A 72,089-nucleotide genomic window follows, 5' to 3' on the forward strand; every position below is an offset into this window, starting at 1 on the left:
CAGTTCAATCGCTATAAAACTACCAGCTGCAGATTTCAGAAAGTCCCGCCAACATGAAGCTGCTCTCGGCGGCGACTGTGAGCGTTGAACTGCCGCCATCCACAATCAAAACCGGGCACCGACGTCTCCGAAATCGTTGAAGCAAGTTTTTAAGTAGGGCTTATCTTGATAAATTGACCACACATTTGATGTTTACACCACTACTTTGTCGCCTAAAATAATCGTAAAATCAAATGTTGTATCACAATAGAGTAATATTTACAAAAAACATTGCAATACCTCTGAAGGTTTTCTCTTCGGCTTATGTCGCTGGTTGGCATATTATGTATCGTGAATGGCTGTCCGAAGAACAAACGTTATGTCGGAGGAATCCTGGGTAATGGAGGATAGTGACAAGACGCCCGTTGAATAAATGTTGAAAAGCCTTGCCGAGGGATGCCATTTGAGTATTTATTCTATGGCCTTGAGCATGCATTTCACACTAGTCCGCCAGAGCATTTAGGGGTTTACATGTTCACTATTAAGATACAAAAATGAGCTTACTAGTGATCATGTAAGCTGAAAAAAAAGCCCACTCGTTCACTAGTAAGATATTTGAGCTTACTTGTTCACACGTAAGCTCAGAAATGCCCATCACATGTTAACTAGTAAGCTAAAAAATGAGCTTACTAGTGAACTAGAGGGCATTTGTATCTTACGTGTTAACTAGTAAGATACAAAAATTAGCTTACTAGTGAGCTAGTGCGCTCAAAAAATGCACACTAGTTTACCCGTAAGCTAAAAACTGCCCACTCGTTACTAGCATACTAGTTAACATCTAATGGCCATTTTTTAGTTTACATGTTAACTAGTAAGCGCTAAAATAAGGTTACTAGTGAACTAGTGCACATTTTTTTTAGCTCATGGGGATCAGTAGGAAAGAATGCAATGGTTTCCTATTGGCGGTCCATTTCAAATTAATATAATCTAACCAGTCACTGCTCATGATTTTGGTATACGGTAGTCTGAAATTAGTGACATATGATGACTGTATTTTATATTATGTAATATTTAATAGCTTAATATTTACTACACAGAAAGTATTGTACATGTTTTCTCTTTTATATAACTACATACCTATTTTTTTACACCAGCCTGCATATGGAGAGGGAGAGAGAGTAAGATTAATCATAAGTAGGATGTGTTTTTATACAATCACTCTTTTCATAACAGGTATGACGGGCCGGGCTCTTAAGGGTTAAAGCGTCAAGAGATCTCATCTAGATATTGACCAATCAAAGTACTTGTCCCGCCTGCTTCATTTGAATGCAGTTCACCAGTGAACATGTTGGTGTATGAGTGACTTTAGAGACAACAATGGTCACATATTTCATTTTACATGTTGTCTAGTAAGGGCCAAATGTCCACTAGTGACACTAGTTAAGCTTTTTCCTGGCCTTACTCGCTGACTTGTCAGATTCTCAAATGCTCACTAGCTCACTAGTAAGGCATAACATGTCCACTAGTCACACTGGTTGAGATCTTGCCAACCTTACTAGCTGACTAGTGAGGTTCAAAATGTGAACTAGTTTCCTAGTAAATGCAAAGATAGCCACTGGTTAGTCTAATTTTTACCCCACTCGTTAACTTGTGAAACACATGTTTTCATTCTAGTGAACTAGTTGAGTCCACAATGAGTCACTCGTTAATGAGTGACACTGATGTTTATTTAACTAGCTAACAAGTAGAAGGAATTTTGTCTCACTTGTCAGACACAGAAAAGAACCTGCGCAAGATTTGACTGAACATGTTTGAATTTTATCCTACATGTTGGCCTTTTATTTTTACTTGTTAAAGGTTATGCATCACGAGTGATGCATTGTGCACAACAAATATCTAACATGTGGGGATTTTTGGTATACTAGCTGATGTTTTTGCAAACTAGCTGGCATTTATATCATACTAGTTAACCAAAATTGCTTACTAGTGGATATGTGTGCACAACTTGTGAACTTGTAACGCGTTGTAACTGGGAAACAAATCAACTTCTCAAATTTGATGATTTCACAAGTTAACTTGTTGTGTGCACATGTCACCTAGTGCGCAATTTTGTCATCCACTTGTGAACTAGTTATGTGAAAATAATTGTCACTTGTTTGCTCGTGACTCACTTTGAACCCAAATACTTTACTAGTTAGAATACATGAGCTTTACAAGTTAACAAGAGAGGTCAAAATGAGCACAACTAGTGTAACTAGTGGATATCTCAGCATGTACTAGTTTACTAGTTAATATTTTGAGCCTCTTTAGTTAACTTGGAAGGCCAAAATAGATTGCAAGCCTTTAAGTAGTTTGGCTTCATGCATTCACTCGTCAACATGTAGCCCATGAGAGGCAGCTGCTAGTTAACTAGCTGCAGTTCCCCAGGACCACTTGTCAACTTGTATAAAACATGTGCAAATAAAGTGGGTGGGACAATGACAAAATCTGAATTCTGATTCGTGTATTTAACTGTAGAGCCAATAGTAATCCTGGATGCACACATCTGCCCCACCTTCTCATTAGTTTTTTGTGTAACTAGTTGACTAGTGAGCAGTTTGGCATCCACTAATTCTACTAGTAAACATTTTGGACCTCACTAGTTGAACTTTCCATCCATCCATCCATCCATCTTCTATACCGCTTCTCCTCACTAGGGTCGCGGGGGGTGCTGGAGCCTATCCCAGCTATCTTTGGGCAGTAGGCGGGGGACACCCTGAACTGGTTGCCAGCCAATTGCAGGGCACACAGACACGAACAACCATCCGCGCTCACACTCATACCTAGGGGCAATTTCGAGTGTTCAATCGGCCTGCCATGCATGTTTTTGGAATGTGGGAGGAAACCGGAGTACCCAGAGGAAACCCACGCAAGCACGGGGAGAACACGCAAACTCCACACAGGATGGCCGGAGCCGGGATCGAACCCACGCCCGATGATGTCTCTCACTGTGAGGCCATCGTGCTAACCAGTCGGCCTCCGTGCCGCCAACTAGTTGAACTAGTTCAGTCAAAATTTCTCACTAGTGTAACTAGTGGAAATTTGGGGCATCACTAGTTGACAAGTAACATTTTTGAAAGTTACTAGAGAAATATTAAGGCTTAAAGGGCTTTCACAAGTCTACTAGGAAGTATTTTAGCCATTACAAGTTAACTATTGGGTATTTTCGCTCTCACTAGTTAACTAGTGTAGGAAATCATATGTCACTAGTTAACATGTTGGAATAATCCACGTTTTACTATTTAACATGTTGCTGAAAATGAGTCACTTGTCAGAGTTTCTGTGCAACTACTACAACAACAAAGGGCATCACTAGTGTGGCTGAATGTATAACTAGTGCTGGAAAAGACCGCACTAGTGAAATACGCAAATGTCTGATATCAAGGATATGGAATTAATGCTCATATGCGCGGATCAGGTGAAGTACGCACATGTGCACAAAACTGTGCAGGGCCATCGAGGTTCATTGACTCTCACCCGACTGCGCCAGTACAAAGTTCATAAATAAATAAGACCAATACGTACTTGAACTTAATAATTTGTGTTTTATGCACTAAAATTTATCAACAGCCATTGTCAGGTACAATTCATTCCATCAGGAATTGCTTGAACAATATATAAAAACCATCCTGGGTGGATGCATTAAATGTATTTTAAATGTTTGGATGAGGTAAAACGATGCACACGTGCACAAAACAGTGCAGGGCCACCCGAGGTTCATTGACCGAGGCAGTAAAAATTTCATAAATAAGAACAACACGTACTTGATTTTTCAAAAAAAAAAAACATTGTGTTTTATCCACTAAAATTGATCAACCGCCATTGATGTTTTCGCCGCAGTGTGCACATTTTTTAGTGTCAGGCAGAATTCCTTCCGGAAGGAATTGCTTGAACAAGATATAAATACCAGAAAATGTAAAATGTTCAATAATCAGTTCAAATTTTATACAGGGAAAAACATGGAGTTTACCCCCACTATTGGTTATTCGTTGGCATTTATTTTCTGCACTGATTTCATTTGGCATAAACAAATGTTCAGCAAACCGAAAAGTAAAAGGCAACATTTAAAAATAAAACGGAAATAACCTTGAACGATTTCCCCAAACAACTTAATGTTGTGATGCATATTTTTTTCACGACAGAAAGTCGTTCTTTACAAAGCAAATGAGAGTAAGACGTGTACAAACCTGCTTTGAGTGGCACAACACGAGGCTGGTTGCAAACTTCGCCCAGCAGTGGAAGATGTTGCTCGTTCTCTTCTTTTATTCCACAAAGTTCCTCTTTGTACTTGGGTGTCGTTCTTGCACACATTTTCAAACGTCAATCTCAACAAATCCGCACTTGATCTCTGCTTAGCGATAACTCGTGTGCTTCTTTTTGTTCGACGAGACGAATGAAAGATGGCGTCGTTTTTTTCCTTCGAGAAAACCGCAGTCCGTTCGGCACGAAAGCGGAAGAACAGGACACACCTCGCTGTGATATGATTGGCTGCTGGCTTTGTGGAGCACTGTCACCAACTCACCGACAGATGTCACCATTTGCGATGCAAATTATTGTTATCTTCTTCTAAACATTGGAAAAACGTACGATTTGAACTGTATGCATATGAACAAACATTTTAGTTCCCAAATATTAATTTGACAGCTGTCTTGAATTTAACGTTTGTTGCCGGTTTTGTTAAAACATGCCACCATGTCGTCGGTTGGACAGTATTCCAAATGTATTTCCCTATGATTAACAGTTGACATGATAAATTGATACTTTATGTCAACATGTTTGCACCTTTGCCTTCTGACAGGTTTTTTTTTGCCAGCGACGTGGTTGCGAATTTTAAATTAAAATACGTCACTGTTTTATTATCTAAATGTTAGTGTTAAAAAATTATTTCAGTGTTTATAACTTAACCAACTTAAATATTTCATTATTCGTTTCAGTTTTCATTAAACTACGGTGATTATTTATTTCTAGATTCATTGAACTGTTTTAGTAATAATTTAGTATTCAATGTTTAATCATTACTGTCGTTACTTTTTAAATATTCGTGTCACTTTTTTGTTCAATCTTAATGTTCTGGAAAATGATTTTGCAAGTAAGGTTTTTGTTATTTATTGTGGCCACCTGCTTTTGAAGAAAGTGACTTTCACATCTCGTACTCGAGGATTCTTTGTGAAGCCAAAACAACACGACCTTGACTGATGAGTAGGCTCAACGCAGAAAAAGGATCTTTTTGTTTTAAGATTACAAAGTTCCTGTCAAATAAATCATCTTCCTGTGTGCATCAGTATCTTCCCATGCACTTCTCCCATTGAGATCACTCTGCAGACTGACCCAAAAGACAATTTATTTTCCAGACTATCTCATTGATCTTCCCTCACTGCTGAAAATTCCACAACAATCTGGGGTCAGACGTGGGATAGCTGAAGATCCGCTGGTGAAATTCAGGGACGCTGGCGGGTGGCCACCCGGGTCCAATTCAGACAGCAGCAGCAACGAACTGTGTGATGCGGATCATCTCCTCCGTGGTGACAAATAAACGCTGACTCCACTCGCCATCAAGTTGCCAACTCCTGACATTCCAAAACCTTTGAGATAGGGCTGGGCGATTAACCGAAAATTTACCGTTACCGAAATTTATTAGAATGACCGACATCATTTTGCCCATGTCGGTAAATTCGGTGTCTAAAAAAAAAAATGAAAAAGGAAAGTCTTTTCTGTCTGCGGCAATGTTCATGCCTCTTTAAGTCTGCTCCAGCGCATGTAGTCACGTGACTCAGGCGCTGTAGAAGAATGTAAACACAAGACGCGTTCGTAGCTGGCGATTCAAATTCAGAAGCGGCTGACACGGCTGCAGACGAAGTAACGTTAGTTGAAATTGGTCTTGTCGCGCTTGTCCCAAAAAGAAATTCGACATCTGTCGTTTGGAAATGTTTTGGGTTCCATAAAGACGATGTTTGCGCAAAAGAACATGAACTACAAAGTGCGTCGTAAGCACCTGAAACAGCGCGTCCAACCTTTTCTTTTTCACCACCCACAACGCAACCATGCTGTTGACTTGGAGCTTGTGCTAAAAGTTCAAAGTGAGAAGCAAGGTTGGACAAGTGACAACAGCCCACTAACGGAGGCGAAACCATACGAGAGAACGTCTCAGTGGTGGACGGGATAGCCTAGCACATAGCTAAAGATAGAGCTCCTGAAGTTACAGTGGAGCGCACAGGATTTAAACGCCTCAGGAACGTAGCCGACAAGAGGTACGAAAATATTTGCCGCAAACAGCACTTCCCGATATGGACAACATCGGGACGGGAGCGGAGACATGTCGAGCATTTTGCATCCACATCCGACTTGTGGTCGAGTCGCAACATGCATCCCTGTTTGAGCCTGAAATGTGCAGTACATAGACGACAAGTGGCGACTGCGCACCGGAGTACTCGAGACGGCACATTTTACTGATGAAGCACACGCGTTTGTTTGGCACTGGCATTCCATTGATTTTTTTTTTTTCATTTTATTTAGCATTTTGTTTACAGGCGACTAGTGCCTTTGCACATGGCATTATTTATATTGTTTACAAGATACCTTTACACAAATCTAAGCATTTGCAAATGGCATTACACCATCTCGGCACAATCTATTTGCAGGAAAAGATTTTGTGAGAGGTACCCTTTTTTTCCTGTTCTTTGTGACATTGTTCAAGTCATGCAAAGCAAGCTATTTTGAATGTTTATTCAAATGATTTTTGTACTTCTATTTTTCATTGAAAGTAATGTGTACCAGTTGGTCAATAAAAAAAAGCAGTTAATATGCATTTTCTGCATTTATTTTGATTTTGGTCCTCAGGGGGAATTTATCGTGCATTTATCGTTATCGAGGTAAAATTGCCCAATTTATCGCGATATTGATTTTAGGTCATATCGCCCAGCCCTACTTTGAGAGAAACGGAGACCACTTGCGTTTTTCTGTCTTGTTCTTTTTATAGTTCAACTTTTAGTTCAGTTTTTCAACTTTTCACACAGCATAATGAAGGCCAGTTGAGCAAGTGGAACAAGTCATTTTATTGATGATTGTGGAAGGCAACGATTTCATAAGCACCGTTTCTTCTCACACTTTTTCCATTAGGTACGATTTAAAAGACAACTGAAAAGCATAACGTTAACAAATGTTCTCGGCAAAGGCAATTAATTTTATTTACATCTTGATGTAAAATCACCAAAAAAATAATCATCACTCAGACATATAGGTTATTCTGGCACTGATCACATTGGCTTAATGTCAATAAAAAAGTTTGCAAAATTAAATTTATCATATTTTATTCAAAATCACATTTACATCTTACCACAAAGAGTCGGGTTCCATCAGGTTTTTTTTGTCCTTTTTTTTAAGCTTCAAGGATCGCTGCTATTCTCGTAGGGCTGGACGATAAACCGAAAATTTACTGTTCCTGAAATTTAATACAATCATTTTGCCCATGTCGGAAAATTCAGTGTTTAAAAAAAAAAAAGAAAAGTCTTTTTAGTCACGTGACTCCACCCAGCTGAACTAGAAAGAAAACTGACGACCCGGTCGGTCGTTGCTGGCGATTCAAATCCAGAAGCGGCTGACACGCGAAGTAACGTTAGTTGAAGTTGTTCCTGTCGCGCTTGTCCCGAAAAGAAATTGGACATCTGTCGTTTGGAAATGTTTTGGGTTCCACAAAGACGATGTTTGAGCAAAAGAACACGAACTACCAAGTACATCGTAAGCATCCGAAACAGCGCGTCCAACCTTTTCTTTTTCACCACCCACAACACAACCATGCTGTTGACTTGGAGCTTACGCTAAAAGTTCAAAGTGAGAAGCAAGGTTGGACAAGTGACAACAGCCCATAACGGAGGCGACACCATACGAGAGAACGTCTCAGTGGTGGACGCGATGGCCGAGCACATAGCTCGAAAGCTAAAGCTGCTCTAGTTACAGTGGAGCGCACAGGATTTAAACGCCTCATGAAAGTTGTCGACAAGAGGTACGAAAATATTTGTCGCAAACCGCACTTCCCAATATGGACAACATCGGGACAGGAGCGCAGACATGACAAGCATTTTGCATCCTCATCCGACTTGTGGTCGAGACGCGACATGGACCCCTGTTTGAGCCCGACTGTGCATGACATTGACGACAAGTGGCAACTGCGCACCAGAGTACTCGAGACGGCGCATTTTCCTGATGAAGTACACTTTTTTTATTTGGCATTGGCATTCCATTGACATTTTTTTTTTCATTTTATTTAGCATTTTGTTGACAGGCGACTAGCGCCTTTGCACATGGCATTACAGCATCTTGGCACAATCTATTTGCAGAAAAAGATTTTGTGAGAGGTACCCTTTTTCACCTGTTCTTTGTGACATTGTTCAAATCATGCAAAGCAAGCTATTTGGAATGTTTATACACATGATTTTTGTACTTTTATTTTCCATTGAAAGTAATGTGTACCACTTGGTCAATAAAGAAAACAGTTATTATGTATTTCCTGCATTTATTTTGATTTTGGTCCACGGGCGGAAATTTGTCGTGATTCATCGTTATTGAGGTAAAATTGATCATTTTATTGCAATATTGATTTTAGGTCATATTGCCCAGCCCTATATTCTCGCCATCACAATCGTGTCTCTCAGCCTGCTGTTTAGTGGTGAATTTTTTAGCACAAACGCTGCAACTGAATGGCTTATCTCCACTGTGTGTTCTTGTGTGACTTCGTAAATGTGACTTTTCAGAGAAGCATTTTCCACATACTGAGCAGGAAAAAGGTTTTTCTCCACTGTGTGTTCTTGTGTGTCTTGTGAACGTTGACTTTTCAGAGAAGCATTTTCCACAAACTGAGCAGGAAAAAGGTTTTTCTCCACTGTGAGTTCTTGTGTGTCTTGTTAAACTTGCCTTTTGAGAGAAACTTTTTCCGCAAACTGAGCAGGAAAAAGGACTTTCACCACTGTGTGTTCTTGTGTGTTCTGTTAAATGTGACTTATGGGGGAAGATTTTACCATAAAATGAGCAAGAAAGAGGTTCTTCAGTGTGTGTTCTTGCATGCTCTGTTAATCGGAACTTTAGAGAAAAGCTTTTGCCACAAACTGAGCAGGAAAAAGGCTTTTCTCCAGTGTGTGTTCTTGTGTGGATTGTAAACGTTGACTTATGCAGGAAGCTTTTGCCACAAACCGAGCAAGAAAATGGTTTTCCTCCACTGTGTATTCTTTTGTGTGCTATGAACCTTGCCTTTTGAGAGAAGCATTTTCCACAAACTGAGCAGGAAAAAGGTTTTTCTCCAGTGTGTGTTCTTGCGTGGATTGTTAAATGCGACTTACGCAGGAAGCTTTTGCCACAAACAGAGCAAGTAAAAGGTTTTTCACCAGTGTGTGTTCTTGCGTGGATTGTTAAATGCGACTTACGCAGGAAGCTTTTGCCACAAACCGAGCAAGTAAAAGGTTTTTCACCACTGTGTGTTCTTCTGTGGCTTGTGAAATTAGACTTGTCAGAGAAACCTTTTCCGCAAACTGAGCAGGAAAAATGTTATTCTCCACTGTGCGTTCTTGTGTGCCTTGTTAAATGTGACTTTACAGAGAAGCTTTTGCCACAAACCGAGCAGGAAAAAGGTTTTTCTCCACTGTGCATTCTTGTGTGGATTGTGAAATCAAACTTTCGAGAGAAGCATTTTCCACAAACTGAGCAGGAAAAAGGTTTTTCTCCACTGTGAATTCTTGTGTGGATTGTTAAATCAAACTTTCGAGAGAAGCATTTCCCACAAACTGAGCAAGAAAAAGGTTTTTCTCCACTGTGCGTTCTTGTGTGCCTAACTAAATGAGACTTCCGAGAGAAGCTTTTGCCACAAACCGAGCAGGAAAAAGGTTTTTCACCACAGTGTGTTTTTCTGTGCCCTTTTAAAGACAGCTTTGAAGTTAATGAGTCAGTGTGACATGCCCTTTCACCTTTAGCTTGCCCATTATCATCATCATCGTCGTCATGAGCGTCTGATAATGTGTCCTCATGATGTGCTCGTGATGGCCCCCAGTGGTCTTCATCAACTTCTTTTGTCACGTGACGACTTGAACTGCTGCTTGTAGGCTCCGCCCCTCTGTTGTCCTCACTCTCATCCTCGTTTTCATCTTCAGTCTTTATAGGGACAACGTTCACTGGTGACTTGTTGATCTCCTCCTCCTCCTTTTTGATGTGAGTCAAGTCTGGCTCCTCTTTCACAGAACAGAGATCATTTTGTCTGACGTCTGCAGGACACAAAAAGACAAACACACATTTGGTTTTGACAAGTCAAAGCTCATGCGGCGACTTTGTCTTATATTATTTCTACCGTGATACCTTGACTTGTGCCTGCCACACACGGAGCAATGCGTGCGACCCCAACTTTGACCGGACCATGGGGACATTTCACAAAATTACGTCCTACGATGTAAGCCTCCCGTTAGCCGCACAACAGTGATAAACGGGCATTTAAAAAGGAAGCACGTTGCGGCTGATGCCGGATTTCATTCCGGACATAGTCACAGACGTTTCTGGAAGCGAGCTGAAGTTAGCACACACAGGCTATCGTGTGCGTCTGATGGAACACCTGTTGTGGGACCCTAACATATTGATGCAGACCACTGGGGGCCATCGCAACATAATGTCATTGATAAAATAGGAATCCTTCAAGTGAAATATGTTTACAATAATTTCATTTTGCATTTAGAGATAGTCTCATCGTGGGTACTTTTTGCTTATATTATAATCTGGATCCCGAAAAGAATTAAAGGGGCCCTGGAATCAGAGTGGCTATTTATTGCATGATTTACGTTTGTTTGTTTTTTTAAATGATGCTTAACAGCCATAAGGTGTCAGTAATGAGTAACAAAGTAACACAAGACCTCCCACTAATACATCATAATTGTCATTTGGATAAATTACCAGGAACTACGAGTTGTGGGGGAGATGCAAACCACCTGAGCCACAGGAACTTTATTACCAGGAACTAAATGTTCCTGGACTTGTTGGTAGAAAAGGGGGTTGTGAGTTTCAGCCTTTTTGAGACCATAGTAAGACAAAGATGCAGCTGCATTCCTTGCAGCATGCGCTTGTTCACTGATGAGAACCGTGCAACCCTGGATGGATGCATTCAATGTATTTTAAATGATTGGATGGGGTGAAACTACGCACATATGCACAAAACAGTGCAGAGCCACCGGAGGTTCATTGACTCTCACCCGACGAAGCCAGTACAAAGTTAATAAATACATAAATAAGACCAATACGTACTTGATTTTTTTTTTAAAAAACTTAATATTTTGTGTTTTATCCACTAAAATTGATCAACCGCCATTGATGTTATCGCCGCAGTGTGCACATTTTTTAGAGTCGGGCAGAATTCCTTCCGTAAGGAATTGCTTGAACAAGATATAAAAACCAGAAAATGTAAAATGTTAAATGAGTTCAAATTTTATACTGGGAAAAATATGGAGTTCACCCCCCAATATTACTTATTCTTTGGCATTTATTTTCTGCACTGATTTCATTTGGCAAAAACAAATGTTCAGCAAACCGACAAGCAATATTTAAAAATAAAACGTTAATAACCTTGAACGATTTCCCCAAACAACTTAATGTTGTGATGCATATTTCTAACGATAGAAAGTCGTTCTTTACAAAGCAAATGAGAGTAAGATGTGTACAAACCTGCTTTGTGTAGCACAACACGAGGCTGGGTGCAAACTTCGCCCAGCAGTTGAAGATGTTGCTCGTTCTCTTCTTTTATTCCACAAAGTTCCTCTTTGTACTGGGGTGTAGATTTTTCACACATTTTCAAATGATAATTCCAAAAAATCCGCACTTGACCTCTGCTTGGCGATGAGTCATGTGCCTCTTTTCGTTAGCGGCTAGCTAGCTAACAAGCTAAGCTAACTACGCCGAAAAGGATCAACGAGCGAAGATGAGGTTATTGGGACACAAAGACTTAATGAATTATGTCGTAGTCCTTTAGAATATCAACGGACATCCTGTGAGAAAATTACAGTCAGTTCCACACTAAACCAGAAGAATTTAGCGGTGGACTGTTTTTGTTCCGGTGTGGACGGATCGGTGGATGTGGTCGGTGTCTTGCGGAAGCTGCGCGCTTGCTAATGACGTCATGCTTTAAGCGCGTATTTTTCAAATATATTTCTTTGCTTCTGTGTTTGTTTTTACACCTGGCTGTTCTATTTTAATATATATATTTTTTTAAATAATATTTTATTTCGGTTGATTAAAAAAATTAACAAAATAACTAAATTCACGCCACATTGGTGAGTCATCTCTCGCGTCACTTCCGCCTATGCCCCGAGAAGCCGCTGCTGCTCCTGCAGTGGGACGTTTACGATTCTCTGACCGATGCTGCGGTTCACTCGGGCTGCAAGATTGTATGAATATAATGTCTGCATATACTAGCAGTGCCTCTCAATTATTTCACGCCGGCCCCTACCAAGAAGAAAAAGATTCGCTCCCCCCCACCACCATTTTTTTTTCTGTCTTTGTCTCGTGATGTTAGATTGTCAATAAAATATCCCTTAACTAAGCTAAATTGATAAGAAATATAATTTTGAGAATTATTATTGTGAGGATCTCGAAACTCAGTACTCTGTTGTGCAAATATTGATGAGATGATAAATATTTACTCATACGTTTTTTGTAAAATCTTTATTCACAAAAGCAAACCAAACACATTTATGAATACCAAAATCCATGCGATGCATCTAATTTGAAATACTTAGCACCTGCCATGTCACTCAGGACTTCTTCATGCTTGGGAATCTGATAATGTTCTCTTATATGAAACAAATCAGTGCCTACCTTCTGCCAGGGAGTTGTGGGAAGGTCAGCTACCAGTATTGGCTCTTTGACTTGTTTGTGTTGATGTTTTTGGCAAACTTGGCATTTTTAAATCATTTCTTCTATGTCTTTGTTAATGCCCGGCCAGTAGATGGCTTCTCGTGCTCTTCTCTTACATTTCTCCACTCCCAGGTGTCCTTCGTGAAGACGCTGAAGCATGTCCTTGGGCATAGCTTGTGGAACTACAATCCCGTCCGTCCTCAGCAGGAGGCCGTCCGCCATGCACAACTCCGCTCTCATCGGGTAAAACTGAGGGCAGTTCCCTTTTGACCATCCATTGTTCATACATTGTGACACTTTGTTCAAGACTGACAGCATAGCGTCAGTAGCAGGAAGCGCGTCTGTGACCATGTTAATGTGAGCCTCAGCCTCCTCCGCCGTAACGCAGTCCTTGATGTCACTGTTAGGGTGCGACGCTCGGGATAACGCATCAGCAAGCACTATGTATTTTTCAGGCGTGTATATTAGCTCAAAATCATAGCGCTGCAATATCATCATCATGCGTTGAATTCTGGGCATCATGTCATTGAGATTTTTCTTCCTAGTTTTAATCAGTGGCTTATGATCAGTCTCTGCTATGAACGTGGGCAGTCCATAAACATACGTGTGAAATTTGCCAAATCCAAACACTAGACCCAGTGACTCCTTTTCGATCTGAGCATAGCGTTTTTCAGTCTCTGACATTGACCTGGATGCATAGGCTACAGGTTGACATGTGTTTCTCGCCTTTTGCAGCAGTACGGCACATCGCCCATCGACGCTTCAGTGGAAATTTTGGTTGGTTTTGACGGATCAAAGTAGGCAAGGACTGGCTCAGCTGTCACAGTTCTCTTTAGATCTTGCCATTCTTCGTCATGTTTTGTTGTCCACTCAAAGACTACGTTGTGATGCAGCAGCAAACTTAGGGACTTTGACATGAAGAGAGGTTTGGAATGAACTTGCCCAGGAAATTTATCATCCCCATTGCTCGCAGAAGTCACTTTTTTTTCGGTTGGAGCTGGCATGTCCAGTATTGCTTGCACTTTGGCCCTGTCAGGCACCACTCCATCTGCCGTGAGCTTGTCTCCCAAGAATGTCAATTCTGTAACTCCAAACAGACATTTCAGAAATCAGACATCCCTTTATTGACATTGTACTCAAGTGTGCAACGAGATTAGACATTTCTCTCGTTTCAGTTTAAGTCCATTCATTTTAACTCTTTGTAGCAGTTTCTCAAGTCTCTCATTGTGTTCTTGTTCCGTGTTTCCCCAAACAACCAAATCATCAATATACACACGGGTTCCTTCCAGACCTTTTATGATTGACTCCATAGCTCTGTGAAAGATCTCAGGCGCAGATTTTATGCCAAATGGCAGTCTCAGAAAACAGAAACGCCCAAATGGTGTGTTGAAGGTGGTGTACCTGCTGCTTTCGGTGTCCAGCTTCAGCTGCCAAAATCCATGCGATGCATCTAATTTGAAGTCCTTAGCACCTGCCATGTCACTCAGGATTTCTTCACGCTTGGGAATCTGATAATGTTCTCTTATCATGTTTTCATTCAGATCTTTGGGGTCGAGGCAAACACGTAACTCTGGGAAGTTCCTCTTTTTAACACACGTGATGGAATTTACCCAGTCGGTGGGTTCTTCCACTTTCTCTATGACTCCGATCGGTGTCATTCTGCTCAGTTCCTTTTTTAATCTCTCTTTGAGAGGGGCTGGAACTCTTCTCGGGGCATGTACTACAGGTTTAGCATCTTCCTTGAGCTGTATTTTGTAAGTGTAAGGTAGCGTCCCTTGTCCTTTGAAGACAGAAAAGTACTTGTTCCCTATACTCTTACTACCTTCACTCTTCAACACTTTGTTGTTCTTATTGACATCCTTGCTGTTGATTTGGTAAATTCTTTTCACCAATCCAAGATCTTCAGATGTCTTGTCTCCAAGGATTGACTCCAGTCCACTTGGCACAATTGTGAACGTTAATTTGTGTTGTCTTCCCTTTGCTGTCACTTTTAGCCTACAACATCCCTTTGTTTTTATTGGCTGATTGTTGTCGGTTTTCAATTTCACGGCCTTGTTAGACGGTTGCGACAGCCAATCAGATCACGAGTTGGTTACAGTGAGCCTTTTCGCTGGCCTTATGCTGAGGGTGAGGAACGCGTTTTGTGATTGGATACTCACTCGTGAGGGGGCAGCGCGATGCCGAATCGACACACCCAAAAGTCGTAATTGGCGGCCGTTCGAAAATCTAAAATATATTCTTGCTTTTTTTGAACCACAATGGCCGAAGGAGGGAAAAGTGTGATTTTTATTGCAGATCCACTTGCAAGGACATTTTCAAGTCGGACCTTTCAAGAGAAGCTATATCGTCCAACACTCACTCAGTGGTGCGTAAGTGTGTTTCTGGATATTATTTGTCCAGCCGTGGTGTCATAAATGATGGTATTTTGATGCGGATTCATTCAAGTCGAACAAAGTAGGAATTCCCTGAAGGCTCAGGTGTGAAATGCACTGAAGTAACTTAAAAAGTAAAAGTAAAAAAATTACGATTGTTTAAGAATGTGCAAGAAAGAACTCAATCTGATCGAAATGTTGTGCTTTGACAAATGTTGATAAATGATATTTTACAGGAGGTATTTATTTCTTTGTTGTTTATTCATTCAATTCTATACTTATTTCAATATTTGAGTATTGTTTTTCTTTCAATATGTCGTATATTTTGTCTTTGAAGTGTGGGTCCTAGCTGCCTTCCGGAGAGGCAGCCGAGCAAGGCTGGATTGGTGATGGAAAAGAACAAAAGAAAGAAGAAAGATTTTATTCTCGTCACATGCTGATGTCAAAAGAAGTCTCCCCAAAAACGTGCAAGCCCCCTCTCAGACATTCCCTTCTTATAGGGAATGCCCAAATAGGACATGAATTTCTAATTTTCCCTTGTTGCATATGCATTCCCATCCTGCTAGTCTTCGGGATTTCCCTCCAAAAGTCCCCCAGAGGGAGAGCAGATGCGTCTCCCCGTTGGTACGACCAGTCTACTCGTGACCACCTTAAATTACTGTCACACCCTGGAAGGTCACTGACCTGGCGAGAGAATTGCCCCCACCATAAACAATGCTCAGGCCTATTTTCTCTCAGGGCAGTATCTGGTTACATCGGAACTTCAGAACCAAGACTGGTCACTTCTTTGAACTTCCCATATCTATATAAGGCCATTTAAAAATACATGACTTTTTTAAAATTTATTTAAATGTATATTTAAGCTTGCTTATATAATACTACAATATTTATTCAATTATTTTAATGTTAAATTATATCAATATCAATTTAAACCTTATTTCACTCTTGAATATTTCTGAACATATTTGTTCATTTGAATATGTATGCAATTTAAATTATTCCATCCATCCAGCCATTTTCTGCCGCTCGTCCGGGGTCGGGTTATTGAATTAATTTAATACCTAAGTATTTTTTACATTATAGTTTTTCTGAAGTGAGATTCTGCTTAGCAACAAACCCCAAACGCTTGATAGAGCTCAACCTAGAAAGTGTATTTAGCCAGTCAGAAATTTATTCAGAAAGTGAAATATTAAATGTATGTGAGGGGATATTTGAAGAGTTTGAGTTTTGTTCAATGGACCATTCATATACGAGCCAGCCAAACACAGCGAGAAAACCAGCGCTGACTCCAGTCGCCATCAAGTTGCCAAGTCCTGACATTCCAAAACCTTTGAGAGAAACTGAGACTATTTGCGTTTCTCTTTCTGGTTCTTTTTATAGTTCAACTTCGAGTTCTGTTTTTCACCTTTTCACAGCGTAATGAAGGCGAGTTGAGCAAGTGGAACAAGTCATTTTATTGATGATTGTGGAAGGCACCGATTTCATAAGCACTGTTTCTTCTCACACCTTTTCCATTAAATGCGATTAAAAAGACATCTGAAAAGCATAATGTTAAAAAATGTTGTACCAGGCAAAAGCAATAAATTTTATTTACATGTTTGAAGTAAACACACAAAAAAATCATCACCACTCAGACAGTGGTTCTTCTGGCACTGATCTCAATAAAAGAGCTTTGCAAAATTAAATTTCATCATATTTTATTGAAAATCACAATTACATTTTACGGAAGAGGATTAGGGCCATGAATGAGAAAAAAAAAAGATTGGAAGGATTCTAACTTTAATCTCAGAATTCTGACTTTATTCTCAGAATTCTGACTTTAATCTCAGAATTCTGACTTTAAAGTGAGAATTCTGACTTTAATCTCAGAATTCTGACTTTATTCTCAGAATTCTGACTTTAATCTCAGAATTCTGACTTTATTCTCAGAATTCTGACTTTAATCTCAGAATTCTGACTTTATTCTCAGAATTCTGACTTTAATCTCAGAATTCTGACTTTAAAGTGAGAATTCTGACTTTAATCTCAGAATTCTGACTTTATTCTCAGAATTCTGACTTTAATCTCAGAATTCTGACTTTAAAGTGAGAATTCTGACTTTAATCTCAGAATTCTGACTTTAAAGTGAGAATTCTGACTTTAATCTCAGAATTCTGACTTTATTCTCAGAATTCTGACTTTAATCTCAGAATTCTGACTTTATTCTCAGAATTCTGACTTTAATCTCAGAATTCTGACTTTATTCTCAGAATTCTGACTTTAATCTCAGAATTCTGACTTTATTCTCATAATTCTGACTTTAATCTCAGAATTCTGACTTTATTCTCAGAATTCTGACTTTAATCTCAGAATTCTGACTTTAAAGTGAGAATTCTGACTTTAATCTCAGAATTCTGACTTTATTCTCAGAATTCTGACTTTAATCTCAGAATTCTGACTTTAAAGTGAGAATTCTGACTTTAATCTCAGAATTCTGACTTTAAAGTGAGAATTCTGACTTTAATCTCAGAATTCTGACTTTATTCTCAGAATTCTGACTTTAATCTCAGAATTCTGACTTTAAAGTGAGAATTCTGACTTTAATCTCAGAATTCTGACTTTATTCTCAGAATTGATTAATCTCAGAATTCTGACTTTATTCTCAGAATTGATTAAAGTCAGAATTCTCACTTTAAAGTCAGAATTCTGAGATTAAAGTCAGAATTCTCACTTTAAAGTCAGAATTCTGAGATTAAAGTAAGAATTCTGAGAATAAAGTCAGAATTCTGAGATTAAAGTCAGAATCCTTCCAATCTTTTTTTTTTCTCATTCATGGCCCTAATCCTCTTCCGTACGAGTGAACCACAGCATTGTTGCAAATTCGGTAGGAGAAACGTAAACGTCCCAGAGCTGTTGCAGCAGCGGCTTCTCGAGGCATCGGCGGAAGTGACGTGGGGGCTGACTCGCCAATGTGGCGTTAATTTAGTTATTTTGTGATTTTTTTTATCAACCGATTTAAAACATTATATAAAATATATATTAAAATAGAACAGCCAGGGGTAAAAACAAACACAGAGGCAAAGAAAGATATTTGAAAAATACGCGCTTAAAGCATGACGTCATTAGCAAGCGCGCAGCTTTCGCAGGACCTCGACCACATCCACCGACTCGTCCACACCGGAACAAAAACGCCCACCGCTAAATTCTTCTGATTTAGTGTGGAACTGACTGTAATTTTATCAAAGGATGTCCAGTGCTACTCTCAAGGACTACGACATAATTCATTAAGTCTTTGTGTCCCGATAACCTCATCTTCGCGCGTTGATGCTTTTCGGCGTAGTTTGCTTAGCTTGTTAGCTAGCTAGCCGCTAACAAAAAGAGGCACATAACTCATCGCCAAGCAGAGATCAAGTGCGGATTTTTTGTAGTTATCATTTGAAAATGAGTGAAAGAACGACACCCAAGTACAAAGATGAACTTTCTGGAATAAAAGAAGAGAACGAGCAACATCTTCAACTGCTGGACGAAGTTTGCAACCAGCCTCGTGTTGTGCCACACAAAGCAGGTTTGTACACGTCTTACTCTCATTTGCTTTGTCAAGAACGACTTTCTATTGTTAAAAATATGCATCACAACATTAAGTTGTTTGGGGAAATGCGTTCAAGGTTATTGCCGTTTTATTTTTAAATATTGCCTTTTACTTGTCGGTTTTCTAAACATTTGTTTATGCCAAATAAAATCAGTGCAGAAAATAAATGCCAAAGAATAACCAATAGTGGGGGGTGAACTCCATGTTTTCCCAGTATAAAATTTGAACTGATTATTTTACATTTTCAAATTTCTGGTTTTTATATCTTGTTCAAGCAATTCCTTCCGGAAGGAATTCTGCCTGACTCTACAAAATGTGCACACTGCGGCGAAAACATCAATGGCGGTTGATCAATTTTAGTGGATAAAATATTATTATTTTTTTTAAATCAAGTACGTATTAGTCTTATTTATTAACTTTGTACTGGCTTCGTCGGGTGAGAGTCAATGAACCTCGGGTGGCCCTGCACTGTTTTGTGCACGTGTGCGTAGTTTCACCCCATCAAAACATTTAAAATACATTGAATGCATCCATCCAGGGTTGCACGGATCTCATCAGTGAACAAGCGCATGCTGCAAGGAATGCATCTGCATCTTTGGCTTACGATGGGCTTAAAAAGGGAGAACGTCAAAATCCCCTTTTCTTCCAACAAGTCCAGGAAAATTTTGTTCCTGGTAATAAAGTTCCTGTGGCCCAGGTGGTTTGCATCTCCCCCACAACTCGTAGTTCCTGGTAATTTATCCAAATGACAATGATGACTTAACAGTGGGAGGTCTTTTGTTACTTTGTTACTCATTACTGACACCCTTTGGCTGTTAAGCATCATTGCAGTTACAAAATAATTCAGGGAACTCTTATAATATTATGGCGTATCTTAGTCTAATTTTAATACATATTGGATAACTTTAAAATATACATTCATTATTCAAATATGTCAACATGAAAGTCAGAGCGAAAGTATTGTTGCTTAATTTATGTGTAGGGATTTTGATTCTTCACACGTAATTTTGTTTTAAAATTTATTTAGAAACAAAAATTTTATAAAAAAAAAAAAGGGGGAATGTTGGAACGTACTAGCAGGCGAAATGTCAGTTTGGGAAAAAAAAACAAACAAAACACAAACATAAATCATGCAATAAATAGCGACTATGATGCCAGGGCCTAGGGCTGGGCGATAAACCGAAAATTTACCGTTACCGGAATTTATTACTATGACCGAAATCATTTTGCCCATGTCGGTAAATTCAGTGTTTAAAAAAAAAAAGAAAAGCCTTTTCTGTCTGCGGCAATGTTCATGCCCCTTTAAAACCGCTACAGCGCCTCTAGTCACGTGACTCCACCCGCCTGATCGAGAAAGAAAACAGACGTCGCTGTCGAAGCTGGCGAATCACATCCAGAAGCTTTTTCACCACCCACAACACAACCATGCTGTGCTGAAAGTTCAAAGTGAGAAGCAAGGTTCGACAAGTGACAACAGCCCATTAACGGAGGCGACACCATACGAGAGAACGTCTCAGAGGTGGACGCGATAGCCTAGCACATAGCTAAAGATAAAGCTCCTCTAGTTACAGAGGAGCGCACAGGATTTAAACGCTTCATGAAAGCCGTATTTCCCGATATGGACAACATCGGGCCGGAAGCTTAGACATGTCAAGCATTTTGCATCCTCATCTGACTTGTGGTCGGGTCGCAACATGGATCCCTGATTGAGCCTAACTGTGCATTACATAGATGACAAGTGGCGACTGCGCACCAGAGTACTCGAGACGGCACATTTTCCCCGATGATGCACACTTGTTTATTTGTCTTGCATTGACATTTTCTTTCATTTTATTTACCATTTTTTTGTTTGGCATTATTTGCACCATGACAGCATCTTGGCGCAAGCTAATTGCAGAAAAATATTTTGCAAGAGGTACCCTTTTTCTTTGTGACATTGTTCAAGTCATGCAAAGCAAGCTATTTCGAATGTTTATACAAAGGATTTTTGGACATTTATTTTTCATTGAAAGTAATGTGTACCAGTTGGTCAATAAAAAAAACAGTCAGTACGCATTTCCTGCATTTATTTTGATTTTAGTCCACGGGGAATTTATCGTTATCGAGGTAAAATTGCTCAATTAATCGCGATATTGATTTTAGGTCATATCGTCCAGCCCTACCAGGGCCCCTTTAATTCTTTTAGGTATACAGATTATAATGGAAGCAAAAAGTACCGACGATGAAACTATCTCTAAATGCAAAATGAAAAACTTGTAAACATATTTCACTTGAAGGATTCCTATTCTATCAATGACATTATGTTGCGATGGCCCCCAGTGGTCTGCATCAATATGTTGGGGTCCCACAACAGGTGTTCCATCAGACGCACACAATAGCCTGTGTGTGCTTACTTCAGCTCGCTTCCAGAAACGTCTGTGACTATGTCAGGAATGAAATCGGGCATCAGCCAACACGTGCTTCCTTTTTAAATGCTCGTTTATCACAGTTGTGCTGCGATAGGGAGGTTTACATCGTAGGACGTAACTTTGTGAAATGCCCCCATGGTCCGGTCCAAATCGGGGTCGCACGCATTGCTCCGTGTGCGGCAGGCACAAGTCAAGGTAGCACGGTAGAAACAATATAAGACAAAGTCGACGCACGACGTTTGACTTGACCAAACCAAATTTGTCTTTTTGTGTCATGCAGACGTCTGTGAAAACGATCTCCGTTCTGTGAAAGAGGAGCCAGACTTGACTCACATCAAAAAGGAGGAGGAGGAGGAGGAGATCAACAAGTCATCAGTGAACGTTCTCCCGATAAAGACTGAAGATGAAAACAAGGATGAGAGTGAGGACAAGAGAGGGGCGGAGCCTCCAAGCAGCAGTTCAAGTCATCACGTGAAAACAAAAGGTGATGAAGACCACTGGGGGCCATCACAAGCACACAGTGAGGACACATTATCAGACGCTCATGACAATGATGATGATAATGGGCAAGAAAACCCTTTTTCTTGCTCAGTTTGTGGTAAAAGCTTGTCTCAAAATTCAAGTTTTACAATCCACACAAGAATGCACATTGGAATGCATCTGCATCTTTGGCTTACTATGGGCTTAAAAAGGGAGACCGTCACAACCCCCTTTTCTACAAACAAGTCCAGGAACATTTAGTTCCTGGTAATAAAGTTCCTGTGGCCCAGGTGGTTTGCATCTCCCCGCAACTCAAAGTTCTTGATAATTTATGCAAATGACAATGATGATGTATCAGTGGGAGGTCTTGTGTTACTTTGTTACTCATTACTGACACCCTATGGCTGTTAAGCATCATTGCAGTTCCAAAATAATTCAGTGAACTCGAAAAAAATATTTTGGTGCATCTTAGTTGAATTAGAATACATATTCCAGAAACGTCTGTGACTATGTCAGGAATGAAATCGGGCATCAGCCGCAGCGTGCTTCCTTTTTAAATGCTCGTTTATCACTGTTGTGCTGCTAAAAGGAGGTTTACATCGTAGGACGTAATTTTGTGAAATGCCCCCATGGTCGAGTCCAAGTTGAGGTCGCACGCATTGCTCCGTATGCGGCAGGCACAAGTCAAGATAGCACGGTAGAAAATAAGACAAAGTCGCCGCCTGAGGTTTGACTTGACCAAACCAAATTTGTCTTTCTCCAGACGTCAGTGAAAACGGTCTCCGTTCTGTGAAAGAGGAGCCAGACTTGACTCACATCAAAAAGGAGGAGGAGGGGGAGCAGATCAACAAGTCACCAGTGAACGTTCTCCCTATAAAGACTGACGATGAAAACAAGGATGAGAGTGAGGACAAGAGAGGGGCGGAGCCTACAAGCAGCAGATCAAGTCATCACGTGACAACAGAAGGTGATGAAGACCACTGGGGGCCATCACAAGCACATAATGAGGACACATTATCAGACGCTCATGAGCATGATGATACTAATGATGATGATGATGATGATGGGCAAGCCAAAGGTGAAAGGGCATGTCACACTGACTCATTCACTTCAAAGCTGTCTTTAAAAGGGCACAGAAAAACACACAGTGGTGAAAAACCTTTTTCCTGCTCAGTTTGTGGCAAAAGCTTCTCTCGAAAGTTTTATTTAACAATCCACACAAGAACGCACAGTGGAGAAAAACCTTTTTCTTGCTCAGTTTGTGGCAAAAGCTTCTCTTTTAAGTCAAATTTAACAAGTCACACAAGAATACATAGTGGCGAAAAACCCTTTTTCCTGCTCAGTTTGTGGAAAATGCTTCTCTCAAAAGGCAAATTTAATAGAGCACGCAAGAACACACACTGGAGAAAAACCTTTTACTTGCTCAGTTTGTGGTAAAAGCTTCTCTCAAAATTCAAGTTTAAAAATCCACACAAGAAAGCACAGTGGAGAAAAACCTTTTTCCTGCTCAGTTTGTGGTAGACGCTTCTCTGAAAAGTCAAATTTAACTTGTCACACAAGAACACACACTGGAGAAAACCCTTTTTCTTGCTCAGTTTGTGGTAAAAGCTTCTCTCAAAATTCAAGTTTAACAATCCACACAAGAATGCACAGTGGAGAAAAACCTTTTTCCTGCTCAGTTTGTGGAAGACGCTTCTCTGTAAAGTCAAATTTAACTTGTCACACAAGAACACACACTGGAGAAAAACCTTTTTCTTGCTCGGTTTGTGGCAAGAGTTTCTCACAAAATTCCCATTTAACAATCCACACAACAACACACACTGGAGAAAACCCTTTTTCCTGCTCAGTTTGTGGCAAAAGCTTCTCTGGAAAGTCTAATTTAAGAAAACACACAGCAACACATAGTGGAGAAAAACCTTTTTCTTGCTCAGTTTGTGGCAAAAGCTTCTCTTTTAAGTGAAATTTAACAAGTCACACAAGAATACATAGTGGAGAAAAACCTTTTTCTTGCTCAGTTTGTGGAAAATGCTTCTCTCAAAAGGCAAATTTAACAGAACACGCAAGAACACACACTGGAGAAAAACCTTTTACTTGCTCAGTTTGTGGTAAAAGCTTCTCTCAAAATTCAAGTTTAACAATCCACACAAGAACGCACAGTGGAGAAAAACCTTTTTCCTGCTCAGTTTGTGGTAGACGCTTCTCTGAAAAGTCAAATTTAACTTGTCACACAAGAACACACACTGGAGAAAACCCTTTTTCTTGCTCAGTTTGTGGTCAAAGCTTCTCTAAAAATTCAAGTTTAAGAAGACACACAAGAACGCACAGTGGAGAAAAACCTTTTACCTGCTCAGTTTGTGGACGCTTCTCTGTAAAGTCAAATTTAACTTGTCACACAAGAACACACACTGGAGAAAAACCTTTTTCTTGCTCAGTTTGTGGCAAGAGTTTCTCCCAAAATTATCATTTAACAATCCACACAACAACACACACTGGAGAAAACCCTTTTTCCTGCTCAGTTTGTGGCAAAAGCTTCTCTGGAAAGTCTAATTTAAGAAAACACACAGCAACACATAGTGAAGAAAAACCTTTTTCTTGCTCAGTTTGTGGCAAAATCTTCTCTTTTAAGTCAACTTTAACAAGTCACACAAGAATACATAGTGGAGAAAACCCTTTTTCTTGCTCAGTTTGTGGAAAATGCTTCTCTCAAAAGTCAAATTTAACAGAACACGCAAGAACACACACTGGAGAAAAACCTTTTACTTGCTCAGTTTGTGGTAAAATCTTCTCTCAAAATTCAAGTTTAACAATCCACACAAGAACGCACAGTGGAGAAAAACCTTTTTCCTGCTCAGTTTGTGGTAGACGCTTCTCTGAAAAGTCAAATTTAACTTGTCACACAAGAACACACAGTGGAGAAAACCCTTTTTCTTGCTCAGTTTGTGGTAAAAGCTTCTCTAAAAATTCAAGTTTAACAATCCACACAAGAACGCACAGTGGAGAAAAACCTTTTTCCTGCTCAGTTTGTGGAAGACGCTTCTCTGTAAAGTCAAATTTAACTTGTCACACAAGAACACACACTGGAGAAAAACCTTTTTCTTGCTCAGTTTGTGGCAAAGGCTTCTCTGTAAGGTCAAGTTTACGATGCCACACAAGAACACACAATGGAGACAAGCCATTCAGTGGCAGCGTTTGTTCTAAAAAATTTGACACGAAACCGGAAGCTGAGAGACACGATTGTGCTGGCGAGAATTGATGCGATCCGTGAAGCTTAAAAAAAGACAAAAAAAACTGAAGGAACTGACTCTTTGTGGTAAGATGTAAATTTTGATTTTGAATAAAATATGAAAAATTTAATTTTTCAAAGCTCTTTTATTGACTTAAAGCCAATGTGATCAGTGCCAGAAGAACCATTGTGTCTGAGTGATGATGATCGTTTTTTTTGTTTTCATATCAAACATTATAAATGAAATTAATTTCCTTTGCCTAGAACAACATTTGTTAACATTATGCTTTTCAGTTGTCTTTTTAATCGTACTTAATGGAAAAGGTGTGAGAAGAAACTGTGCTTATGAAATCATTGCCTTCCACAATCATCAATAAAATCACGTGTTCCACTTGCTCAACTGGCCTTCATTACGTTGTGTGAAAAGGTGAAAAACAGATCTCGAAGTTGGAACTAAAAAAAGAACCAGAAAGAGAAACGCAAATAGTCTCAGTTTCTCTTCAAGGTTTTGGTATGTCAGGAGTTGGCAATCTGATGGCAACTGAAGTCAGCGCTGGTTTTCTCGTTGTGTTTGGCTGGCTCGTATATGTATGGTCCATTGAACAAAACTCAAACTCTTCAAATATCCCCTCACATAAATTTAATATTTCTCTTTCTGAATAAATATCTGACTTGCTAAAACCTCTTTCTAGGTTGAGCTCTATCAAGTGTTTGGGGTGAATTGCTAAGCAGAATCTCACTTCGGAAAAAATATAATTTTGTAAAATATACCAAATATTTTTGTTCATGCTCTATTATATTTTTTATACTTTGGATTGCTTATATAATGAAATCGGGAAATATTAAAATGTAAAATTGGCAACGGCATACAGACTTAATGCAATTAATAAATATAGAAACATTTTATAAATATTGAACTAATTGAGAAGAGTCCTTGAAATAAATATTGAATTATAAAAAATACTTACATATTAAATTAATTCAATAACCCGACCCTGGATGAGCGGCAGAAAATGGCTGGATGGATGGAATAATTTAAATTGCATACATATTCAAATGAACAAATATGTTAAGAAATATTCAAGTGTGAAATAAAAAGGTTAAAATTAATATTGATATAATTTCACATTAAAATAATTGAAAAAATATTGTAGTATTACATAAGCAAGCTTAAATATACATTGAAATGAATTAAAAAAAAAGTTGTGTATTTTTAAATGGCCTAATATAGATATGGGAAGTAATTCTCTTTATGAAACTATGAAGGGACTGGAGCTCACAGAAGTGACCAGTCTTGGTTCTGAAGTTCCGATGTAACCAGATACTGCCCTGAGAGAAAATAGGCCTGAGCATTGTTTATGGTGGGGGCAATTCTCTCGCCAGGTCAGTGACCTTCCAGGGTATGGAAGTAATTTAAGGTGGTCACGAGTAGACTGGTCGTATCAACGGGGAGACGCATCTGCTCTCCCTCTGGGGGACTTTTGGAGGGAAATCCCGAAGACTAGCGTGATGGGAATGCATATGCAACAAGGGAAAATTAGATATTCATGTCCTATTTGGGCATTCCCTATAAGAAGGGAATGTCTGAGAGGGGGCTCGCACGTTTTTGGGGAGACTTCTTTTGACATCAGCATGTGACGAGAATAAAATCTTTCTTCTTTCTTTTGTTCTTTTCCATCACCAATCCAGCCTTGCTCGGTCGGCTGCCTCTCCTGAAGGCAGCAAGGACCCACACTTCAAAGACAAAATATACTACATATTGAAAGAAAAATAATACTCAAATATTGAAATAAGTATAGAATTGAAAGAATAAACAACAAAGAAATAAATACCTCCTGGAAAATATCATTATTTTCAACATTTGTCAAAGCACAAAATTTCGATCAGATTGAGTTCTTTCTTGCACATTCTTAAACAATCATAATTTTTTTACTTTTACTTTTTAAGTTACTTCAGTGCATTTCACACCTGAGCCTTCAGGGAATTCCTACTTCGTCCTACTTGAATGAATCCACATCAAAATATCATCATTTATGACACCACGGCTGGACAAATAATATCCAGAAACACACTTACGCACCATTGAGTGAGTGTTGGACGATATAGCTTCTCTTGAAAGGTCCGACTTGAAAATGTCCTTGCAAGTGGATCTGAAATTAAATCCACGCTTTTCCCTCCTTCGGCCATTGTGGTTTAAAAAAAGAAAGAATATAGTGTATTAGTCACGGTCAATTGTAAGCATGGACAACTCACTCTTTGCCCAGCAGGATGTGCTAACATGCACTCGCAACAGCCCGTTGATGACAAGAGCTGATGGTCGTGAGTGATACTTTGTCCATTTAATGAGCGTATCGCCTGACAAGGCGCTTTGTTTGTTTCGGAAAAAAATTGCGACTTTAAAGTGCGCCTTATGACTGCGAAAATACGGTCATTTTAGTTGTCCAACTTGTAAAATGGAAAAGAAAATTATGCACATAAAGCATGAACGTGTTGAGCAGAAGGAAGAAAAAAAGTGTCAGGTTTCGCCGTTCGGCGAAGAGGTGGGTGGACCCAAAGAGCGAGGAAGCAGGAGAAGGGTAAACTAAGGGAGTTTATTAAATAAATCTAACGAGGACAAACAACGGGGCGTGGACAAACAAACGTGGCAGGATGAAAAATAACAAGGACGCAACCAAAACGTGACTAACAGAAAAGGAAGACGAGGAACATAAGCCGGGGGCAAAACGCTGAGGGGCGTGACGGGAACGAGGACGTGAACAAGAGCATGAACTTGACAGGAACAACCGTGGTCGTGGAAGTCCGGAAAGTGCGGCAGGAATTGCATAGGGCAGGCGTAGCAGGGGCAATGTTCCGACACTGAGTTGTTGGGATGAGGTGTTTATATAGTCCAGTCATTAGGAGTGCGGATGGGCATCAGGTGTGTGAGCTGACGGGGAACAGGTGCGTGGTTGGTGAGGGCGAGGTGCTGAGGGGAAACGCCCCTACTCAGCAGATCAAAACAAAAACAAAGTGCACATGGCAGGGAGGTGACAAAAACAATAACAAAAGCGCATGCAGACGAAAACAATGACAAAACCCCGGTCATGCCCGACGCGGATCATGACAAGAGGTAATTTACCCGTTCTCGCTTGCAAGTGCCACTCGTCCAGTTCTCTCTGTGGGTGGGGTGTGCTCTTGCTGCGGGGTCACTGGGTGATGAGCTGTCCAAGCCGAGCCACTTTCTGGAATGTGCCATCCTCTGGTCCTGTGCCATTCCTGTCGCCCAGAGCTCAACCAGCGCAGGGGGCGCCACCGTTACCCACTCCCAACGCACTCTTGACACCAACCCGCTGGTACCCCATTCCATGACAGGGGGCCGCGGCGCATATGTGGTGCTCTCCTCCATTCCACTGGCTGAACTGAAACATCTGAGGGCAGCTCTGAAACCTGGTTCTCCATCCTCCCGCGGTGGGTATGCCCTGTTCCTGATCCAACCTCCACCCATTCACCAATTGACCCAGTACCTTGTACACTGTACATATGATCGCACACATGATTTGGTTTCTCAAAATGCATTCATCCAAATTTAGTCAGGAGTTCATCTTGCATTAGGATTATATATGTGTTATGTCTACCGGCGTTGCCTCGCATGCGTGCCTTGTCCCTGAGCAGCAGAAATGGTATGAATTGTTTACTTTCGCTGAGCCACAAATCACATTGACTATTGATGCGCGTCTTCATACTAAAGATCTAGGCCCCATGGTAAAGCGGTGTGTCGAGGCGGTTGGCTGGGTTCAGACGTCTATTACGAATGTTGAATACTCTGCGTCACTAACAGGGTATCATACTTCAGCACCCACTACAAATTCTTCGGTTTTGGGAACGTGACTAAATTTCAAAATTTCACGAAGCGGGTCACTCGGGAGAGGTAGTTCTGTGTGCGTCTCTGCCGGAGGGGTTGTGGACACGGGGCCCGACTGATTTTGGGCTCTGCTCCACAGCTCCCTCAATTGTTTTATTGTCTCTACACCCTCGCCCAGTTGACAGAATCAGAGTTGGCACAGCCTGGAGGTGGAGGGAGGCATTCGGGAGACAATAGGAGGTGAAGACTGCAGCGGTCTTGGAGCTGTCTACATCTTGGAGAGCACCTATTCTTCCCGTAAAAAATGGTTTAATTTGGTATCTGCGTAATTCTAGGTTTGGGATTTTTATTTATCATAAATGGTTACTATTTCATTTGGTTTGCTTTAAAGATTTGCCAAAAAACTGTAAAAATTGGAGCGTTAGCTCAGGGCTTAATTTATAATCTCGAGACAGTTAGATATTTGAACTCAGTGAACTAAATTTTCTTTAATTCATGTCGGGGGGCTCGCCTTACAGCGAGGAGGAGGTGGACCCAAAAGGCGAGGAGGCCAAGAGGTGGGTAACGTGAAGGGAATTTATTAAATGAAACAAACAACGTGGCAGGGTGCTAGGTATCAAGGGCAACCAAAACGTGACTAACAGAAAAGGAGGACGAGGAACAGAAGCCGGGGCAAAACGCTGAGGGACGTAACGGGAACGGGAACGAGGACGTGAACAAGAGCATGAGCTTGACAGGAACAAACGTGGTCGTGGAAGTCCGGAAAGTGTGGCAATGACCCGACGCTCAGTAGTTGGTCTGGGAAGCTTAAATAGTCCGAGTAATCAGGGGAGCAGATGGGAATCAGGTGCGTGATGGTTGACAGGGAACAGGTGCGTGGCTGGTGAGGATGAGACGGCTGAGAGGGAAACGCCCCTACACAGCTGACAAAACAATAACAGAAAAGCACATGGCACGAAGGAGGGAAGAAAATAACAACAAACACACTGACATGCCCGACACGGGTCATGACAGTACCCCCCCCTCAAGGGACGGATTCCAGACGTCCCAAATAAAGCCAAAAGAAAAAAAACAACAACCCAAAGAACAAAGTCCAAAAACGAGGGTGGGCGGAAGGGGTCGGGAGGTGGGACCACCACCCGTGTTCGGGACCGGTCTGGCGGGTGTCCGGGAGGCCAGACCAGCAAGTCCTTTCGCGGCCCTTCAGGAGGGCGTGCGGGCGGCCAGACCAGCACGTCCCATTGTGGCCATTCAGGCGGACGTCCGGGGCGACCCGAACGCCAAAAGGAGTCCGCCGACGGGGCTGAGACGAGAGGCGGCGGCGCAACGCTGGGTGCAGCAGAGGACGGGGCTTGGGCCGGCGTTGAGGTGGGCGCAACCGAGGCAGTAACTTGGAGCGACGGTAGGACGTTGGACACCGCCGCCGAGACGGAGACGAGACACGGTGGATCGCCGGACGCCGCCGGAGCAGGGACGAGACGCGGCGGTGGGTCGTTGACCGCCGTCGAGGCAGGCACTTGGGGCGGCGGCTGGTTGTCGAACCCCGCCGAGACAGGAACGTGGAGCGGCGGCTGGTTGTCGAACCCCGCCGAGACAGGAACGTGGAGCGGCGGCTGGTCGTTGAGCACCGCCGAGACAGGAACGTGGAGCGGCGGCTGGTCGTCGGACGCCGCCGAGACGGGGACGAGACGCGGTGGATCGCCGGACGCCGCCGGAGCAGGGACGAGACGCGGCGGTAGGTCGTCGAGCGCCGTCGAGGCAGGTACTTGGAGCGGCGGCTGGTCGTCGAACCCCGCCCAGACAGGAACGTGGAGCGGCGGCTGGTCGTCGAACCCCGCCGAGACGGGAACGTGGAGCGGCGGCTGGTCGTCGAGCCCCGCCGAGACAGGAACGTGGAGCGGCGACTGGTCGTCGAGCCCCGCCGAGACAGGAACGTGGAGCGGCGACTGGTCGTCGAGCCCCGCCGAGACAGGAACGTGGAGCGGCGGTTGGTCGTCGTCCACCGCCGAGGCAGGAACCGGGAGCAGTGGCGGATCATCGGACGTCGCCGAGACAGAGGCGGGAGGCGGCGACGGTTCATCAGACGTCGCCGAGGCAGAGACGAAGGGCGGCGGCGCGTCGTCGACGACCGCCGAGACAGAGGCGGGAAACGACGGCGGTCCTTTGGACGCCGTCGCGAACGTGACTTGGGACGGCAGGGAATTGTTAACCGCCGTCGAGGCAGGAACTTGCGACGGGTGCAGGACGAGCGCCGTCGGATCAAAGACCTGAGGCGGCTGCGGGACGTGCTCTGCCAGAACAAGGACTTGGGACGGGCGCAGGACGTGCTCCGCCGGGACATGAGCTTGAGGCGGACGCAGGACGTGCTACGCCGGGACGTGAACTTGGGACGGATGCAGGTAGTGCTACGCCGGGACGTGAACTTGGGACGGATGCAGGGAGTGCTCCGCCTGAACGTGGACTTGACCTTGAGACGGACGCAGGACGTGCTCCGCCGGGACGTGAACTTGGGATGGATGCAGGGAGTGCTCCGCCTGAACGTGGACTTGACCTTGAGACGGACGCAGGACGTGCTCCGCCGGGACGTGAACTTGGGACGGATGCAGGGAGTGCTCCGCCTGAACGTGGACTTGACCTTGAGACGGACGCAGGACGTGCTCCGCCGGGACGTGAACTTGGGACGGATGCAGGGTGTGCTCCGCCTGAACGTGGACTTGACCTTGAGACGGACGCAGGACGTGCTCCGCCGGGACGTGAACTTGGGACGGATGCAGGGAGTGCTCCGCCTGAACGTGGACTTGACCTTGAGACGGACGCAGGACGTGCTCCGCCGGGACATGAGCTTGAGGCGGACGCAGGACGTGCTCCGCCGGGACGTGAACTTGGGACGGACGGAGGGAGTGCTCCGCCTGAACATGGACTTGAGGCGGGCGCAGGACGTGCTCCGCCGGGACATGAGCTTGAGGCGGACGCAGGACGTGCTCCGCCGGGACGTGAACTTGGAACGGACGCACAGCGTGCTCCGCTGGATCGGGAACTGGGAGCGGATGCAAGACGTGCTCCGCCGGAACGTGGACCTGGGGCGCTGGCAAGGCGCCGGAACGGGGCTCAGCAGCTGGCGAGGAGCCGGGACGGGACTCAGCAGCTGGCGAGGAGCCGGGACGGGACTCAGCAGCTGGCGAGGAGCCGGGACGGGACTCAGCAGCTGGCGAGGAGCCGGGACGGGACTCAGCAGCTGGCGAGGAGCCGGGACGGGACTCAGCAGCTGGCGAGGAGCCGGGACGGGGCTCAGCAGCAGGCGAGGAGCCGGGACGGGGCTCAGCAGCTGGCGAGGAGCCGGGACGGGGCTTAGCAGCTGGCGAGGAGCCGGGACGGGGCTTCGCAGCTAGGGAGGTGCCGGGACGGGGCTCAGCAGCTGACGGTGAGCCGGAGTGGGACTCTGGAGGTTGCAGCTGGTGAGGGACCGGCACTGGAAGCTGCAGCCGACGAGGGAGCGGCGTGGGTTGCTGCAGCTGACGTGGAAGCGGCGTGGGTTGCTGCAGCTGACGTGGAAGCGGCGTGGATTGCTGCAGCTGACGTGGAAGCGGCGTGGATTGCTGCAGCTGACGTGGAGGCACCGTGGGTTGCTGCAGCTGACGTGGAGGCGGCATGGTCTGCGCAGCTGGCGTGGAGGCGGCATGGGTTGCTGCAGCTGGCGTGGAGGCGACGTGGGTTGCTGCAGCTGGCGTGGAGGCGGCGTGGGTTGCTGCAGCTGACGTGGAGGCGACGTGGGTTGCTGCAGCTGACGTGGAGGCGACATGGGTTGCTGCAGCTGACGTGGAGGCGACATGGGTTGCTGCAGCTGACGTGGAGGCGACATGGGTTGCTGCAGCTGACGTGGAGGCGACATGGGTTTCTGCAGCTGACGTGGAGGCGACATGGGTTGCTGCAGCTGACGTGGAGGCGACTGCGGGCCGGGCGCAGCATTCGGACCGGGCGCAGCCGAGACGGGGGACCTGATCCCCATCAGCCTTCTTCATGTCGACCAGCTGGGCTTGAAGTGAGGAGACCTGCTTCTCCGCGTTCCTCTTGCCCTCTTCTGCCTCAGCCAGCATCTTCCGCAGAGCGTTCCGCTCGTCCTCCTGCTGCCGCAAGCGAGTGGAGAGGCTCAGCTTTTGGCGAGTCTCCTCTTGGAGCATCTCCTGTGCATCCTGCAGCTGCGACTCCACTGAAGACAGGTCTTGGCTGACTTTGATGTTTCTGCCCTCGGCTTCAGTCAGCAGACTGTTGACATTGTCCAGCTCCGACTGCATCTTGGCCAACTTGTCAGCCATCTCCCGCCTCTGCTGTTCGCTCTCTCCAAACTTGACCTGCAGCTCTTGCTGTGCTGCAGTTGAGTCTAAAGTGTCCTCCAACTCAGTCTTGAGAGCTTCCAGCTCCTCTCCAAGGTCTCTGCGCGCCTCATCTGCCTTGTTGCGCGCCTGTCTCTCCGATTCCAGATCCTCCTGCAGCTCCGAGATCTGAGCTTCCAGTTCCTGGTTCCTCTTCTGGGCGAGGTTCTCCTCCTCCCTCTTTGCCAGTACAGCCAGCATCTCCTCCTCCTTCTGGGCCAAGTGAGCTTCCATTTTAGCAAAGTGGGCCTGAAGTTCAGAAATCTGGTCACTGATTGAGTCCGGGTTGCGCTGGGCGTCTGAAAGATGGTAGATATACTCGAGATCGTCCTTTTGATCCGAGTCGATGATCAGATGGGGTGGAATGACGGGTAAACCGTCGATGACGTAATCTGGAGACGAGGGGAGTGTAGCAGACGTGGCGCTGAGCTGATCGGCAGGTTGAGGGAGGTTGTCCGTGTGGCGGTGTCCATGACGCCGCCGCGAGCCCCTCGCTGGGTCCTTCTTTCTGGGTCGGGTCATTCTGTCGGGGGCTCGCCTTACGGCGAGGAGGAGGTGGACCCAAAAGGCAAGGAGGCCGAGAGGTGGGTAACGTGAAGGGAATTTATAAAATGAAACAAACAAGGACAAACAACGTGGCAGGGTGCTAGGTATCAAGGGCAACCAAAACGTGACTAACAGAAAAGGAGGACGAGGAACAGAAGCCGGGGCAAAACGCTGAGGGACGTAACGGGAACGAGGACGTGAACAAGAGCATGAGCTTGACAGGAACAAACGTGGTCGTGGAAGTCCGGAAAGTGTGGCAATGACCCGACGCTGAGTAGTTGGTCTGGGAAGCTTAAATAGTCCGAGTAATCAGGGGAGCAGATGGGAATCAGGTGCGTGATGGTTGACAGGGAACAGGTGCGTGGCTGGTGAGGACGAGATGGCTGAGAGGGAAACGCCCCTACACAGCTGACAAAACAATAACAGAAAAGCACATGGCACGAAGGAGGGAAGAAAATAACAACACACTGACATGCCCGACACGGGTCATGACAATTCAGGAATAATTTGCCCATCTTGCAAAGCCAAATTCTAACATTGTGCCATATTAGCTGGATATCATTCGGACATTAATGCGAACCAACACTTCTGGATTGTGGTGATTATCGGCACAACGAAATGTATACGTTGTAAAATTGTTTCTGGGGGCAATGCCTGTGAGGATGCCACTGTCTAGATTATATACAAAGAAAGCTTTTACAACAGTCTGGGAATTGAAATAGATATAGATATAAAATTTGGTGGGTCTACGTTAATTACAATATCTTATTCAAGTGCCTGATACAAGCTTCACAAACAAGTTTAAAAAGGTGATTGAGTGCAATTAATGGTTACCAGACGAACAAGTGTGACTGCACATAGACGAGAATGCAAGTCAGTAAATAAAGACACACAAGCTTGCAGCATTACGTTACCTGCGTGACTTCTTAAGATAGAAGACAGAACATTACATGGTACCAGGTCGCGGGTCAAGAAAAGGACTGACGCGAGATGGACTCCGTAAGGCCACCAGAAGCGCTAAAAATGATGGGAAATCTGGACGCGAGTTGGCGGGCTTTCAAGCAACAATTCCTGCTCTACCTTGCCGACGTGGGAGTCGGAAACAGAGCGGACGAAAGAAAAATAGCCCTTTTGCGAACCAATGCCGGAGGCCATCGAGGTATTCAATGAACCCGAAGATAAAGACAAGTTTGAAAAGGTCCTGTGGATTTAATTAATAATAATAATAATAATAATATTCCCTTTATTAGTCCCACAATGGGGAAATTCGAGATTCGAACCCAGGCCTCCTGGGGAGACTGGGTCCTGAACGCGGCGCCTTGTAGATACACTTGCAAAGACATTTTCAAGTCGGACCTTTCAAGAGAAGCTATATCGTCCAACACTCACTCAGTGGTGCGTAAGTGTGTTTCTGGATATTATTTGTCCAGCCGTGGTGTCATAAATGATGGTATTTTGATGTGGATTCATTCAAGTAGGACTTCACTGAAGGCACCTTAAATTACTTCCATACCCTGGAAGGTCACTGACCTGGCGAGAGAATTGCCCCCACCATAAACAATGCTCAGGCCTATTTTCTCTCAGGGCAGTATCTGGTTACATCGGAACTTCAGAACCAAGACTGGTCACTTCTGTGAGCTCCAGTCCCTTCATAGTTTCATAAAGAGAATTACATCCCATATCTAAATTAGGCCATTTAAAAATACACAACTTTTTTTTTTATTTATTTCAATGTATATTTAAGCTTGCTTATGTAATAATACAATATTTATTCAATTGTTTTAGTATGTAAAATTATCAACAATTTGAACCTTTTTATTTCACACTTGAATATTTCTGAACATATTTGTTCTTTTGAAAATGTGTGCAATTTAAATTATTCCATCCATCCAGCCATTTTCTGCCGCTCATCCAGGGTCGGGTTATTGAATTATTTTTTTAGTATTTTTTATAATTCAATATTTATTTCAAGATCAGGACTCTTCTCAATTAGTTCATTATTTATAAAATGTTTCTATATTTGTTAATTTAATTAAGTCTGTAGGTGGTTTCCAATTTTACATTTTAAGATTTTCCTATTTCACTATATAAATAATCCAATGTATAAAAAATATAATACAGCATGAAAAAAAATATTTGGTATATTTGACAAAATGATAGTTTTTTCCAAAGTGAGATTCTGCTTAGCAACAAACCCCAAACACTTGATAGAGCTCAACCCATTAAGTGTATTTTGCAGAAATTTATTCAGAAAGCATAATATTAAATGTGAGGGGATATTTGAAGAGTTTGAGTTATGTTCAATGGACCATACATATACGAGCCAGCCTAACACAGCGAGAAAACCAGCGCTGACTCCAGTCGCCATCAAGTTGCCAACTCCTGACATACCAAAACCTTTGAGAGAAACTGAGACTATTTGCGTTTCTCTTTCTGGTTCTTTTTAGAGTTCAACTTCTAGTTCAGTTTTTCACCTTTTCACAGTGTAATGAAGGCCAGTTGAGCAAGTGGAACAAGTGATTTTATTGATGACTGTGGAAGGCACCGATTTCATAAGCACCGTTTCTTCTCACACCTTTTCCATTAAGTACGATTAAAAAGACAACTGAAAAGCATAACGTTAACAAATGTTGTTCTAGGCAAAGGCAATTAATTTCATTTATAATGTTTGATATGAAAACAAAAAAAAACGATCATCATCACTCAGACACAATGGTTCTTCTGGCACTGATCACATTGGCATTAAGTCAATAAAAGAGCTTTGAAAAATTCAATTTTTCATATTTTATTCAAAATCAAAATTTACATCTTACCACAAAGAGTCAGTTCCTTCAGTTTTTTTTGTCTTTTTTTAAGCTTCAAGGATCGCAGCAATTCTCGCCAGCACAATCGTGTCTCTCAGCTTCCGGTTTCGTGGCAAATTTTTTAGAACAAACGCTGCAACTGAATGGCTTGTCTCCATTGTGTGTTCTTGTGTGGCTTCGTAAACTTGACCTCACAGAGAAGCCTTTGCCACAAACTGAGCAGGAAAAAGGGTTTTCTCCAGTGTGTGTTGTTGTGTGGATTGTTAAATGAGAATTTTGGGAGAAACTCTTGCCACAAACTGAGCAAGAAAAAGGTTTTTCTCCAGTGTGTGTTCTTGTGTGACAAGTTAAATTTGACTTTACAGAGAAGCGTCTTCCACAAACTGAGCAGGAAAAAGGTTTTTCTCCACTGTGCGTTCTTGTGTGGATTGTTAAACTTGAATTTTTAGAGAAGCTTTTACCACAAACTGAGCAAGAAAAAGGGTTTTCTCCAGTGTGTGTTCTTGTGTGACAAGTTAAATTTGACTTTTCAGAGAAGCGTCTACCACAAACTGAGCAGGAAAAAGGTTTTTCTCCACTGTGCGTTCTTGTGTGGATTGTTAAACTTGAATTTTGAGAGAAGCTTTTACCACAAACTGAGCAAGTAAAAGGTTTTTCTCCAGTGTGTGTTCTTGCGTGTTCTGTTAAATTTGCCTTTTGAGAGAAGCATTTTCCACAAACTGAGCAAGAAAAAGGGTTTTCTCCACTATGTATTCTTGTGTGACTTGTTAAATTTGACTTAAAAGAGAAGCTTTTGCCACAAACTGAGCAAGAAAAAGGTTTTTCTCCACTATGTGTTGCTGTGTGTTTTCTTAAATTAGACTTTCAAGAGAAGCTTTTGCCACAAACTGAGCAGGAAAAAGGGTTTTCTCCAGTGTGTGTTGTTGTGTGGATTGTTAAATGAGAATTTTGGGAGAAACTCTTGCCACAAACTGAGCAAGAAAAAGGTTTTTCTCCAGTGTGTGTTCTTGTGTGACAAGTTAAATTTGACTTTACAGAGAAGCGTCTTCCACAAACTGAGCAGGAAAAAGGTTTTTCTCCACTGTGCGTTCTTGTGTGGATTGTTAAACTTGAATTTTTAGAGAAGCTTTTACCACAAACTGAGCAAGAAAAAGGGTTTTCTCCAGTGTGTGTTCTTGTGTGACAAGTTAAATTTGACTTTTCAGAGAAGCGTCTACCACAAACTGAGCAGGAAAAAGTTTTTTCTCCACTGTGCGTTCTTGTGTGGATTGTTAAACTTGAATTTTGAGAGAAGCTTTTACCACAAACTGAGCAAGTAAAAGGTTTTTCTCCAGTGTGTGTTCTTGCGTGTTCTGTTAAATTTGCCTTTTGAGAGAAGCATTTTCCACAAACTGAGCAAGAAAAAGGGTTTTCTCCACTATGTATTCTTGTGTGACTTGTTAAATTTGACTTAAAAGAGAAGCTTTTGCCACAAACTGAGCAAGAAAAAGGTTTTTCTCCACTATGTGTTGCTGTGTGTTTTCTTAAATTAGACTTTCCAGAGAAGCTTTTGCCACAAACTGAGCAGGAAAAAGGGTTTTCTCCAGTGTGTGTTGTTGTGTGGATTGTTAAATGAGAATTTTGGGAGAAACTCTTGCCACAAACCGAGCAAGAAAAAGGTTTTTCTCCAGTGTGTGTTCTTGTGTGACAAGTTAAATTTGACTTTACAGAGAAGCGTCTTCCACAAACTGAGCAGGAAAATGGTTTTTCTCCACTGTGCATTCTTGTGTGGATTGTTAAACTTGAATTTTGAGAGAAACTTTTACCACAAACTGAGCAAGAAAAAGAGTTTTCTCCAGTGTGTGTTCTTGTGTGACAAGTTAAATTTGACTTTTCAGAGAAGCGTCTACCACAAACTGAGCAGGAAAAAGGTTTTTCTCCACTGTGCGTTCTTGTGTGGATTGTTAAACTTGAATTTTGAGAGAAGCTTTTACCACAAACTGAGCAAGTAAAAGGTTTTTCTCCAGTGTGTGTTCTTGCGTGCTCTGTTAAATTTGCCTTTTGAGAGAAGCATTTTCCACAAACTGAGCAAGAAAAAGGTTTTTCACCACTGTGTGTTTTTCTGTGCCCTTTTAAAGACAGCTTTGAAGTGAATGAGTCAGTGTGACATGCCCTTTCACCTTTGGCTTGCCCATCATCATCATCATCATTAGTATCATCATCGTCATGAGCGTCTGATAATGTGTCCTCATTATGTGCTTGTGATGGCCCCCAGTGGTCTTCATCACCTTCTGTTGTCACGTGATGACTTGAGCTGCTGCTTGTAGGCTCCGGCCCTCTGTTGTCCTCACTCTCATTCTTGTTTTCATCTTCAGTCTTTATAGGGAGAACGTTCACTGGTGACTTGTTGATCTCCTCCTCCTCCTCCTCCTCCTTTTTGATGTGAGTCAAGTCTGGCTCCTCTTTCACAGAACGGAGACCGTTTTCACTGACGTCTGGAGAAAGACAAATTTGGTTTGGTCAAGTCAAACCTCAGGCGGCGACTTTGTCTTATTTTCTACCGTGCTATCTTGACTTGTGCCTGCCGCATACGGAGCAATGCGTGCGACCTCAACTTGGACCCGACCATGGGGGCATTTCACAAAATTACGTCCTACAATGTAAACCTCCCTTTAGCAGCACAACAGTGATAAACGAGCATTTAAAAAGGAAGCACGTTGCGGCTGATGCCCGATTTCATTCCTGACATAGTCACAGACGTTTCTGGAATATGTATTCTAATTCAACTAATATACACCAAAATATTTTTTTAGAGTTCACTGAATTATTTTGGAACTGCAATGATGCTTAACAGCCATAGGGTGTCAGTAATGAGTAACAAAGTAACACAAAAATTATTGTCTTTTGCATACATTATCAGGAACTATGAGTTGCAGTCGAGATGCAAACCACCTGGGCCACAGGAACTTTATTACCAGGAACTAAATGTTCCTGGACTTGTTGGTAGAAAAGGGGGTTGTGGCGTACTCCCTTTTTAAGCCCATTGTAAGCCAAAGATGCAGATGCATTCCAATGTGCATTCTTGTGTGGATTGTTAAACTTGAATTTTGAGAGAAGCTTTTACCACAAACTGAGCAAGAAAAGGGGTTTTCTTGCCCATTATCATCATCATTGTCATGAGCGTCTGATAATGTGTCCTCACTGTGTGCTTGTGATGGCCCCCAGTGGTCTTCATCACCTTCTGTTGTCACGTGATGACTTGAGCTGCTGCTTGTAGGCTGCGCCCCTCTGTTGTCCTCACTCACATCCTTGTTTTCAACTTCAGTCTTAAAAGGGACAATGTTCACTGGTGACTTGTTGATCTCCTCCTCCTCCTCCTCCTCCTTTTTGATGTGACTCAAGTCTGGCTCCTCTTTCACAAAACGGAGATCGTTTTCACTGACCTCTGTCGGGCACAATAAGACACACACATTTAATTTGGTCAAGTCAAAGGTCAGGCGGCGACTTTGTCTTATATTGTTTCTACCGTGCTACCTTGACTTGTGCCTGCCGCACACGGATTAATGCGTGCGACCCCGATTTGGACCGGACCATGGGTGCATTTCACAAAATTACATTCTACGATGTAAACCTCCCTTTCCTAGCAGCACAACAGTGATAAACGAGCATTTAAAAAGGAAGCATGTTGCGGCTGATGCCCGATTTAATTCCTGAATTAGTCACAGACGTTTCTGGAAGCGAGCTGAAGTAAGCACACACAGGCTATTGTGTGGGTGTGATGGAACACCTGTTGTGGGACCCCAACATATTGATGCAGACCACTGGGGGCCATCGCAACATAATGTCATTGATAGAATAGGAATCCTTCAAGTGAAATATGTTTACAAGTATTTCATTTTGCATTTAGAGATAGTTTCATCGTGGGTACTTTTTGCTTCCATTCTAATCTGTATGCCTAAAAGAATTAAAGGGGCCCTGGTAGGGCTGGGCGATGTGACCTCAAAACCATATCGCGATTAATTGAGCAATTTTACCTCGATAACGATAAATGCACGATAAATTCCCCGTGGACTAAAATCTAAATAAATGCAGGAAATGCGTACTGACTGTTTTTTTTATTGACCAACTGGTACACATTACTTTCAATGAAAAATAAATGTCCAAAAATCCTTTGTATAAACATTCGAAATAGCTTGCTTTGCATGACTTGAACAATGTCACAAAGAAAAAGGGTACCTCTTGCAAAATCTTTTTCTGCAAATAGATTGCGCCAAGATTCTTTCATGTTGTAAATAATGGCAAATAAAAAAATGCTAAAGAAAATGTCAATGCAAGACAAATAAACAAGTGTGCATGTGCCCTCTCGAGTACTCTGGTGCGCGGTCGCCACTTGTCGTCTATGTAATGCACAGTTAGGCTCAATCAGGGATCCATGTTGCGACCCGACCACAAGTCGGATGTAGATGCAAAATGCTTGACATGTCTAAGCTTCCGGCCCAATGTTGTCCATATCGGGAAATATGGCTTCCATGGAGCGTTTAAATCCTGTGCGCGCCACTGTAACTAGAGGAGCTTTATCTTAAGCTATATGCTAGGCTATCGCGTCCACTTCTGAGACGTTCTCTCGTATGGTGTCGCCTCCGTTATGGGCTGTTGTCACTTGTCGAACCTTGCTTCTCACTTTGAACTTTCAGCACAGCATGGTTGTGTTGTGGGTGGTGAAAAAGCTTCTGGATGTGATTCGCCAGCTTCGACAGCGACGTCTGTTTTCTTTCTCGATCAGGCGGGTGGAGTCACGTGACTAGAGGCGCTGTAGCGGTTTTAAAGGGGCATGAACATTGCCGCAGACAGAAAAGGCTTTTCTTTTTTTTTTTAAACACTGAATTTACCGACATGGGCAAAATGATTTCGGTCATAGTAATAAATTCCGGTAACGGTAAATTTTCGGTTTATCGCCCAGCCCTAGGCCCTGGCATCATAGTCGCTATTTATTGCATGATTTATGTTTGTGTTTTGTTTGTTTTTTTTTCCCAAACTGACATTTCGCCTGCTAGTACGTTCCAACATTCCCCTTTTTTTTTTTATAAAATTTTTGTTTCTAAATAAATTTTAAAACAAAATTACGTGTGAAGAATCAAAATCCCTACACATAAATTAAGCAACAATACTTTCGCTCTGACTTTCATGTTGACATATTTGAATAATGAATGTATATTTTAAAGTTATCCAATATGTATTAAAATTAGACTAAGATACGCCATAATATTATAAGAGTTCCCTGAATTATTTTGTAACTGCAATGATGCTTAACAGCCAAAGGGTGTCAGTAATGAGTAACAAAGTAACACAAGACATCCCACTGATACATCATCATTGTCATTTGGATAAATTACCAGGAACTACGAGTTGTGGGGGAGATGCAAACCACCTGGGCCACAGGAACTTTATTACCAGGAACTAAATGTTCCTGGACTTGTTGGTAGAAAAGGGGGTTGTGACATTCTCCCTTTTTCAGCCCATAGTAAGCCAAAGATGCAGATGCATTCCTTGCAGCATGCGCTTGATCACTGATGAGATCCGTGCAACCCTGGATGGATGCATTCAATGTATTTTAAATGTTTTGATGGGGTGAAACTACGCACACGTGCACAAAACAGTGCAGGGCCACCCGAGGTTCATTGACTCTCATACGACCAAGCCAGTACAAAGTTCATAAATAAAAAAAGACCGATACGTACTTGACTTTAAAAAAAAACAAAAAACGTAATATTTTGTGTTGTATCCACTAAAATTGATCAACCGCCATTGATGTTTTCGCCGCAGTGTGCACATTTTGTAGAGTCAGGCAGAATTCCTTCCGGAAGGAATTGCTTGAACAAGATATAAAAACCAGAAATTTGAAAATGTAAAATAATCAGTTCAAATTTTATACTGGGAAAACATGGAGTTCACCCCCCACTATTGGTTATTCTTTGGCATTTATTTTCTGCACTGATTTTATTTGGCATAAACAAATGTTTAGAAAACCGACAAGTAAAAGGCAATATTTAAAAATAAAACGGCAATAACCTTGAACGCATTTCCCCAAACAACTTAATGTTGTGATGCATGCAATGTCGTTCTTTACAACGCAAATGAGAGTAAGACGTGTACAAACCTGCTTTGAGTGGCACAACACGAGGCTGGTTGCAAACTTCGTCCAGCAGTTGAAGATGTTGCTCGTTCTCTTCTTTTATTCCAGAAAGTTCATCTTTGTACTTGGGTGTCGTTCTTTCACTCATTTTCAAATGATAACTACAAAAAATCCGCACTTGATCTCTGCTTGGCGATGAGTCATGTGCCTCTTTTTGTTAGCGGCTAGCTAGCTAACAAGCTAAGCAAACTACGCCGAAAAGCATCAACGCGCGAAGATGAGGTTATCGGGACACAAAGACTTAATGAATTATGTCGTAGTCCTTTAGAGTAGCACTGGACATCCTTTGATAAAATTACAGTCAGTTCCACACTAAATCAGAAGAATTTAGCGGTGGTTGTTTTTATTTCGGTGTGGACGGGTCGGTGGATGTGGTCGAGGCCCTTCGGAAGCTGCGCGCTTTCTGATGACGTCATGGTTTAAGCGCGTATTTTTCAAATATATTTCTTTGCCTCTGTGTTTGTTTTTACCCCTGGCTGTTCTATTTTAATATATATTTTATATAATGTTTTAAATCGGTTGATAAAAAAATTAACAAAATAACTAAATTAACGCCACATTGGCGAGTCAGCTCCTACGTCACTTCCGCCTATGCCCCGAGAAGCCGCTGCTGGAACAGCACTGGGACGTTTACGTTTCTCCTACCGAACTTGCAACAATGCTGTGGTTCTCTCGGGCTGCAAGATTGTATGAATATAATGTCTGCATTTACTAGCAGTGCTTCTCAATTATTTCACGCCCGCCCCTACCAAGAAGAAAAAGATTTGCTCCCCCCCACCACCAATTTGTTTCTGTCTTTGTGTAGTGATGTTAGATTGTCAATAAAATATCCCTTAACTTACCTAAATTGAAAATAAATATATTTTGAGAACTATTATTGTGAGGATCTCGAAACTCAGTACTCTGTTGTGCAAATATTGATGAGATGCTAAATATATACTCATACGGTTTTTGTAAAAAACGTTATTAACATCAGCAAACCAAACACAGTTATTAATGCCAAAATCCATGCGATGCATCTCATTTGCTAAAGTACTTAGCACCTGCCATGTCACTCAGGATTTCTTCACGCTTGGAAATCTGATAATGTTCTCTTATCATGTTTTCATTCAGATCTTTGGGGTCGAGGCAAACACGTAACTCTGGGAAGTTCCTCTTTTTAACACACGTGATGGAATTTACCCAGTCGCAGGGTTCTTCCACTTTCTCTGACTCCGATCCGTGTCATTCTGCTCAGTTCCTTTTTTAATCTCTCTTTGAGAGGGTCTGGAACTCTTCTCGGGGCATGTACTACAGGTTTAGCATCTTCCTTGAGCTGTATTTTGTAAGTGTAAGGTAGCGTCCCTTGTCCTTTGAAGACAGAAAAGTATTTGTTCACTATACTCTTACTACCTTCACTCTGCAACACTTTGTTGTTCTTATTGACATCCTTGCTGTTGATTTGGTAAATTATTTTTACCAATCCAAGATCTTCAGATGTCCTGTCTCCAAGGATTGACTCCAGTCCACTTGGCACAATTTTGAACGTTAACTTGTGTTGCCTTCCCTTTGCTGTCACTTTTAGCCTATTGGCTGATTGTTGTAAGTTTTCAATTTCACTGCCTTTTCTGTGACTTTCCGGTTTCTCTTCAAGTGATTTCAAGTCTTTTTCATTAATTATGTTTGCTTTTGCTCCTGTGTCAATTTTAAAAGCAAATAGTGTGCCATTGACAAGCAGTGGTGCAATCCATTTATCTTCTTTTACTGCATTAACAGCATCCTCTGGGTCTCCTATAGTTTGTTGTTGCACATCGCTTTTGTCATATGACACGATTTTGATGAAAAAAGTGTCACTTAGGTAAGGAACATGCTCCAGAAAGACGTTTCAACATTACCCTATGTTATTCCACACTGGAATATGTTTGTTAATGATATACCGTGGAAAAAAGTCTGGCTCCAATCAAGCAAATATCTAATCACAAACAAAATTAAAGAAATATATTTTAAATTGATACATAAATTCTACCCATCCAAAATGTATATAAACAAACTATTTAAGATCGGTATTAACACGGACTGTAGCTTTTGTAACAAATGCCCTGAATCTGTTATTCACTTATTTTGGTATTGCCCTTATGTTCATTTGTTATGGCAGAAATTATGTGATTTTATACATAATAATATTGAAAGTGATATAAGAATTGCTTGGAAAAATGTATTGTTTGGTTTCTTTGAAGATAACATGGACGAAAGAGATGTATATTATTTGATAAATCTTTTGATTATAATGGTAAAATACCATATTCACTCCTGTAAATTTCGTGGAAAGAAACCATGCTTTATTGTTTTTTACAACGATTTTCAACAGTACATCCATTCCATCAAATATTCTTTTAAACAAAAGGCTCATAAAACAATAGAGATCTGCAAAAACTTGAAGGTGTTTATATAGTCCTATTTTTTCTGCCCCAAGCAAGTTGTTCCCTAATATCTTTATTTATTCTTTATTTATTTTATTTGTTTCTATTTCTCCGTTAATCTATCTGTATTTTTACTTTATAGTTATATTATTCTTTTCCACTATATTCATGATCGTTTTCTTGTTCAATTGTTCGATTTACTATAATGACTTTTACATTTGTCTAATTGTTGTATTTTCTACAGTTTGCAATAAAGAAAAAAATAAAAATAAAAAAAAATAACGAATGCAGGGAGAGAGCCAAGATGGCTGCGACGTAAGAGAACGTATGTTGTTCAGATAGTCAAGGGGTTTTGTGATTAACACCAAGTTATGTAAGTACAAGTTGATTTTTTTAAGCTTTCACGCATCCAACCTTGTATTTTGAAGTGAGACACGTTTTCTTTGGATGGGAAAGGGAGTTAAAGGGAAGAAAAGGAAGAAAAGCAATAACTTGTCGACAGCGGAGTCCTCAGTCATGCCCAGCGACGACACAACTGTCGCGGTAATAATGGAAGAAGTTGATGGAAATATGGAACTTTCAAGCTTTAAAATGCCCCAGAACGGTACTCCAAAGAAACCGGCACCGAAAAGAGCAAAGCAAAGCGAAGATGAAGGTGGTATACTAGCGGCAATTAAAGCTCTATCTGCTAAACACGATGAGACCTTTCAGAAAATTTCAACCATTGAGAAAACAACGGTGGCCACTTCACAAGAGGTTGCAAAACTAACTGCGACAGTCCAAAAAGAAAAAGGAGTACAAATGGAGAAGGAAATTAAGAAACTCCAGGCTGAAAATAAACTCCTGAAAGCAAGTATTGCAGAGAGCCATCGCTGGTCATTGAAGATTCACGGAATAAAGGAAGAAGACAACGAGAATATCAGGTCCAAAGTTATCACCATCCTGGAGGGAACTGCACCATCCACCCGAGGTTGCTTGAAGGAGGGGATTGACATCGTTCACCGCATTGGACAGAGACGTCCAGACGGCTCGACTCGCTCAACAATAGTCCTGTTTGCTTTGCGACGACACCGGGATGCTGTTTGGAAGGAGGCGAGAGGTTCCAAGTTTCTTCTTGACAACAAGCTGAGGATCACCGAAGCTTTGTCCCCAGAGGATAAAGCTGCAAGAGAAAAGCTTTGGCCTTTGGTTCAGAAAGCAAGAGAAAGAAGGGAAAAAGCTGTTTTCCGTGGTCCTTTCGTCTTCATAAATGGGAAGAAGATGGACTTTCCACAGGTAACTTAAAATAAATTGGTCTTTTTGACTAAAGTGGGCTAAATCGGAACAAAACTGTAGAATGTTTGAGACTGTGCAGACTTTCATGGGACCCCTTTTGGAGACAATTATTATTTAATGTGATTTTAAATAATTTGTTATTTTAATTATTTGGTTGTTTAATAGTTTATTTATAATTTATTTAATTTCTACACTAGTATATTTCGAATACAAGGTTGTTTTGAATTTTTTAGAAAAGATTCGTTTTGATTACAAAAGGTTCCTTATATTTATGTGTGTGTGTGTTTGTTTGTTTTTTATTTTATTATTTTATTTATTTTTTTATATATCTTCTGTCTTATTTATTTATATATATTAATATACACATTTTATTTAATTATTATTCATTTATTTATTTATTATTTATTTATTTTCTTTTTTATATATTTATTTATTATTACTAAACTCTTCTTTTTTCTTTTTTTTCTTCAAACCATTCCTATACTTTGTTGCACTAATCACTCGTCCTACAACTGTCTGACATCTTCAATCACTAAATAGTCTACACATACTTTACATCCTTTATTCTTCAAATTTGTTTAACTCACGATTGTGCCGTGAGAGCAAAATGTTCTTTTACTAAATGCTTAGATAATTTAAATGGTTGTTAATCGGCACCTCTTCAGATCTTTATTTTCTTAAAGCGCATTTCTTGTCTGGTATTTCAAAATTTCAAGTGTTCTACTCCTTTTTCATGGATCATTTGTTTAAGTCTCTTAATGTTGTGTCCTTAAATGTTAAAGGTCTGAGGGATATTACTAAGCGTAAGGCAATTTTTTTGTTTTGTAAAAAATCAGAAGCTGACTTAATTTTGCTTCAGGAAACACATTCTGGCGAGTCAGACGTTAATTTTTGGAAAACACAATGGGGGAATCTATCTTATTTTAGCCACGGCACTAATCATTATGCAGGGGTCTTGATTTTCTTGCATAAATTCAAGGGAGAGGTTCTTGAGACAATATCTGCTAGTGATGGTAGATGGATTCTGTTGATGGTTAAACAAGACAACGCTAAATTCATCATTTGCAACATATACGGATTTAACTCTCACAGTCTTAATAAAATATTATTTGAATTAATAAATTTAAAATTAAAGGACCTCAACAAAAAATACCAAGGAGCTGTCACCATTATTTGTGGAGATTTTAACGAGTGCCCAGACGACACAAAGGATCGATATCCTCCTAGATTATCCCAGAGATCAACAAATAACCTTCTGTCATTACTTTGCTCTAATCTCTCCCTGACTGATGCTTGGCGATTTTTTTAACCCCAATGTGGTGGAATTCACTTGGTGTAATAGAAATGCAACACTGAAATCTAGAATAGATTTATTTTTAATATCATCATCTATTCTTCAATTTGTAAAAGAAGTTCATCATCAATATGCCCCATTAACAGATCACATGCAAATAATTTTCAAATTGGGTAAAACCCAAGAAAACTGTTAGGTTGAAGATATATTTTATCCCATATTTTACTCTATTAGTATTGCAAAAGAATTGTTCCACAGCGTGACCTATGTTTGACCATATGGATGAGAAGACTTCACAGAGAAGCGGATGCCTGAGGACTGGATCAACGTCTGCAACATCAAAAGAGGTGTGCCGAGACACACCTCTGAAACAAAAGGACTGAGACTTTAGTACCAGAGCACTAAAAGGCATATCTGCCTTTTCAATCAGTGGATGACTGCCATTGATGTCTGTCTTTCCTCTTGTGTCTGAGATGTTTACATATTCCTGCTGGTGCTCCCCCCTTCACCCCTTCGTGCAAATACGTTGTATTGTTAGGGACTTCCCTAATAAAATAGAGGGCTCGGCGGAGTGTGCTCCAGAACGAAGTTGGAGATGTAACTGAGCACACCTCCGTTCGTTCTCCTCGCGAGTAAAAGATCAACTCTTGTCTTCCTTCCATTCATTTAGCCTTTGTTCAGTGAATGCTTAGGTGATTGAACCTGACAGTAATTATTAAATGCATCTGAGGGGATATTTGAAGAGTTTGAGTTTTGTTCAATGGACCATACATATACGAGCCAGCCAAACACAGCGAGAAAACCAGCGCTGACTCCAGTCGCCATCAGATTGCCAAGTCCTGACATTCCAGAACCTTTGAGAGAAACTGAGACTGCTTGCGTTTCTCTTTCTTGTTCTTTTTCGAGTTCAACTTCTAGATCTGTTTTTCACCTTTTCACACAGCGTAATGAAGGCCAGTTGAGCAAGTGGAACAAGTAATTTTATTGAGAGTGGAAGGCACCGATTTCATAAGCACCGTTTCTTCTCACACCTTTTCCATTAAGTACGATTAAAAAGACGACTGAAAAGCATAACGTTAACAAATGTTGCTCTAGGCAAATGCAATTAATTTCATTTACATGTTTGATGTTAACACAAAAAAAAAACATCACTCAGACACAATGGTTCTTCTGGCACTGATCACATTGGCTTAATGTCAATAAAAAAGCTTTGCAAAATTCAATACATCATATTTTATTCAAAATCACATTTACATCTTACCACAAAGAGTCAGTTCCTTCAGTTTTTTTTGTCTTTTTTTTTAAGCTTGAACGATCGCTGCAATTCTCACCAGCACAATTGTCTCTCAGCACTATGTTTAGTGGAGAATGTTTTAGCACAAACGCTGCAACTGAATGGCTTGTCTCCACTGTGCGTTCTTGTGTGGCTTTTTAAATTTCCCTTTTGAGAGAAGCATTTTCCACAAGCAGAGCAGGAAAAGGGTTTTTCTCCATTGTGCTTTCTTGTGTGGTTTGTTAAATGCGGCTTTTGAGAGAAACTCTTGCCACAAACTAAGCAGGAAAAACGTTTTTCACCACTGTGTGTTTTTCTATGTTTTGTTAAAGCAGAGTTGTCAGAGAAGCATTTTCCACAAACTGAGCAGGAAAAAGGTTTTTCTCCAGTGTGTGTTCTTGTGTGGATTCCTAAATATGACTTTTCAGAGAAGCTTTTACCGCAAACCGAGCAGGAAAAAGGTTTTTCTCCACCGTGTGTACTTGTGTGCCTTTTTAAATTTGACTTTTCAACGAAACTCATGGCACAAACTGAGCAGGAAAAAGGTTTTTCTCCAGTGTGTGTTCTTGTGTGGATTCCTAAATATGACTTTTCATAGAAGCTTTTACCGCAAACCGAGCAGGAAAAAGGTTTTTCTCCACCGTGTGTACTTGTGTGGATTCGTAAATGCGACTTTTGAGAGAAACTCTTACCACAAACTAAGCAGGAAAAACATTTTTCACCACTGTGTGTTTTTCTATGTTTTGTTAAAGCCGAGTTGTCAGAGAAGCATTTTCCACAAACGGAGCATGAAAAAGGTTTTTCTCCAGTGTGCGTTCTTGTGTGATTTATTAAATCAGACTTTCGAGAGAAACATTTACCGCAAACCAAGCAGGAAAAAGGTTTTTCTCCACTGTGTGTCCTTGTGTGCCTTGTTAATCGTGACTTTAGAGAAAAGCTTTTACTGCAAACTGAGCAAGAAAAAGGTTTTTCACCACTGTGTGTTCTTGTGTGACTTGTTAAATGCGACTTTTGGGAGAAGCTTTTACCACAAACTGAGCAAGAAAAGGGGGTTTCTCCACTATGTGTTCTTGTGTGCGGTTTTAAAGACAGCTTTGAAGTTAATGAGTCAGTGTGACATGCCCTTTCACCTTTGGCTTGCCCATCATCATCATCATCATCAGGAGAGCGTGATAATGTGTCCTCATTATGTGCTTGTGATGGCCCCCAGTGGTCTTCGTCACCTTCTGTTGTCACGTGATAACTTGAACTGCTGCTTGGAGGCTCCGCCCCTCTGTTGTCCTCACTCTCATCCTTGTTTGCATCTTCACTCTTTATAGGGACAACGTTCAGTGGTGACTTGTTGACCTCCTCCTCCTCCTCCTTTTTAATGTGAGTCAAGTCTGGCTCCTCTTTTACAGAACGGAGATTGTTTTCACTGACGTCTGCAGGACACAAAAAGACAAATTTGGTTTGGTCAAGTCAAACCTCATGTGGCGACTTTGTCTTATATTGTTTCTACATGACTTGTGCCTGCCGCACACGGAGCAATGCGTGCGACCCGGTGTTAAAGAAATTAAATTTGTCATGTCATCATGTTTCAAAACTGTGCTTACAGGTTAATAGAAGGTCACAAAAACATGGACCTCTTAAACCGGAAATACGTTAGTTCAGTCGGAACAGAAGTGTCTATGCTGGCAGTTTAGCAGGAAGCCACAAAATCAAATGCACGTCTTGAACCGTGTTCGACGGGAAACCGTTTAGCAGAAGTGTGACCCAAAGATGTTTTGGAAGCTGAAACCGTTAGAACAAAAGGAAGCGTGTGGACGGGTGTGATAAAGTCAAAATGTGTCCATTCTGTTTGAGTTTGCATATTCAAATCTGCTTCAATAAAAAGCCACATGAGGGAAGAAATCTTTGGCTTTCACTCTGGGAACTAAATGTTCCTGGGCTTGTTGGTAGAAAAGGGGGTTGTGATGTTCTCACTTTTTAAGCCCATAGGAAGCCAAAGATGCAGATGCATTCCTTGCAGTATGTGCTTGTTCAATGATGAGATCCGACCAACCCTGGATGGATGCATTTTAAATGTTTGGATGAGGTGAAACTATGCACACGTGCACAAAACAGTGCAGGGCCACCCGAGGTTCATTGACTCTCACCCGACCAAGCCAGTACAAAGTTCATAAATAAGACCAATACGTACTTGATTTTTTTTAAAAAAACTTAATATTTTGTGTTTTAGCCACTAAAATTGATCAACCGCCATTGATGTTTTTGCCGCAGTGTACACATTTTTTAGAGTCAGGCAGAATTCCTCCAGGAAGGAATTGCTTGAACAAGATATAAATATCAGAAAATGTAAAATGTTAAATAATCAGTTCAAATTTTATAAAAAAAAAAACATGGAATTCACCCCCCCCTTATTGGTTATTCTTTGGCATTTATTTTCTGAACTGATTTCATTTGGCAAAAACAAATGTTCAGCAGACCTGCAAGTAAAAGGCAATATTTAAAAATAAAGCGGCAATAACCTTGGACGCATTTCCCCAAACAACTTAATGTTATGATGCATATTTCTAATGAAAGAAAGTCGTTCTTTACAAAGCAAATGAGAGTAAGACGTGGACAAACCTGCTTTGTGTAGCACAACACGAGGCTGCTTCCAACCTTCGCCCAGCAGTGGAAGATGTTGCTCGGACTCTTCTTTTATTCCACAAAGTTCCTCTTTGTACTTGGGTGTCGTTCTTGCACACATTTTTCAAACGCCAATCTCAACAAATCCGCACTCGATCTCTGCTTGGCGATGAGTCATGTGCCTCTTTTCGTTAGCGGCTAGCAAGCTAACAAGCTAAGCTAACAAGCTAAGCTAACAAGCTAAGCTAACTACGCCGAAAAGCATCAACGAGCGAAGATGAGGTTATCGGGACACAAAAACTTAATGAATTATGTCGTAGTCCTTTAGAGTAGCACTGGACATCCTTTGAGAAAATTACAGTCAGTTCCACACTAAATCAGAAGAATTTAGCGGTGGGTGTTTTTGTTCCGGTGTGGACGGGTCGGTGGATGTGGTCGAGGTCCTTTTTTTTTTTTTTTTTTTTTTTTTAAATTTTTTTTTTTTTTTCTTTATTGCAAACTGTAGAAAATACAACAATTAGACAAATGTAAAAGTCATTATAGTAAATCGAACAATTGAACAAGAAAACGATCATGAATATAGTGGAAAAGAATAATATAACTATTAAGTAAAAATACAGATAGATTAACGGAGAAATAGAAACAAATAAAATAAATAAAGATATTAGGGAACAACTTGCTTGGGGCAGAAAAAATAGGACTATATAAACACCTTCAAGTTTTTGCAGATCTCTATTGTTTTATGAGCCTTTTGTTTAAGAGAATATTTGATGGAATGGATGTACTGTTGAAAATCGTTGTAAAAAACAATAAAGCATGGTTTCTTTCCACGAAATTTACAGGAGTGAATATGGTATTTTACCATTATAGTCAAAAGATTTATCAAATAATATACATCTCTTTCGTCCATGTTATCTTCAAAGAAACCAAACCATACATTTTTCCAAGCAATTCTTATATCACTTTCAATATTATTATGTATAAAATCACATAATTTCTGCCATAACAAATGAACATAAGGGCAATACCAAAATAAGTGAGTAACAGATTCAGGGCACTTGTTACAAAAACTACAGTCCATGTTAATACCGATCTTAAATAGTTTGTTTATATACATTTTGGATGGGTAGAATTTATGTATCAATTTAAAAGATATTTCTTTAATTTTGTTTGTGATTAGATATTTGCTTGATTGGAGCCAGACTTTTTTCCACGGTATATCATTAACAAACATATTCCAGTGTGGAATAACATTGGGTAATGTTGTAACGTCTTTCTGGAGCATGTTCCTTATGAGCCTATTGTTATTAATGGAGCCGCCAAGTAAACACACCTTCCCTGCGGTTATGGTAGTTCGGGAGAGATAATCGGTTTTGTAAAAATCCAAACGCTTCTGACCTTTGAAAAGCATGCAAACACCAGTGGGGATGGCTCCAAAGACTTTGGCAAAATCACCAGGTGTCACAGGGATACGATATTTCCTAAGAAATTCCTCATATGTAAACAGAAGTCCTTCATTATTAAACAGCTGATCGACCCAGATGATTTTGTTTTGGAACCAGTACTCCAGAAAGAGTGACTTATGCTTATAAAGAATATCCTTGTTATTCCAGATCAAATACTTATGGGGTGAAAAATTGTGTTTGTAGATAAGTGACCAAGAAAGAAATGCCTGGCGGTGAAAAGCTGACAACTTAACAGGGATTTTATCAATGTTATAATTGCTGACAAGAAATAAATCAATACCACCCAGCTTTGATAACATATGGAGAGGAATAAGATTCCATATTGAGTCTGGGTTTTGATACATTTGCTTGATCCAATTGATCTTAAAAGTATTATTCAGTGTAAGAAAATCCAAAAAGTTAAGGCCACCAGTTTCATAAGAATTCATAACGACAGTCTTTTTTAGATAATGATGTCTGTTTTTCCAAATAAAGTTATATAGTATTCTGTCAATGTCTTTAAGGATCTCCTTATTGACATGTAGTGCCATAGCCGCATATATAAGACGAGAGAGTCCTTCTGACTTGGCAAGCAAGATCCTACCTCTCAACGACAGATCACGAATAAGCCATTGGTTTAATTTGTTATGGGTACTTTTAATAATTGGAGAGAAATTTGTAGCGCATCTCATTTTTTGATCTTTTGTTATCAAGATACCTAAATATCTCACTTCATTTCTTATGGGAATGTTATACAGCTCAGAATTATCACAGTTTTTAATAGCAATAAGTTCACATTTTTTAATGTTCAGGCATAAACCGGAGGCCCTTGAGAATTCCCCGATGGTTTTGATAGCAATAGGAATTTGGTTTTCATTTTTCAAAAAAAGTGTTGAATCGTCTGCGAGTTGTGTCAGTATTAATTCTTTGCCGAGGAGAGAAATGCCTTCAACAGCACTACTTTGGATATGATAAGCCATCATTTGTGCCACGATTAAAAACAGATATGGGGAGGCAGGACAGCCCTGCCGTATACCTCTAGAGATTTTAAATCGAGGGGACGTGCCACCTGATAGTTTAATGGAGCTATTACTGTTTTCATAGAGAGTTTTCATAGCTGAGCAAAAATAATTACCAAAGCCAAATTTAATTAATGAATGAATTATGAACTGATGTTCAACTGTATCGAAGGCTTTATAAAAGTCAAGAAATAAAATAAAGCCATTAAGGTCCAAAATATCAGAGTAATCTAGTATGTCCATAACTAGTCTAATGTTGTTTGTTATGTGTCGTTTGGGCATAAATCCTGACTGAGTCTCATCAATAAGAAAGTTCAAAATTCTTTTCAGTCTTCTGGCAAATATCAGAGCAAAGATTTTGTAATCACTATTAAGCAACGAAATAGGGCGCCAATTATCAATCAGAGTATTATCTTTGTTTGGTTTGGGAATTGGCGTCGTTTTTTTCCTTCGAGAAAATGGCAGTCTGTTCGTCACGAAGGCGGAAGAGCAGGCCACACCCCGCTGTGATATGATTGGCTGCTGGCTTTGTGGAGCACTGTCACCAACTCACCGACAGATGTCGCCATTTGCGATGCAAATCATCGTTATCTTCTTCTAAACATAGAGAAAAACCTAAGATGCACATGAACAAACATTTTAGTTCCCAAATATGAACTTGAGAGATGTATTGAATTTTACTTTTGTTGCTGGTTTTGTTTTCACATCTGACACCATGTTGTTGGTTGGATAGTATTCCAAATGTATTTCCCTGTTATTAACAGTTGACATGATAAAGTGATACTTTATGTCAACATATTTGCCTTTTACAGGGTTTTTCACCAGGTTGTGATGTGATTGAGAATTTTAAATTAAAATATGTCACTCTTTTATTACTTAACTGTTATTGTGTTTGAAAATGATTTCGGTATTTATTTAAAGTACTGTAATATTTCATTATTCGTTTCAGTATTTATTACACTACAATAATGCACTATTAATTTCAAGATTCATTGATCTGTTTTAGGAATAATTTAGTATTCAATGTTTAATAGTTACAGTATTTACTTTTTAAATTTTTGTTTCACCATTTTGTTCAATCTTAATCTTATGGAAAATTATTTTGCAAGCACCAACACAAGGTTTTTAAAGATAACGATAAAGATGTCCTTCAATAGTCCCACAATGGGGAAATTTGCAGTGTTACAGCAGCAAAGATATAGATCACACCGAGGCGGTGGTGCAATGTAGCCGTTAATGTATAACATTTGCAGCAGACATTCAGAAAAAGCAAACCGATGCGAATATAAACAGTATATACGTAAATACACAAGTCCCCATGTGTATATACACACTTACATCCCACAACATTTACAAGTGTAAGGAAACACTCCGAATGTCTGTCTATGGTACAGAGGGAAAATTAATAAAGTGCTGCAATGATAAAAAATACTGCTGTCATAACCCATGTCGGTCATGTCAGTGTTTTTGTTATTATTTTCTTCACCTTCCTGCCATGTGCTCATTCTGTTTATTTAGTCAGCTGAGTGGGGCGTTCCCTCCAGCACTCGTTCCCCACCAGCCACGCACCTGTTCCCCGTTACCCTCACACATCTGATGCCCATCTGCTCCCCTAATTACTGGACTATTTGAACACCTCACTCCGACAACTCATTGGCGGTGCATTGCTCCGTTACGGACTGTCACGACCGCTCTCTGATCTCGTTCATGCACTTGTCCTCGCCCCCCACTCTCGCCCCCCACTCTCGCCCCCCACTCTCGCCCCCTAGCATTTGTCCCTGTCCTTGCTCCTCATTCTTGTGATCCAGTTAGCCACGTTAAGTTCGCCTTTCTTATTTTGCGCCCTGCCCCGTTGTCTGTCATTATTTTGGTCCCCTAATAAATTGCTTAAGTTACACCTTCTCCAGCTTCCTCGCATTCTGGGTCCACCTCCTCCTCGCCGACCGGCGACCCTGACAACTGCAATGATAAGACGACTGCAATGGTAAATGAAGGATTGTATTATGATTGCTGGCATTATTTTAAACACTTAAAGGACAGAAGGTCAATTATTTAATTTAGCAGGTTCATATTTACGGAATATGTTAAACATTGATGAAACAAAAAGCATTTATCAAATGGAACTAGAAGCACGGGTCACAAGAATAACTGGGATTGTAGTCCTGATGTTTTCTGATTTATTATATTTTTCTCATGCTAAATTTAGAGTACTTAGTTTAAATGTGTGAACTTTTTTGGAATTTTGGGTAGTGAGAACAAATTTGCACACATAGCATTTCCATGACTTGCATTAACAGCACTTCATGGACAAATACGACGAAGCACATTCTCCACATTGGCTGTAGAGATGCAAACATACCAAATTGGGCACTGGAGGACTCACATAGACGCTATCAAAAGAAAAACACATTCCGAAAAACTGAAGAATTGGAGATCAGAGCACATGCACATATGCATGGACACACACAGACACTTACATACACCTGCATATACACGTGCACATGCACACCGACAAGATTCCAGAGGAATGCCAGAGAGGAGAGAGACGGAGAGACTGCCCGCCGGAGAAGGCCAGCCTTGGCGTGCCAGTCTTGGGGACCAGACGGGAATCAACTATCCAGACTAACCTGGGGAGGACCTTCCCTTGGACGTGGACCCGAGCGAGGCCGACTGATTCAACCTACATGACCCTTGACATAAAAAAACTCCTATAAAAACTGAAGCTGGGCTGAAAGATGGCGCGCATTTTTCGACTGTGCTCGCCCGAGTGCAGTTTTCTCGTGAGATTAAGAAGATGTCGCCCAGATATCTGTCTTTGTACTATTTCCTGAACTCCAGAAATTGAAGAAACTAAATATCGGAACTCTAATCAGTTGTTGAGTCTTTATTTGACCCTTTTCTTCTTGAGTACAAAAAACGAACACACCCTCTCACGACCCTGGACAGGATAAGCAGTGTGGATAATGACATGACATGACAAATATTTGTCCTATTGTGGCGGACATTACGACCATGCCTCTGACCCAGTAGGCATCCCGGGTGGGGGCGTATTCATGTGAATGTTGTGGGCGCCAATTTCTGATTGTCCTTCAGTTGTTGTTGGCAGTCTTGGAAAAAAGACGTGTTCGTAGTCAGTCGTGTGTACTCATTTCAACTGCCATACTGTCATCAATATTTGCACAACAGAGTACTGAGTTTCGAGATCCTCACTATAATAGTTCTCAAAATTATATTTCTTATCAATTTATCTTAGTTAAGGGATATTTTATTGACAATCTAATCTCAATCTACAAAGGCAGAAAAAAAATTGGTGGTGGGGGGGAGCAAATCTTTTTCTTCTTGGTAGGGATGGGCGTGAAATAATAGAGAAGCACTGCTAGTATATGCAGACATTATATTCATACAATCTAGCAGCCCGAGTGAACCACAGCATTGTTGCAAGTTCGGTCGGAGAAACGGAAACGTCCCACTGCTGTTGCAGCGGCGGCTTCTCGGGACAGAGGCGGAAGTGACGTAGGAGCTGAGTCGCCAATGTGGCGTTAATTTAATTATTTTGTTATTTTTTGTATCAACCGAATTTAAATATTATATAAAATATATATTAAAATAGAACATCCATGGGTAAAACCAAACGCAGAGGCAAAGAAATATATTTGAAAAATACGCACTTGAAGCATGACGTCATTAGCAAGCGCGCAGCTTCCGAAGGGCCTCGACCACAAAATTAATTAACAACAAGAAAAGCAACAAGATATTGACATTTTTGAATGCCTTTTTCCTTTAAAAGCCTTAATTACAAATATCCAGAGACATTGTTCCTGTTTTACTGTGTATTTTTATTTTATTTTATTTTATATTATACATTTTTTTCTACATTCATTACCCTTCGTTGTGAATTCTATTTAAGGATGAAAATGTATATGTTAGTTTAATACCTGAAGTTAACTTGTGATACTGTTGTACTGTCTATTCAAAATGTTCAATAAAGTTTGTTCAAAAAAAAAAAAAGGGCCTCGACCACATCCACCGACCCGTCCACACCGAAACAAAAACACCCACCGCTAAATTCTTCTGATTTAGTGTAGAACTGACTGTAAATTTCTCACAGAATGTCCAGTGCTACTCTAAAGGACTACGATATAATTCATCAAGTCTTTGTGTCCCGATAACCTCATCTTCGCGCGTTGATGCTTTTCGGCGTAGTTAGCTTAGCTTCTTAGCTTATCTTGTTAGCTAGCTACCGCTAACGAAAAGAGGCACATGACTCATCGCCAAGCAGAGATCAAGTGCGGATTTTTTGGAATTATTATTTGAAAATGTGCGAAAGAACGACACCCAAGGACAAAGAGGAACTTTGTGGAATAAAAGAAGAAAACGAAGCAGGTTTGTACACGTTTTACTCTCATTTGCTTTGTAAAGAACGACTTTCTATCGTTAAAAATATGCATCACAACATCAAGTTGTTTGGGGAAATTGTTCAAGGTTATTGCCGTTTTATTTTTAAATATTGCCTTTTACTTGCAGGTTTGCTGAACATTTGTTTATGTCAAATGTAATCAGTGCAGAAAATATATGCCAAAGAATAACCAATAGTGGGGGTTGAACTCCATGTTTTTCCCAGTATAAAATTTGAACTGATTATTTAACATTTTACATTTTCTGGTTTTTATATTTTGTTCAAGCAATTTCTTACTAAAAATGTGCACACTGCCGCGAAAAGGTAAATGGCGGTTGATCAATTTTAGTGAATAAAACACAAAATATTAAGTTTTTTTTTAAAAAATCAAGTACGTATTGGTATTATTTATTTATTAACTTTTTACTGGCTCGGTCAATGAACCTCGGGTGGCCCTGCACTGTTCTGTGCACGTGTGCATAGTTTCACCTCATCCAAACAATTAAAATACATTGAATGCATCCACCCAAGGTTGCACGGATCTTATCAGTGAACAAGCGCATGCTGCAAGGAATCCATCTGCATCTTTGTCTTACTATGGGCTTAAAAAGGGAGTATGCCACAACCCCCTTTTCTACCAACAAGGCCAGGAACATTTAGTTCCTGGTAATAAAGTTCCTGTGGCCCAGGTGGTTTGCATCTCCCCCACAAGTCAAAGTTCTTGATAATTTATGCAAATGTCAATGATGATGTATCAGTGGGAGGTCTTGTGTTCCTTTATTACTCATTACTGACACCCTATGGCTGTTAAGCATCATTGCAGTTCCAAAATAATTCAGTAAACACTTAAAATATTATGGTGTATCTTAGTTGAATTCGAATACATATTCCAAAAACGTCTGTGACTATGTCAGGAATGAAATCGGGCATCAGCCGCAACGTGCTTCCTTTTTAAATGCTCGTTTATCACAGTTGTGCTGCTAAAGGGAGGTTTACATCGTAGGACGTAATTTTGTGAAATGCCCCCATGGTCCGGTCCAAGTTGGGGTCCACGCATTGCTCCGTATGCGGCAGGCACAAGTAAAGGTAGCACGGTAGAAACAATATAAGACAAAGTCGACGCATGAGGTTTGACTTGACCAAACCAAATTTGTCTTTCTGTGTCCTGCAGACGTCAGTGAAAACGATTTCCTTTCTGTGAAAGAGGAGCCAGACTTGACTCGCATCAAAAAGAAGGAGGAGGAGGAGATCAACAAGTCACCAGTGAACGTTCTCCCTATCAAGACTGAAGATGAAAACAAGGATGAGAGTGAGGACAACAAAGGGGCGGAGCCTACAAGCAGCAGCTCAAGTCATCACGTGATAACAGAAGGTGATGAAGACCACTGCGGGCCATCACAAGTACATAATAAGGACACATTATCAGACGCTCATGACGATGATGATGATGATGATGATGATGGGCAAGCCAAAGGTGAAAGGGCATGTCACACTGACTCATTCACTTCAAAGCTGTCTTTAAAAGGGCACGGAAAAACTCACAGTGGTGAAAAACCTTTTTCTTGCTCGGTTTGTGGCAAAAGCTTCTCTCGAAAGTTTCATTTAACAATCCACACAAGAACACACAGTGGAGAAACATCTTTTACCTGCTCAGTATGTGGCAAAAGCGTCTCTCAAAAGTCTCATTTAGTAAGGCACACAAGAACGCACAGTGGAGAAAAACCTTTTTCTTGCTCAGTTTGTGGCAAAAGCTTCTATCAAAAGTTTGATTTAACAATCCACACAAGAATGCACAGTGGAGAAAAACCTTTTTCTTGCTCAGTTTGCGGCAAAAGCTTCTCTCGGAAGTCTCATTTAGTAAGGCACACAGGAACACACAGTGGAGAAAAACCTTTTTCTTGCTCAGTTTGTGGCAAAAGCTTCTCTCGGAAGTCTCATTTAGTAAGGCACACAAGAACGCACAGTGGAGAAAAACCTTTTTCTTGCTCAGTTTGTGGCAAAGGATTCTCTGAAAAGGGACATTTAACATATCACACAAGAAAGCACAGTGGAGAAAAACCTTTTTCTTGCTCAGTTTGTGGAAAATGCTTCTCTCAAAAGTCAAGTTTAACAGAACACACAAGAACACACAGTGGAGAAAAACCTTTTTCTTGCTCAGTTTGTGGAAAATGCTTCTCACAAAAGTCAAGTTTAACAAGCCACACAAGAAAGCACACTGGAGAAAACCCTTTTTCCTGCTCAGTTTGTGGTAGACGCTTCTCTGTAAAGTCAAATTTAACTTGTCACACAAGAACACACACTGGAGAAAACCCTTTTTCTTGCTCAGTATGTGGCAAAAGCTTCTCTCATAAGGCAAGTTTCACAAAACACACAAGAACACACACTGGTGAAAAAGCTTTTTTCTGCTCAATTTGTGGCAAGAGTTTCTCTCAAAAGTCGCATTTACGACGCCACACAAGAGCACACAGTGGAGACAAGCCATTCAGTTGCAGCGTTTGTGCAAAAAAATTCTTCACTCAACGTAGTGCTGAGAGACACGATTGTGCTGGTGAGAATTGCAGCAATCCTTGAAGCTTAAAAAAAGACAACAAAAAACTGAAGGAACTGACTCTTTGTGGTATGATGTAAATTTTGATTTTGAATAAAATCTGAAAAATTTAATTTTGCAAAGCTCTTTTATTGGCACTAAGCCAATGGGGTCAGAGCCAGAATTATCAATGTGTTTGTGTGATGATTTTTTTGTGTGTTTACATAAAACATGTAAATAAAATTAATTGCCTTTGCCTGGAACAACATTTGTTAACATTATGCTTTTCAGTTTTCTTTTTAATCGTACCTAATGGAAAAGGTGTGAGAAGAAACGGTGCTTATGAAATTGGTGCCTTCGACAATCATCAATAAAATCACTTGTTCCACTTGCGCTGTGTGAAAAGGTGAAAAACTAAACTCGTAGTTGAACTATAAAAAGAACCAGACCGAGAAACGCAAATCGTCTCAGTTTCTCTCAAAGGTTTTGGAATGTCAGGAGTTGGCAACTTGATGGCGACTGGAGTCAGCGCTGGTTTTCTCGCTGTGTTTGGCTGGCTCGTATATGTATGGTCCATTGAACAAAACTCAAACTCTTCGAATATCCCCTCTCATACATTTAATATTTCACTTTCTGAATAAATTTCTGACTTGCTAAAACCACTTTCTAGATTGAGCTCTATCAAGCGTTTGGGGTTTGTTGCTAAGCAGAATCTCACTTCGGAAAAACTGTCATTTTGTCAAATATACCAAATATTTTTGTTCATGCTATATTATGCTTTTTATACATTGGATTAGTTATATAATTAAATAGGGAAATATTAAAATTGGAAACCACATACAGACTTAATTCAATTAATAAGAAATATCGAAACATTTTATAAATATTGAACTCATTGAGAAGAGTCCCAGTATTGAAATAAATATTGAAATATAAAAAATACTTATGTATTAAATTAATTCAATAACCCGACCCCGGATGAGCGGCAGAAAATGGCTGGATGGATGGAATAATTTAAATTGCATACATATTCAAATGAACAAATATGTTAAGAAATATTCAAGAGTGAAATGAAAAAGTTTAAATTATTATTGATATAATGTTGCATATTATAATAATTGAATAAATATTGTAGTATTACATCAGCAAGCTTAAATATACATTGAAATACATTTTTAAAAAGTCGTGTATTATTAAATGGCCTAATATAGATCTGGGAAGTAATTCTCTTTATGAAACTATGAAGGGACTGAAGCTCACAGAAGTGACCAGTCTTGGTTCTGAAGTTCCGATGTAACCAGATACTGCCCTGAGAGAAAATAGGCCTGAGCATTGTTTATGGTGGGGGCAATTCTCTCGCCAGGTCAGTGACCTTCCAGGGTATGAGAGTAATTTAAGGTGGTCACGAGTAGACTGGTCGTATCAAAGGGGAGACGCATCTGCTCTCCCTCTGGGGGACTTTTGGAGGGAAATCCCGAAGACTAGCGTGATGGGAATGCATATGCAACAAGGGAAAATTAGATATTCATGTCCTATTTGGGCATTCCCTATAAGAAGGGAATGTCTGAGAGGGGGCTCAAGTTTTTGGGGAGACTTCTTTTGACATCAGCATGTGACGAGAATTAAATCTTTCTTCTTTCTTTTGTTCTTTTCCATCACCAATCCAGCCTTGCTCGGCTGCCTCTCCGGAAGGCAGCTAGGACCCACACTTCAAAGACAAAATATACGACATATTGAAAGAAAAACAATACTCAAATATTGAAATAAGTATAGAATTGAATGAATAAACAACAAAGAAATAAATACCTCCTGGAAAATATCATTATTTTCAACATTTGTCAACATTTTTCTTTCTTGCACATTCTTAAACAATCGTAATTTTTTTTTACTTTTAATTTTTAAGTTACTTCAGTGCATTTCATACCTGTGCCTTCAAAGAAGTCCTACTTCGTCCTACTTGAATAAATCCCCATTAAAATACCATCATTTATGACACCACGGCTGGATAAATAATTTGGAGAAACACACTTACGCACCACTGAGTGAGTGTTGGACGATATAGCTTCTCTTGAAAGGTCCGACTTGAAAATGTCCTTGCAAGTGTATCTGCAATAAAAATCACACTTTTCCCTCCTTCGGCCATTGTGGTTTAAAAAAAGCAAGAATATATTTCAGATTTTCGAACGGTCGCCAGTTACGACTTTTGGGTGTGTTGATTCGGCATAGCGCCGCCCCCTCACGAGTGAGTATCCAATCACAAAACGCGTTAATCACCCTCAGCATAAGGCCAGCGAAAAGGCTCACTGTAACCAACTCGTGATCTGATTGGCTATCGCAACCGTCTAACAAATTTGAAAGCTCATTGACTTTGACAGAAGAGATGCCCGCACAATTGCATCTTCAGGCCTCGGAACGCATAATGCCCGCTCCCCGTATTGTGAAACCTGCCCGGCAACACGAGCGAGCGGAATTCTGATTGGATTCAAAACTCTCACCTAAAAATACAACGCTCAGCTATAATATGACATCAATGCGATGATTATGATCATTTTTTTTATTGATTTTGTTCGGCCAACAGAGAAGGCCTTGAAGGCCCACCACTGAGTTACTTAATAGCCTAAATTAAACTTTACTTTCATCAATAGAGTTAAAGTTATGCTTTATTGTAGGATTTATGTAATTAATAGCCTTTGATGGACTTTAGTGTACTTAATGTAAACGGTTAACGCTGAAAAAACAAAACAGACAGCAATTCAAGTTTAAACCCATATACGTGAAATGCGCTTTAGAAATAAAGTATATTTTTGCACACATTACACCGACATTGAGTTCCTCCAGATCGACGCTGACCTCAGTGATGAAGAGAGCCAATCAAAAATCGCAACCCAAAACACAAGCACACAGGAAAAGGTGACAAACAAGAAAGCTGGCAAAGTGAAGAGTGTGAAACAGGTGAGAAACCCAACAACATTTTACGTTTGTATTTCCATACGTTGTAACTTATGGATGGGAATAATTCTTCATTTCTACTTCTAACATAGCCCAACTGTTGGTCTGGTGAATGTATGATCTTGCGTTGAGCCACCACTACAATGAGTTACGATTCTGAACTGCAGTGGGCCTCAACATAGTTTATGTCAGGTCAGGGATTTCGACAGGGGTCCCCAACTTATCAAGGGATGGATATACAGGAATGGGTCCCGGTTTAGACGAGATGGCGCCGAGAAGCAACATAAGGGGAGTCCACATCTGTTCTCACCTTGAGGGTTTTGGATGGCCATGTAAGGGCAAGTAGGATGAGAATGCATATGTAACAGGGGAGAACTGGATATTTATATATTTTGTTAGCTTTCCATATAAGAAGGGAAGAATCGAGAGGGGGGCCGGGGGGGGGCACACCCTTTTTTGGGGGAACTTCTGGCATCAGCCAATTTTACACCAATACAATCTTTTTCCAACCACCGGAGTGTTTCAGAAGTTTTTTTATATCACCACTCCAGCCTTGCTTGTCGACCTGTCCGGAGGGAAGCTGGGCCAGACCCGCACATCAACAACAATAATCGTTGTTGATTAAACAGTAGATGGCGATAAAACCAGTCTAGTGTGGGGTACTCACGTCTTTTTTTTTCTTCCTCGATGTCCTCCTGACGTTATTAAACCTACTACACAAAAGAGATCCCATTTTCTTTGCACAATTTCTTCAGTGTTTCAATGTTTTTTTGCACCACCTTTCTGTAAATAAAACTGCAACAGCTTTAAATGTGACACAGTAAGGCACACCGTGATCACCTGACTTGGCTCAGTTCTCCAGTGTCTGCGGTGCACAAAATGTGCACCAGGGAGCCTCCAACTGCAGCGAGTTGCTTATGTTTCGGCACAATGCCGTTGTACGCTCCAACGTTAACGGCAGCACCGTCTGTGCACACAGCGGCCAGTTTAGCGGCCCAGTTATTCAAGCCTGCGTCCTCGAAAAGTCTCACTAGTCCGTCAGTTATGGCTTGTGCGGTTCGATCAGCACCCAGTTCAATTAGTCTAACGAAGTCTGAGGTAAGTTCGCCGTCACTGGACACCGACACGACGTAAACGATCTCCTGCTCAGTTTTTGTGATGTCCTCGGATCCATCAAAAAGCAGACCCAGGTCTTTGAGCAAAACGCACCTCTTTTATCAGCTATATGTGGATGTGAGCGGCAAATCTTGCACCACATTTCAGTACGCTCATCATTAGCTTCAAGCCACGGCATATGTTGGAGCCACTTTTTTTTTAAATGCTCTCTAGTTTGGCTCAGGCTCGCTTGGCTGTTTCTTTTTTGGTGGTGAAAGACCCAAAAATTTGCTTCAAGTCTGTTGTTTTTTTTTGGCATTTTTCACCTCGTTCGTTGTGCTTCTGATGAAATAGTGGATTGATGGCAGTGTGTACAGGTACGCAAAGGCGCGTCGTGACGCACTTGACGTTCCGCATCCCTGATTTCTGTTGCGCACGCGTACCTGCGTACCAGTTATGTGCACCCCTGGATATAAACGGATAAAGCACACAAATAAGGATGGCTCACAAAACAATAAAGAAACTTAAAGTAAATACCACCTCATTGGCCACATTCACTCAAAAGGAATAAAGGTTTACAAATCTTCACACAAACGTGACTTGTCGTCTTGCCTTCGCTTCAGGGTACATTGCCTCTTCTGGCCATTGTGTGCATCTCTGCCCATGTCCCTAAACAACAGTTTATACATGTGGAAGAAAAAACAAGTTCCCCCCTTTACTACGATTTTAAACCAAAACACCTGAAAATTATACCTTACTTAACATTTTAAACACAAAATAATGTCTTCATTCAGTGTACTTTTGAACCACATTAAACTATTGTGGTAAATTTCGTTGTTGATGTGCGGTTCTGGCTCAGCTCCCCTCCGGACAGGTCGCCAGGCAAGGTTGGCTTGGTGATGGAAAAAATGTCTGACACACACCGGTGGTTGGAAGAAGATTTTATTGATCTCAGCTGATGTCAGAAGTTCCCGAAAGAAAAAAAGGGTCTCCTCCTCTCGAGCCATCCCTTCTTATCGGGAAGGCAAACAAAATACATGAATATCTAATTCTCCCTTATTGCATATGCATTTTTATCCTGCGGCCCCTTAACTGAACTTTTCAACAACCTCCTATGGGTGCGAGGCACAGACCCCCATGCAGCGGCGACTTCTTGGCGCCAGACCCCTCTTCTGTAAACACCTTCCTTGGGGCTTCGATGACCTTTGCTCAGATTCCAGACCCTTCGTAAATAATGTTAAGGCCCGCTGCCATTCAAGGCTGTAACCTAAGTATTAGGGAGGTCCAACCCAAGAGTTGGTATTCACAGAGGCACCAATATCGTCATGGCCATAAAATGGGTTGCATATGTTAGACCTTGTGAAAATACACTACATAATCCCCCCTTCGAGGCAAACCCAGATTGCCTCGACACTTAGTTAAAATAAAACAAAAACGACATCAGCATAAATTCAAAAATCTCATTCCAACATTTTATGTCTGTAGTGGCAACTCTTTGGGTTTACTTGCCACTGTAGGAGCAGGTGAGTAATAACTAGCCTGACGCGACGAAACTTCCAATTGACCAGCGTCGGTGGTGTGGCTGTCACAGTTCGCTGATCAGCGTCGTTGTTGGTTGTCGCTGCTTGCGTTGAGGATTGAAGTCGCTGGTTGACGTCGTTGTTGGTTGTCGTGCATTGAAGTCGCTGATTGGCGTCGGTCAGAAAACTTTGTCACCCACCACCCGACCTTCTGAATGTGCGTTTCAGGCACGTCACATGACCACCCTCTCACGTGTGGCTCGTTAGGCAATCAATATCAATAACGTTTAAATAATAATAATGAATTCCAAATTAGAAAACATTCCTCAATATGGCTCTTACATTTCCGGCCCCTAATTGTTTATGCTATGGACGGAACAATTACATAATTCTAAATACCTCAAGAGCCATTAGACACCAGATACGCTTAATCTTAAGTGTTTCACTACGATTGCTTTATCATAAACTTAAACTATCAAAGATCAAATTATCAATTGAGTCCAGTGTATGAGTCCTTAATCTTCATGTTGACTCTTGAAACAAGCAGAGCTTACTCACTGGTCTGTCCAGCTGACTGGTCTTCGTCTGCACCACTACTCGTCTTACCACACCCTTTGCATCAGGCAAGGTCTTTAGGACCCGGCCCATCATCCAGGAGTTGCGTGGTGCGGCATTGTCTGCTATCAGGACGACATCAACCTCTTGAAAGTTCCTCCTGGGTCTCGACCACTTTTGCCGATTCTGGAGCAATGGCAGGTATTCCTTGAGCCACCTGGTCCAAAACAGATCTGCAATATATTGCACCTGCCGCCATCGTCTTCGAGCATACTGGTCGTCACGGGAGAAGATTCCTGGAGGAATGTTGGGTTGTGCCTTCAGAAGTAGTAAGTGGTTTGGTGTCAAAACGTCAAGATCACTGGGGTCATCTGATGCCAGGGTGAGAGGTCTGCAGTTGATGATAGACTCCACCTCACACATGACGGTTAACAGTCTCTCATCATCCAGTGACTGTTGCCTGACGATTGAATTCAAGACCTTTCGCACCGTGCGAATCAGTCGTTCCCACACACCACCATGATGAGAAGCTGCGGGCGGGTTGAAGATCCACTTCACACCTTTCTCCATCATTGCATTAGAAATTTGTCGTTGGTTGAATTCTTGAAGGGACTCACGTAGCTCTCTCTCAGCAGCAACAAAATTGGTCCCATTGTCTGACCGCATAATCTTGACCTGACCTCTTCTGCAGATAAAGCGGCGGAGCGCATTTATGCAAGAGTCTGTGTCCAGACTGTGGGCAATCTCGATGTGGATGGCCCTTGTGGTGAGGCAGGTAAAGAGTACGCCATACCTTTTTACATGGATTCGTCCCCTCTTGACCTCGAAAGGCCCAAAAAAAGTCCACTCCTACGTTCGTGAATGGAGGCTGATCTGGTGTGATGCGGTCCAATGGCAGATCGGCCATTTTCTGCTCTCCGGTTCTACTGTTAAGTCGTCTGCAGACAGTACATCTTGAAATGATGCCTCTGATTGCTGAGCTTACTTGAGGTATCCAATACCTTGTGCGCAGTTTGGCCAACATGTAGTTACGGCCGCAGTGTCCTATTTCTTTGTGGATGTGTTGCAAGATGAGAGCAGCAATCGGAGAGCTTCTACATAGAATCGCGGGGTGCTTTATCTCTTCTGGCATTGATAATTTGGAGAGCCGTCCGCCTACCCGCATGATTCCTTCCTGCAGAAAAGGATCCAATTTGTAGATTGGACTAGTCTTTCTCAAATGTCCACTGTTTTGTAAGGCAAACAGTTCTTCAGGGTAAGTTTGTTGCTGACTGAACTGTATCAGCTCTTTCTCAGCCTCTTCTAGGTCTTCTATAGTGAGCAGGGTTGGCTGAAGTGTCAGCCGAAATCCTTTCATGTGCTCTGTTACCAGCTGCTCTTGTCGGCTTCGCTGGTTCTCAGTCCTCTTGATCTTGTCCATGAAGACCTTCCTTTCCTCCCTCAGGTGCAGCAGCAACTGCTTCAGCTTGAGCATCCACGCCACTGCCCTTTTCAACCTTTTCCATTCTGAGTAAAGTAGTATCAATTCATTCAACGCCAGCGTCCCTTCCTGTCCATCCTCTTCAACCTTCAAGGCATAGGACTTTACTTCAGGGTCATCTTGGAGTCGATGTTTTACCAAAGGTGCTTCAGGCCAATCCTTCTGCGACATCAGAAGGAAACTTGGGCCTAGCAACCAAGTCTTGCTTTTGATGAAATCTTTCACCTGCATTCCCCTTGAAGCACGGTCCGCCGGGTTGTCGCTGGACTTTACATAGTGCCACTGGGAAGGATGGCTATGTTCTCTTATCATTGTGACCCTATTTGCAACAAACGTCTTGAAGCGACTGCGCTCGTTGTCGATGTATCTCAAAACTGTGGTGCTGTCGGTCCAAAAGATGGAGTCTTGGAGTGGCATTTGTAGTTCACGCCGCAACATCTGATCCATCTTCACAGCCACCACTGCAGCTGTCAATTCCAGCCGTGGGATCGTTACACGTTTCAAAGGTGCTACTTTAGCCTTTCCCATCAAAAGAGTGCAACACTTCTTCCCAGACTGGTTTGATAAGAGCAGGTAGGTAGCAGTGCCATAGCCAGTCTCTGATGCGTCAGCAAAATGGTGTAACTGTGACGACTGCACGGGTCCAAAGGTCACTGGCTTCACACACCGTCTTACGGTGAATCCCTCCAGCAGATTAATCTCTGCCAACCATTCTTTCCATCTGTGGGCATGACAGTCCTTGATCCTTTGATCCCAGCCACATTTTTCTTCACACAGGGTCCTCAGGATCTGCTTCGCGGGAAGAATAACTGGCGCCAAGAATCCTAGGGGGTCGTATAGTGCACTGACTATCGACAAAATCCCGCGCCTTGTCATAGGCCTTTCAGGAACATTCAGTTGAAATTTAAAACTGTCTGAGGTGGTGCACCATTGGACACCCAAAGCATGCTCCATGGGAGGAATGTTGTGGCTTAGATCCAAGTCTTTCATCCCAGTTGCAAGGTCCTCTTCTGGGATGGTCTTCAGAACAGTCTTACTGGAACTGACCCACTTTGTCAACTTAAAGCCACCCAAGGCGCACAATGCTCTTAGATTCTTCACAAGCTGAATTGCTTGAGCCTCCGAGGGGACTGACTTTAAGCAGTCATCCACGTAAAAGTTATTGAGAACAGTATCTACTGCTTCCGTATATGCTGTTCCTCGGTTGTCTTCAGCTGTTTTCCTCAAGGCGTAAGATGAGCAACTGGGTGAAGATGCAGCACCGAAAAGGTGTACAGTCATTCTGAATTCTTCCATCTCTTCACTCAGGTTGCCCTCTGGCCACCACAGGAACCGGAGAAGATCTGCATCCTCTTCAGGCACCTTGACCTGATAGAACATGGCCTTGATATCAGCCATCAATGCCACTGGTTCTTGCCTGAATCGGACAAGAACACCAATCACGGTGTTGGTAAGATTTGGGCCCTGCAGCAACTCATCGTTAAGAGAGAATCCTCTGTAGGTTACTGTGCAATCGAAGACAACACGAATCTTGTTTTTCTTGGGGTGGTACACCCCGTGGTGAGGAATGTACCACACTCTGCCATCCTCACGCAGCAACTGCTCCTTGGGAATCTTGACAGCATATCCATTATCAATGACGTCCTTCATGAATGTCTTGTAGTCCTCATGGAAACCTGCGTGTCGTTTCAATTTCCCTTTCAGGCTGATGGCGCGCTGTTCGGCGATACAGCGATTGTTTGGCATCCTGACTGCCGCGTTTCTTAGTGGCAGGCTCACGCAGTAATGTCCATCCACCAGTCTAGCAGAACTGTTCACCAGAGTCATGAACTTGCAGTCTTCCCTTGACATTTCTTCTTTCTCCTCACAGATGCGTTCTGGGAAATCTGCATCATATTGTTGTCTTAACAACTGTTCTATTTCCACAACTGAAAGATAATTGACTGTGTGGGTTTTTCCAGTGTGGCTCTCCATTTTCAAACTTCGTAGAGGCCCATTTACCACCCATCCTAAGGCGGTTCTGACGGCATCGGGACCACCTCCTTCAGCATGAATCACTTGCCATGGCTCCATGGCCTTCGGGACGTTGGTGTCTATGAGCAGGCCGATTGTAGAATTGATTTGAGGCAGAGTCACATCTTTCAGATAAGGCCAACATGCAATGTCTTCCTGTTTGGGAATGCTTTCCTCCTGAACCGGAATGAAGCTGTGGGTGAATACTCTAGGCAGGTCGATGTATACGTCTTCCTCCAGCCCACACACTTGTAAGTCTGACAAGACAAATGTCTTCAACACATTATTGTCATCTGCCCTGCTACAGCTCATGGTGTTGAGAAGAATTTGTGTTCTTCGGCCCCTGAGTTTCAGCTTTCTTAGAAGGTCTTCAGTGCAAAAGCTTGCGGTGCTGCCAGGATCTATAAAGGCATATGTTTTCACATATCTTTCACTTCTCTTAGATTTGACCTTGACAGGCAAGACCGCTAATGCACATTTGCTTCCGGCCCCAATATAGGAACAAGCTTCATGAGACACACATGCGTTGGAGATTTCTTCACTCTCCGAGCAGTTCTCTGTCCTCCTTTCAGTAGCCACATTGTCCTTTTTCTTATCAGTGAGCGCACTGTCTTCCTTCTTCTCTATGTGCAACAAATCTGGATGTCTTTGCGAACATATTTGACACCATGTTCTCTTTTTACAGTCTTTGCTGAGGTGTCCTGGGAAAAGACATCCAAAGCACAGGCCTTTGGATTTCAGTAAATCCAATCTTTTCTGGAGTGGTTGTTCTCTAATTTTTCTGCACTCCGCCATAGTATGTTTATTTTGGCAGTAGACACAGGGCTTCTGCATAGCAACATTAACAGTTTTCTTGACTGCTACATTTTGTTCCTTTTCTCCTTGTGGCGCTTCAACTCCTGTAGCGAAACTGCTACTTTCCCGCCGACTACTTTTCTTGCAATGATAGTCTCTTTTGTTCTTTCCTTCCTTTGTCGCGTCAGGCTAGTTATTATTCACCCGCTCCTACAGTGGCAAGTAAACCCGAAAGAGTTGCCACTACATAAAGTCAGAAAAACTTCGCCTGGAAGCCAGGAAACCCTCGCCAGAAAGACAGAGAACTTACCTGGACATCCAGAAAGCCTTCACCGGATGATCGACACGGATCGGATCCCCTGAAGGAGAAAGCAGGTTGAGGAAGTGAGCTGCTAACGTTGCTACGTTAGCCTGCCACCGCGCTTCGCCGTCACTGCGTCACTCAAGCCAAGAACAGTCATTCAGTCAGAGCGGGAGCTCTCGGCTGGTTCATTCATAAATGTTTGAAACCATCTGCTGATAAGATAATTGCTGCACTGTGAAGAATACAAGGACATTAGCACTTGACGATGGAAAGGTTCCATTATTTGGACATTTGCTGGTGAACGGAGCAGTAGTTAATAAAGATGGCAAACGACCCAGAGAATGAACAGACGCCCGCAGATTTTGGCCAAAAGAGGGCACCAAAGCCCACTGAAAAGGCATTGCAAGAAAAACTGCGTCGCCTGATTGGAAAAAGGAAAAGCAAGCTTGGCGACAAAACTTC

At 41.7% G+C, this 72,089-nt stretch overlaps 2 protein-coding genes and 1 pseudogene across 2 annotated transcripts; 1 reads left to right on the forward strand and 2 right to left on the reverse strand.

The window, feature by feature from the left end:
• Positions 1 to 5,526: 5,526 nt before the first annotated feature.
• LOC148342379 (uncharacterized) lies at positions 5,527 to 12,121 on the reverse strand. The gene is made up of 3 exons (XM_088288542.1): positions 11,704 to 12,121; positions 9,969 to 10,262; positions 5,527 to 5,600 (listed from the first exon to the last, which is right to left on the reverse strand). The coding sequence occupies exons 1-3, from the start codon at positions 11,825 to 11,827 to the stop codon at positions 5,527 to 5,529; spliced, it is 492 nt and encodes a 163-aa protein (XP_088144668.1). The 5' UTR covers positions 11,828 to 12,121.
• Positions 12,122 to 22,348: 10,227 nt separating this feature from the next.
• Positions 22,349 to 30,173, forward strand: LOC148342380 (uncharacterized; annotated as a pseudogene).
• Positions 30,174 to 32,168: 1,995 nt separating this feature from the next.
• On the reverse strand, positions 32,169 to 43,041 carry LOC148342381 (uncharacterized). Its single transcript, XM_088288163.1, has 4 exons — positions 42,640 to 43,041; positions 39,721 to 39,927; positions 38,742 to 38,977; positions 32,169 to 32,198 (listed from the first exon to the last, which is right to left on the reverse strand). The coding sequence occupies exons 1-4, from the start codon at positions 42,761 to 42,763 to the stop codon at positions 32,169 to 32,171; spliced, it is 597 nt and encodes a 198-aa protein (XP_088144289.1). The 5' UTR covers positions 42,764 to 43,041.
• Between the last annotated feature and the right edge of the window lie 29,048 nt (positions 43,042 to 72,089).

This window comes from Idiotropiscis lumnitzeri, chromosome 2 (genome assembly GCF_059441095.1).
Source record: "Idiotropiscis lumnitzeri isolate Australia: NSW breed Sydney's pygmy pipehorse chromosome 2, RoL_Ilum_1.0, whole genome shotgun sequence".
NCBI lineage: Eukaryota > Metazoa > Chordata > Actinopteri > Syngnathiformes > Syngnathidae > Idiotropiscis > Idiotropiscis lumnitzeri.

Excerpts from the sequence above, each read along its gene's own strand:
- LOC148342381 (XM_088288163.1), bottom strand. The coding sequence starts at position 42,763 with ATGAGTGAAAGAACGACACCCAAGTACAAAGATGAACTTTCTGGAATA. Across the intron at positions 38,978-39,720 it reads TCATCACGTGACAACAGAAG|ACGTCAGTGAAAACGGTCTC; the intron begins GTGATGAAGACC and ends GTCTTTCTCCAG. Across the intron at positions 32,199-38,741 it reads ACCACTGGGGGCCATCACAA|CTGCTGAGCCCCGTCCCGGC; the intron begins GCACATAATGAG and ends GCTCACCGTCAG.
- LOC148342379 (XM_088288542.1), bottom strand. The coding sequence starts at position 11,827 with ATGTGTGAAAAATCTACACCCCAGTACAAAGAGGAACTTTGTGGAATA. Across the intron at positions 10,263-11,703 it reads TGTTGTGCTACACAAAGCAG|ACGTCAGACAAAATGATCTC; the intron begins GTTTGTACACAT and ends TGTGTCCTGCAG. Across the intron at positions 5,601-9,968 it reads TGATAATGGGCAAGCTAAAG|GTTTTGGAATGTCAGGAGTT; the intron begins GTGAAAGGGCAT and ends CCTATCTCAAAG.